A 50,702-nucleotide genomic window follows, 5' to 3' on the forward strand; every position below is an offset into this window, starting at 1 on the left:
GTCTACTCATTCACAGCGCAGTATATTTTTAAAGCCCTGATGGTCAACAGAATCAGAGTTCACAAGAACAACTGGTACAGTTGGAATCGCTCTTGTGCAGCCCTGATGAGGTGGCTGATCTCTGTGAGTTACCCTGATGAGATGGTTGAGCTCTCTGAGTTACCTACGGAAATCACCAGCTTGTTCCCCAAAGAAACTAGAAACATAGTTTTAACATGGAATTGACATCTCTATCATCCAAAATGCAGCTCCCTGATCCCTAGGGGGCTGGTTTAGTCATTCTTTAATTGATTAAAAGCCTAGGCCAGAATTGCAACAGATTCAGATCCCTCAACCTATGGACCTCTCCTACTTCCTCTAATATGGGACCCTCCTGTAAGGGCAGAGAATGCTGGTTCCTTATATATGATTTGTCACACCTGCTTACCAAGGGACCGGGTCACCAGGTTCACCCTGCACTCATTCTCAAGATTCTTCTCCTTAAATGAAAACAGCCAGTGATGGACTAAGACCATCTCCAGGTGTCTGTCATCCTTATTTGGGCTGGCCAATTAAGTCATCGCCATTACAGAGGTGGCACCGGAGATCCAAGGTCTGAGGCGATTCCAGTTTACACAACTTCAAAGATGGTCCCTCACCCTTTACTTGCTCAAAACAAGGAGAATGAGGAATAGAAACACCACACTGAGACAGCTGTCACCTGCATCCCAGTTGGGAGGAAGTGCTACTCAGAGCAGCAAAAGTCAGAGAGAGGCATGATTCTCTGAAAAGCATCATGGAACGTGGATCCCCAGCCAAGATGGCAGCTGAGCTTCTCTAGGCTGGGAGCCAATCCCCAGGGAGCACAGCCCCATCAGAAGGCAGGTGCCAGGCATTTCCTTGACTTGACTCAGCCTGGGTTTGGGGGAAGTAACAGAGGCAGCACTGAGGAAAAATGGTATGTTCAGGGGTGCACCCCAAGAACTACTCAGGAAGAGTGCACATAAACTCTGTCTCAGCTAAGGCATTCCTATTGGCTTAGAGTCTTCTTAGAACTACAAGATCCACAGAGAACTCACCCTTCCCAAAATTATAACAAAGAAAGGACCCACCCTGCAGTCAGACTGGAGAACCTGATCCCAGCTCCTCGGACATTGACTGAGGTGAGATCCTGCCTCCAGCTTTGCTTCCTACGTCTTAGGGAGTAACCTGACACAGAGATCATTGTGTGCACCCAGAAGGCTGTGGTTCTAGGCCAAGAAAAGCATGACCAGTTTTGTTCTGCATGGAGTGCTTGAACGCACCCCTGCAACCCCCTGGAACTCACTGAGCCCACTTATTATGAATTTATTATTGTTACATTTACTGTAATAAGGACTTTGTACTTACAGCCAGAAGCATAGGAACTAAAAGTTTTGTACAATAACCCACTTGTGAAATATAAACAGACACTAATACAAATGGCTGTCACTCATGTATGCACAAATGCTTGAACAGTAAACGGGGAACTAGAGAACTGGTGTTAGGACAAGTCAAAGTAGACCCTGTCCACCCGGGAAAGTGATCTTCTTCTACATAGTCTACTGACTTAGAATCAGTATTTCTCAGGACTGGGTTAGAGCTCAGTGGTAGAGTTTTTGCCTAGCAGTCACAAGGCCCTGGGTTCAATCCCCAACACCATACAACAAACAACGTCAGATCTAAAATCAGAACCTGTTCTGTGCAGCTGCTCTGCTCCCTGGACTCCAACTGGCCTGCTCCCTGCAGGAATTGCCATCTTCCTCATCTCCTGGGGCTTGTCCTCTCAGACCTTGTCCCTCGAGCTCTTTTGATCCCTTCTCCTGCCTTCCAGCTTTTATCTTCTAAGCAAAACAGTCACAGTACAGGATCTACTCTAATAGACTCCTGTGCTCACTCCTGTGATTCTGGGCACTGGTGACTCCACAGCCCCCACAGCTCTCTGTGACTATCAGACCACTGCTACTTTGGTGCTGCTCATCAGCCCCCTCCCCACCCCCTTTCTGTGGTGAGATAAAGTTCACCTCATCCTGGGCTTACCTGCCACCTACCACCCTCAGAAGGCTATGGATCTGAGTTGAAGAAATGCAAGCCTGGTAACTCAAAGGACCCCAGGGGGCAGAAGAGCAAGGAAGGCAAAAGAATACAGTGATGAGCCCACATTGAGCAACTGTTCCAGAAAGGAATGTGTTTGTGTACATGTGCATGTGTGTGCATGTGAGAGGAGGGGTGTGGGAAGAGGAGGGGGTCTTATACCAAGGTTGGCCTTGGACTTGCTCCCCTGAGTCCTGCTCCTCCTGGGCAGGATTGCAGGTATATGCCACCATATCCGTTGCCTTGGTTGTTTTATTGTTTGTTTGCTTTGTTTTGTCAACTTGATCCAGCTACACTTATCTGGGGAAAGGAGCCTCAATTGAGAAAATGCCTCTATTGCAATGCCTGTAGACAAGTGTCTGTAAGGCATTTTCTTAATTAATAATTGATGGTAAGAGCAGCCTAGTCCACTGTGGGTGGTGCTACCCCTGGGCAGGTGGTCTTGAGTAAACTAAGCCAGGGAGAGCAAGTCAGTAAGCAGTGTCCTCCACAGTCACTGGGGGACATAAATGCCTTCCCCATCCCCATCATGGAAGACTGTGAGCTGTCAAGGGAGATAAAACCTATCTTCTCCAAGTGGCTTTGGTCGTGGTGTACATCACAGCAATAGAAAGCTAACTAAGACACCCAGTAAGACATGGGCTGTTAAACAGGAAGGAAAAAATGTCTAGTGTGGTTGTTAGGCACAAAGCTGCAAGGCTACTCAGGGTCAAAGCTGTCATTCCATCCACATGGGCAGAGTGTGGGTACCTCCAACTCCCTCACACAGGACACACTGGGGTTCAGAACGAAGGCTTGCAATGAGGTATGGGCAACTGGGAAAGCACTGTGTGGTGGGAGTAGGCAAAAATGGAGTCCCTCCTTCAGCATGGCTATCCACAAGACTCACATCCCAAATCTACCACAGTCTACCACTGAGCTGACAGGTGTGTGTGGGTGGCCCATGCCACTTCTCCCCACAAGAGAGGGGAAGACTTTGGGAAGAGAAGAGAGGCCAGTAACAAATAATCCACTGCTCTAGCAATATTTAACAGCCCTTGAATTGGGTGTCTGCACTGTAGTGGGAGAAAATATTTGTCTACTGGATCCAAACCTAAAACCCTTAGAGAAACAAGGAGCTCTGAGTGTTCAGCACAGCTAGCCAGCAGCCCACAGGAGTCCAAGGCCTTCCTCCAGGACTGCAAACACAGACTGGAATCTCTTTGAAGTGGCAAGCCTGCTCTTTGAAATTCATCCAGTTTTGCACTCGGCCCATTAATATTTATTTTATTATGAAAATATTGTCCTTTCTTCTGCACATTGAATCCAATGTTCCAGGAAGGCATGACATGAAAATAGGCAGCCTAGGCTCAGCTGTATTGCATTTGAATGACCAGGTATCAAGCACTACTGGAAGCATTTAGACAAATGCTGTCCGGCTCTGAGGCTGCCATGGAGGACAGAGATACACGGCAAAGATCTCCGGCCCTGGGTGACAGCCAGAGACAATGCAGATGTGTGCTCATAGCTGCACTAGGAAAAACAACTCTATCTGGGTCACACGGGTGTGTCTCTTGGGGGTGTTAATTTCTTCCCTGTCCCTCACACACCGTCCATTAGTTCTGAGGCTCAGCTACGTTACCAAACTAACCTAAATGTGCAATGGCTGTGCACTGCAGCAGTGAACAAATATTCAGGCAGGTGGCTGTTCTCCAGCCCGATGAGCATAGGAAAACCCAGGCTCATGGTGGCTCTGCCATCTTCAGCATGCATCCCCCAGGGCTGCACAGAGGCCTTCCTAATCATGAGAGGAAATGAGCTTGTCAGAGCATGCATGTGAAAATTTTATAGGCCAGGTCTGGAAGTGGGGCATGCGCACTGTCCACATTCTATTCATAAGCCCTCAGTGAGAGGGGCCTCTTGGACTGACAGGAAGTCTGGGACAGGAAGTCTAGTTGTATATCAGGAAAGGACACTGCAGTTCTAATCAGTCCATTTGCAACGATAACCAAGGCCAGAAAACCCCACAGAGCTGAATGGGTGAATCTAAGATAAATTCACTCATGAGAAAGGTCCTGCTTTGGGCTCCTGTGGGGTATCCACCTGAGAAGACTATTTGGACACAGGTTCAAGCCAATAGAAAGTCTTCATCAGCTGCCTGGAGATGACCCCAGTGCAGTCCCAAGCCTTTCTCAGGATGGGATTCTAAACACATCCTGGGTCGACACAGCTCAATTGAACTGTTAGCTAGAAGGGGAACTACAGAAGCCGAAAGGCGAGGTTAGAACATTTGGGACTTTCCAGAACCATGGATCTGATGAATTTCCTCTTTGTTCTCACTCAGGCAGATGATGCTGCCTGCCTGCTGGCTTTCAAGGCCTAAATGCTATATTCTTCATGTTGTCAGTTGTACTAAGGTCTGGGAACCTGTCACAGAGTCACCAGCATGTTTTGGAGTGGGGTTCTCAAGTCCTTGGCAAGAGCCTAATTATACAATAGAGTCCTACAATGAGCTATGGAAAGTTTGTGGAACTATTCCTGAGCAACTCTTTCTTGAGTTTGATCTACTCAAATTCCAGACCTGTGCACTAGAATTAATCAAAAATATGTTCCAGTCTTTGGAGTTACAAAATACAATGGATAAGTGGTCTAGAGAGCTCCATTTTCTCCCCAAAATTCTATTTTACCAACTGTCTTCCCTCCAATCTTTTCATGATAAAGTGTGTCTGCATCTCCTGGGAGAGTGGAAACAATTCTCTGTGTTGTTTGGGTTTGAGCTAGCTCATGCTGTGTGTCTTTGCTGGTCAGAACTGGACTGGAAAAACATTGACATGGAATACCAAGAAGAAAATTAGATTAAAAAAACATTTATCTGGGGTTGGGGATTTAGCTCAGTGGTAGAGCGCTTGCCTAGGAAGCGCAAGGCCCTGGGTTCGGTCCCCAGCTCCGAAAAAAAGAACCAGAAAAAAAAACATTTATCTAACTATTAGCACTTCTCTGGAACAGAGGACATGTAAAATCACTATTTCAAAAATAATAAACAGTGTAACAGCCTTTATCACCTGGCTTTCTCCCACTGATCAGCTTCCTATCTTCATGTACTGATGCGTTTGTACTTTTGTGACTCTGAAAAATCGTCTTTTGCCGTCTAGATCACTGTATTTTTATGATTGGTCTTCTAGACCAAGACATTTTTCTGCTCAGATACAAAGCTGGGATAATTGTCTTAGTTTGGTTCTGTCACTGTGATAAACACCAGGACCAAGACAACATAGAGAAGAAAGGGTTTGTTTGGGATTACGGTTCCAGAGGGATGACAATCCATCATGGCGGAGAGACAATCATGGTAGCAGGAGGAGGAAGCTGAAGACCACATCAGTAACTTCAAACTCAAAGCAGAGAGAGAAAACCAGAAGTAGGGCAAGACTCTAAAATTCCATCAGCATATCTTTCCCCATCAAGGCCACACCTTCTAAACCTCCTCAAATAGTGCCACTCAATGGGAAGCAAATGTTCAAGTACTGGAGCCTATGGGAGACATTTCTCACTCAAATCACCACGGATAATAGAACCATTTTTTGGTAGCTTCTCACTGGAAGTTAAATGACCCATTTGCATCTCTCAGCAAGTACCAACAGACAAGTGGGTCACAGAGTGGCTAGCTGCCCTTCTGAATACTAAAGACTGCAAGTCACCTGGGATGGCTTTCTGTCTGTAGAGTAAGACTTACAAAGCATGGAGTCAGTTGAGCCTGCCTGCCATGGCTTTTCCCTTCCTTTACCTAACTTGTCAGTACCATGTGGAGTCTATGTGTGTTTTACTTTCAGAGTTCTCCTTTCACCTTCACCTAAGGCTGCTATGCTATGCAATGCTCACTGTGCAAAAAGGTCCTCCAACCATCAGTAGAACTAAGGAAGCTAGACAATCATTATCTTGCTATATTCAATAATTGCCAGGGGCAACTGAAACAAAATGTGGGCTTCCATTTTTTTTTTTTTTGCGTAAAGGTTTAAAAACCCAAACACTTTAAATATATGGCAAGAGCAGATGAAATTAGTGTGGTCTCAGGTGCAACTTACAGGAGCGTAAAGAGAATCCCACAATCCAAGACTAAGCGTGAGATGGAAAAGAAGCAAGAGAATAGGTGGGCTGCTGCTTGCCCAGTCGCAGTACAGATTTCCATGGGTCTGGGGACTGCACCCAAGGGAAGGGGCTTTAGCACACACTGAGCATGTGGTCGTATGTGCCTGAAACACATCCCCAGGCCAACCTTATTATTTTTTTAATTTTAATTTTGCTTATTTTACCTTCTGACTGCAGTTTCCCTTCCCTCCTCACCTCGCAGATATCTCTCTACCCTACTCCATCCACTCCTCCACTTCTTTTCAGAAAAGGATCAGCCTCAATGAATATTAACCAGCCCTGGTATATCGAGTGCAGTAAGATTAGGCACCTCCCTTCCTATTAAGGCTGGAAAAGGCAACCTAGTAGGAAGAAAGGGTCCCAAAGGCAGGCAACAGAGTCAGACTCAGCTCCTGTTCCCATTGTTAGCAGCCCCACAAGGAGATCAAGCTACATAACTGTAACCTATGTGCAGAGGGCTTGGGTCAGTCCCATGCAGGCTCCCTGGTTAGTGGTTCAGTATCTGTGAGTTCCTATGAGCCCAGGGTGGTTGAATCTGTGGTTTTTCTTGTGTTCTTGACCCCTCTGGCTTCTACAATCCTTCCTCACTATCTTCCTAGAGGTTTCCCAAACTCTGCCTAATGTTGGGCTGTGGGTCTCTGCATGCGTTTCCATCAGCTGCTGGGTGATGCCTCTCTGATGATAAATGGACTAGATACCTAGCTACGAATATAGCAGAATATCATTAGGAATCGTTTCGTTGACTTTTTGTTTTGTTTTCTGCCATTCATCTTCGGTTCTATTGTAGACAGTCCAGCCTCTGGCTCCTGGTCCTCCTGGCAGTGTCAGGGGTAGATTCCCTCTCATGGCATGGGTCTTACGATGGGACAGTATTGGCTAGCCACTCCCTAACTTTTGGCACTACCTTTACATCAGCACGCCTTGTAGGCAGGACAAAGTCTAGTTCAAATGTTTTCTAGCTTGACTTGTGCCCCAATCTTTCCACAGGAAGTCTTGCCTGGTTACAGGCTACAGGCAGTTCAGGTTCTGTGTCCCCATTTGGCAGGAATCCTAGCTAGGATCACTCCCACAGATTCCTGAGAGTTCTCTCCTCCAGAACTCTCTCCCTCTACTGTCCCCACACTTGATCTCTCCGGTTCCTATCCCTCCCCCCAATCCAATCCAGTTCCCTCCCCCATTTGTCATGATGTCTTTCCCCTTCTCTGCGAGGTTCTCGCGTCTCCCCTTTGGGTCCTCCTTGTTCTTAGACTCTTTGGGTCTGTGGAGTGTAGCATGATTACCCTTGTACTTCACAGCTTGTATCTACTTACAAGTGAGTTCATATCATCTTTGTCTTCCTGGGTTTGGGTTACCTCATTCAGGATAATCTTTCTAGTTCCATCCACATGCCAAGTTCAATGATGTCATTGTGCTGAGTTGCTGCTGAGGTCAGAGCTTGACATTACTGGAAAACCCTGAGCTATGTGTAAAATGGCAGATTCCTCTTGTCAGTGAGGCTTCCTCTTCTCAACCTGAGAGAGCCCAGAGCCCGTCCCTATACCTGTGGAATGTCACATAGCCTTAGCTAAGGTCACAGGTTCAACTTCCTTTCTCCTGATAAGAACCCAGTTGGCTAGTGCCTTGGATTCCTGGAATGCCTCTCCATGCTAATGAGGCATCTCAGTACCTTAGCTTTCAGCAATTGACCTTTGCCTACCCTGGATATTCGGTCTCATGAGGTCCCGTTTGCTAAATTTTTATCTTAGTGCTTGTTTGATAAGTGTTTGGTTCAGGAAGTTGTCTTCTGTTCAAGACTATTCCCCTCATTCTCTTCTATTACATTTAATGTATCTGGTTTTACATTGAGGTATTTGATCCCCTTGGACTTGAGTTTTATACAAAGTGATACATACGGATCTACTTGTATTCTTCTACATGCAGACATCCAGTTTGACCAGCACCATTTGTAGAAGATATTTTTTCCCCTTTGTATATTTCTGGCTTCTTTATCAAAAATCAAGTGTCCATATGAAGCATTACACCTGTGTCCATATGTTACATCTGTCAATGTAACCCACCATATAAACAAACTGAAAGAAATAAATCACGTGATCATCTCGTGTGCTGAAAAAGCTTTTGGCAAAATCCAATACCCCTTTGTGATAAAAGTCTTGGAGAGATCATGGATACAAGGCACATACCTAAATAGCAAGCTGATGGCAACATCAAATTAAATGGAGAGAAACTTAAAGCAAGTCCCCTAAAATCAGGGACAAGGCAAGACTTTCCACTCTCTCTACATTTACTTAATACAATACTTGAAGTTTTAGCTAGAGCAAAGACAACTAAAGGAGACTAAGGGGATACAAAATGGAAAGGAAGAAGCTAAATTTCAAATAATAAGATAGAATATATAAGCAGCCCCCAAAATTCTACTAGAGAATTCCTACAACTGATAAACACCTTCAGTGAAGTGGCTGGATATAAAATCAGCAACAGCAACAACAACAACAACAACAACAGAAGCACTCTTATATATACAATTGATAAATGGCCTGACAGAGCAACAACATCCTTCACAACCGCCACAAATAATATAAAATATCTTGGTAGAACTCTAACTAAGCAAGTGAAAGACTTGTATGACAAAAAGTTCAAGTCTCTGAGAAAGTAAATTGAAGAAGATATCAGAAGATGGAAAGATCTCCCAAGCTCATGGATTGGTAGGGTAAATATAGTGAAAATGGACATCTTACCAAAAGCAACCTACAGATCCAATGCAATCCCCATCAAAATTCCAAGACAATTCTTTACAGACCTTGAAAGAAGAATACTCAACTTCATATGGAAAAAACAAAAAGTCCAAGATAGTCAAAAACAACTCTGCCCAATAAAAGAAGTTCTGGAGGAATCATCATCATCCCTGATTTCAAGCTATACTACAGAGCAGTAGTAATAAAAACCATATGACATTGATTTAAAAACAGGTCGCTCAATGGAGTCTAATCAAAGACCAAGAAGTAAATACAACCTCATTAATTCTGAGGATTAGGTTTAATATTCCTGCTAAAGCAAAAGGCAGAATTGTGATCTTGGAAAAGAAGGAAGCAAATAGGAATCCTTCAATGACAAAGATTAAACTACAGTAGATGAGTGCTGTATCCCAGACAACGACAGGAAAGTGCACATAAGCTCGGCGTAGTTGTGCACATTTGTAGGCCTAGCACTGGGGAGGTAGAAGCAAGGGATCAAGAATTCTGAACTTCTGCCAGTCTTACAAGTCAAGGCTAGGCCAAGTACCAGCTTCCCACCTCGAGTCAAGGCTAGGCCAAGTTCCATTCTTCACCCATAGTTTTCGGGAGGATCAGGGACATTCTTGGAAAAACTGCAGAATGTACTGACTGATAATCACTTGATTCTCTGGTCCCAGATAGAGTTCGAATGCATGTCATATGCTTGATAGACAATAAAATCAAAGGTCAATATGCTTAGCCAATAAGTTTAAACTGTAACCTTGCTGATGTAACCTGTACCCCTAAAAACTGAAAACTGCTTGTTATAGCCATTCTGGTTTGCCTTCTAGTCACTCACCATGAGGGGCTGATTGAGGGTAGACCCCAATGCATCAGAAAATAAACCTCTTGCATCAAACTCCATTCTTGTGTCTCACTTGGGGTTGGGGGGCTCTTCTGGTAGTTAAGACTCACATTGAGCCTTATAGTTCAAGGTCACCTTTGGCTATCTAGTGAGGTCAGAAGGCCCATCTAGGCTATGTGAATCTCTGTCTTGATGCTTGACACTCTCCCTCAAAAGCAAAGATGGAGAAAGCATCTATTATTTTGCTTAGTGTACAGGAACGCAGGGGAAAGTTTTTCTTGGAATTTATAGTTGTATCTTATTAGAATTTCTACTTCAAATTCTTACCTTCATCATGATTCAGGAAAACCTACCTCAAAAAAAGAATAAGGGCCAATGAGATAGCTCAAAGGGTAAACAAAGGTGCTTCCCACCAGTGAGATAGCTCAAAGGGCAAATAATGGTTCTTCTCACTAGTGAGGTAGCAAAAAGGGTAAAGATGCCTACCACCAGTGAGATCGCTCAAAAGGTAAAGCTGCTTCTCACCAGAGAGATAGCTCAAAGGGTAAAGGTGCCTCCCACCAAGCTTGACAACCTGTGCTTGATTCGTCCTTGGAACCCATAGAGTGAAAGAGAAGAACTAATTCCTGCAAGTTGTCCTCTGACTTCCAAATGTATATCATGCCATGCATGTGCTCATGTAAGTGTATATGTATATGTGAATGTCCACAAACACCCAGGCACAGGCACATATGCGTGTGTATGCACACGCGCGCACACACACACACACACACACACACACACACACACACACACGCATGCACACACAGAACCAACAGATGAAATAATCAATGACATTCTAACCCAAGAATTTTGGAAAACTAGGTAATTTTATATATTATAAAATAAGAAGCTTCCTGGTTGCTGCCGCTGCAGAGAGCCCGTGGGGAGCACCCCACGAGCGAACCTGAGCCTCGGGACCACAGGTAAGACCAAATTTTCTGCTGCAAGAAAGCTGCCTGGTGAGCTTGGGACACACGGAAGCAGAATTTCTCTAGAACCGGGCACGTTCTGTGTTTACCGGAAGTCCCACACCCGCGGATCCCGGCCCGCAGCAGCTCTCTGCTCCCAGACCCGGTGAGAGAGAGACCCAACCGCCTGGTCAGGTGGGCACTCCTGAGGCTGCAGAGCGGAAGAGACCACCAACTCTGCTCACCCCTGCCCACATCCCTGGCCCAAGAGGAAACTGTATAAGGCCTCTGGGCTCCCGTGGGGAAGGGTCCAGGAGCGGCAGGACCCCTGTGCCTGAGACACCGCCGGAACCTGAAAGAAACAGACCGGATAAACAGTTCTCTGCACCCAAATCCCGTGGGAGGGAGAGCTAAACCTTCAGAGAGGCAGACAAGCCTGGGAAACCAGAAGTGACTGCTCCCTGCACACACATCTCGGACGCCAGAGGAAAAAGCCAAAGACTATCTGGAACCCTGGTGCACTGAAGCTCCCGGAAGGGGCGGCACAGGTCTTCCTGGTTGCTGCCGCTGCAGAGAGCCCGCGGGGAGCACCCCACGAGCGAACCTGAGCCTCGGGACCACAGGTAAGACCAAATTTTCTGCTGCAAGAAAGCTGCCTGGTGAACTCAAGACACAGGCCCACAGGAACAGCTGAAGACCTGTAGAGAGGAAAAACTACACGCCAGAAAGCAGAACACTCTGTCCCCATAACTGACTGAAAGAGAGGAAAACAGGTCTACAGCACTCCTGTCACACAGGCTTATAGGACAGTCTAGCCACTGTCAGAAATAGCAGAACAAAGTAACACTAGAGATAATCTGATGGCGAGAGGCAAGCGCAGGAACCCAAGCAACAGAAACCAAGACTACATGCCATCATCGGAGCCCAATTCTCCCACCAAAACAAACATGGAATATCCAAACACACCAGAAAAGCAAGATCTAGTTACAAAATCATATTTGATCATGATGCTGGAGGACTTCAAGAAAGACATGAACACACTTAGGGAAGCACAGGAAAACATTAATAAACAAGTAAAAGCCTACAGAGAGGAATCGCAAAAATCCCTGAAAGAATTCCAGGAAAACACAATCAAACAGTTGAAGGAATTAAAAATGGAAATAGAAGCAATCAAGAAAGAACACATGGAAACAACCCTGGATATAGAAAACCAAAAGAAGAGACAAGGAGCTGTAGATACAAGCCTCACCAACAGAATTCAAGAGATGGAAGAGAGAATCTCAGGAGCAGAAGATTCCATAGAAATCATTGACTCAACTGTCAAAGATAATGTAAAGCGGAAAAAGCTACTGGTCCAAAACATACAGGAAATCCAGGACTCAATGAGAAGATCAAACCTAAGGATAATAGGTATAGAAGAGAGTGAAGACTCCCAGCTCAAAGGACCAGTAAATATCTTCAACAAAATCATAGAAGAAAACTTCCCTAACCTAAAAAAAGAGATACCCATAGACATACAAGAAGCCTACAGAACTCCAAATAGATTGGACCAGAAAAGAAACACCTCCCGTCACATAATAGTCAAAACACCAAACGCACAAAATAAAGAAAGAATATTAAAAGCAGTAAGGGAAAAAGGTCAAGTAACATATAAAGGGAGACCTATCAGAATCACACCAGACTTCTCGCCAGAAACTATGAAGGCCAGAAGATCCTGGACTGATGTCATACAGACCCTAAGAGAACACAAATGCCAGCCCAGGTTACTGTATCCAGCAAAACTCTCAATTAACATTGATGGAGAAACCAAGATATTCCATGACAAAACCAAATTTACACAATATCTTTCTACAAATCCAGCACTACAAAGGATAATAAATGGTAAAGCCCAACATAAGGAGGCAAGCTATACCCTAGAAGAAGCAAGAAACTAATCGTCTTGGCAACAAAACAAAGAGAATGAAAGCACACAAACATAACCTCACATCCAAATATGAATATAAAGGGAAGCAATAATCACTATTCCTTAATATCTCTCAATATCAATGGCCTCAACTCCCCAATAAAAAGACATAGGTTAAAAAACTGGATACGCAATGAGGACCCTGCATTCTGCTGCCTACAGGAAACACACCTCAGGGACAAAGACAGACACTACCTCAGAGTGAAAGGCTGGAAAACAACTTTCCAAGCAAATGGTCAGAAGAAGCAAGCTGGAGTAGCCATTCTAATATCAAATAAAATCAATTTCCAACTAAAAGTCATCAAAAAAGATAAGGAAGGACACTTCATATTCATCAAAGGAAAAATCCACCAAGATGAACTCTCAATCCTAAATATCTATGCCCCAAATACAAGGGCACCTACATACGTAAAAGAAACCTTACTAAAGCTCAAAACACACATTGCACCTCACACAATAATAGTGGGAGACTTCAACACCCCACTCTCATCAATGGACAGATCATGGAAACAGAAATTAAACAGTGATGTCGACAGACTAAGAGAAGTCATGAGCCAAATGGACTTAACGGATATTTATAGAACATTCTATCCTAAAGCAAAAGGATATACCTTCTTCTCAGCTCCTCATGGTACTTTCTCCAAAATTGACCATATAATTGGTCAAAAAACGGGCCTCAACAGGTACAGAAAGATAGAGATAATCCCATGCATGCTATCGGACCACCACGGCCTAAAACTGGTCTTCAATAACAATAAGGGAAGAATGCCCACATATACATGGAAATTGAACAATGCTCTACTCAATGATAACCTGGTCAAGGAAGAAATAAAGAAAGAAATTAAAAACTTTTTAGAATTTAATGAAAATGAAGATACAACATACCCAAACTTATGGGACACAATGAAAGCTGTGCTAAGAGGAAAACTCATAGCGCTGAGTGCCTGCAGAAAGAAACAGGAAAGAGCATATGTCAGCAGCTTGACAGCACACCTAAAAGCTCTAGAACAAAAAGAAGCAAATACACCCAGGAGGAGTAGAAGGCAGGAAATAATCAAACTCAGAGCTGAAATCAACCAAGTAGAAACAAAAAGGACCATAGAAAGAATCAACAGAACCAAAAGTTGGTTCTTTGAGAAAATCAACAAGATAGATAAACCCTTAGCCAGACTAACGAGAGGACACAGAGAGTGCATCCAAATTAACAAAATTAGAAATGAAAAGGGAGACATAACTACAGATTCAGAGGAAATTCAAAAAATCATCAGATCTTACTATAAAAACCTATATTCAACAAAATTTGAAAATCTTCAGGAAATGGCCAATTTCCTAGACAGATACCAGGTATCGAAGTTAAATCAGGAACAGATAAACCAGTTAAACAACCCCATAACTCCTAAGGAAATAGAAGCAGTCATTAAAGGTCTTCCAACCAAAAAGAGCCCAGGTCCAGACGGGTTTAGTGCAGAATTCTATCAAACCTTCATAGAAGACCTCATACCAATATTATCCAAACTATTCCACAAAATTGAAACAGATGGAGCACTACCGAATTCCTTCTACGAAGCCACAATTACTCTTATACCTAAACCACACAAAGACACAACAAAGAAAGAGAACTTCAGACCAATTTCCCTTATGAATATCGACGCAAAAATACTCAATAAAATTCTGGCAAACCGAATTCAAGAGCACATCAAAACAATCATCCACCATGATCAAGTAGGCTTCATCCCAGGCATGCAGGGATGGTTTAATATACGGAAAACCATCAACGTGATCCATCATATAAACAAACTGAAAGAACAAAACCACATGATCATTTCATTAGATGCTGAGAAAGCATTTGACAAAATTCAACACCCCTTCATGATAAAAGTCCTGGAAAGAATAGGAATTCAAGGCCCATACCTAAACATAGTAAAAGCCATATACAGCAAACCAGTTGCTAACATTAAACTAAATGGAGAGAAACTCGAAGCAATCCCACTAAAATCAGGGACTAGACAAGGCTGCCCACTCTCTCCCTACTTATTCAATATAGTTCTTGAAGTTCTAGCCAGAGCAATCAGACAACAAAAGGAGATCAAGGGGATACAGATCGGAAAAGAAGAAGTCAAAATATCACTATTTGCAGATGACATGATAGTATATTTAAGTGATCCCAAAAGTTCCACCAGAGAACTACTAAAGCTGATAAACAACTTCAGCAAAGTGGCTGGGTATAAAATTAACTCAAATAAATCAGTTGCCTTCCTCTATACAAAAGAGAAACAAGCCGAGAAAGAAATTAGGGAAACGACACCCTTCATAATAGACCCAAATAATATAAAGTACCTCGGTGTGACTTTAACCAAGCAAGTAAAAGATCTGTACAATAAGAACTTCAAGACACTGAGGAAAGAAATTGAAGAAGACCTCAGAAGATGGAAAGATCTCCCATGCTCATGGATTGGCAGGATTAATATAGTAAAAATGGCCATTTTACCAAAAGCAATCTACAGATTCAATGCAATCCCCATCAAAATACCAATCCAATTCTTCAAAGAGTTAGACAGAACAATTTGCAAATTCATCTGGAATAACAAAAAACCCAGGATAGCTAAAGCTATCCTCAACAATAAAAGGACTTCAGGGGGAATCACTATCCCTGAACTCAAGAAGTATTACAGAGCAATAGTGATAAAAACTGCATGGTATTGGTACAGAGACAGACAGATAGACCAATGGAATAGAATTGAAGACCCAGAAATGAACCCACACACCTATGGTCACTTGATTTTTGACAAAGGAGCCAAAACCATCCAATGGAAAAAAGATAGCATTTTCAGCAAATGGTGCTGGTTCAACTGGAGGGCAACATGTAGAAGAATGCAGATCGATCCATGCTTATCACCCTGTACAAAGCTTAAGTCCAAGTGGATCAAGGACCTCCACATCAAACCAGACACACTCAAACTAATAGAAGAAAAACTAGGGCAGCATCTCGAACACATGGGCACTGGAAAAAATTTCCTGAACAAAACACCAATGGCTTATGCTCTAAGATCAAGAATCGACAAATGGGATCTCATAAAACTGCAAAGCTTCTGTAAGGCAAAGGACACGGTGGTTAGGACAAAACGGCAACCAACAGATTGGGAAAAGATCTTTACCAATCCTACAACAGATAGAGGCCTTATATCCAAAATATACAAAGAACTCAAGAAGTTAGACCGCAGGGAAACAAATAACCCTATTAAAAAATGGGGTTCAGAGCTAAACAAAGAATTCACAGCTGAGGAATGCCGAATGGCTGAGAAACACCTAAAGAAATGTTCAACATCTTTAGTCATAAGGGAAATGCAAATCAAAACAACCCTGAGATTTCACCTCACACCAGTGAGAATGGCTAAGATCAAAAACTCAGGTGACAGCAGATGCTGGCGAGGATGTGGAGAAAGAGGAACACTCCTCCATTGTTGGTGGGATTGCAGACTGGTAAAACCATTCTGGAAATCAGTCTGGAGGTTCCTCAGAAAATTGGACATTGAACTGCCTGAGGATCCAGCTATACCTCTCTTGGGCATATACCCAAAAGATGCCTCAACATATAAAAGAGACACGTGCTCCACTATGTTCATCGCAGCCTTATTTATAATAGCCAGAAAATGGAAAGAACCGAGATGCCCTTCAACAGAGGAATGGATACAGAAAATGTGGTACATCTACACAATGGAATATTACTCAGCTATCAAAAACAACGAGTCTATGAAATTCGTAGGCAAATGGTTGGAACTGGAAAATATCATCCTGAGTGAGCTAACCCAATCACAGAAAGACATACATGGTATGCACTCATTGATAAGTGGCTATTAGCCCAAATGCTTGAATTACCCTAGATCCCTAGAACAAACGAAACTCAAGACGGATGATCAAAATGTGAATGCTTCACTCCTTCTTTAAATGAGGAAAAAGAATACCCTTGGCTGGGAAGGGAGAGGCAAAGATTAAAACAGAGACTGAAGGAACACCCATTCAGAGCCTGCCCCACAGGTGGCCCATACATATACAGCCACCCAATTGGACAAGATGGATGAAGCAAAGAAGTGCAGACCGACAGGAGCCGGATGTAGATCGCTCCTGAGAGACACAGCCAGAATACAGCAAATACAGAGGCGAATGCCAGCAGCAAACCACTGAGCTGAGAATAGGTCCCCCGTTGAAGGAATCAGAGAAAGAACTGGAAGAGCTTGAAGGGGCTCGAGACCCCAAAAGTACAACAATGTCAAGCAACCAGAGCTTCCAGGGACTAAGCCACTACCTAAAGACTATACATGGACTGACCCTGGACTGTGACCTCATAGGTAGCAATGAATATCCTAGTAAGAGCACCAGTGGAAGGGGAAGCCCTGGGTCCTGCTAAGACTGAACCCCCAGTGAACTAGACTATGGGGGGAGGGCGGCAATGGGGGGAGGGTTGGGAGGGGAACACCCATAAGGAAGGGGAGGGGGGAGGGGGATTTTGCCCGGAAACCGGGAAAGGGAATAACACTTGAAATGTATATAAGAAATACTCAAGTTAATAAAAAAATAAAATAAAATAAAAAAATAAGAATATTTGACATGACTAATGCCAGAAAGGGAAATATCCAACCAACAAGGTAACATTATTAAAATAAAAACAGAAAAAAAGAAAAATAATCCAAACTTTTTTTTAGAAACAAAAACCTACTATGTGACTGAAATTAAAAACTTAGAGGCTAGATTTTACCTAACTAACCAGACATCGATCATCAGAAAAGCAGTGAACTGAAAGCAGAGATGAGGAAATTCTTCAGGAAGCATCACAAATTTTAAAGAGTTAGAAAATATCAAAGAGAATTTAGATACGCAGGTATTTAGACTGAATGAAAACAACTAGATACATCTAGTCACATATAAAGGAAAAGAAGAGTGGAAGAATAAGGAAAATCAATATTCATAGAGATGGCGAAAGGTAGATTATAACTACTATTAATTATAATAATTACATGTTATTAGTAATTATAAATGTTATCAATATTCATAGAAAAAGCTTGCTAGACATTATCAAAGACATGTGTCTATAGACTCAGTATGTAGAGAGCACTTTTTAAAGGTCCACAGGAAACATATCATGTTCGACTGGAAAACCAAGGCAAGAAAAAGGCCATAGATGTAGACAAGAGCATGTATAAAAGAGTAGCAGACTACCTCTAACAGTCATAAGAAAATCAAAGAGAGTGGCTGAGATGTTGGCGTGCTGGCATCCTCGGGTACTTCTGCCCATTTATACTATTCTTGAAGACTGAGGAGCATATTAAATGTTTCCAGACAAATCAAGGCGAAGAACATTTCACCCACCGACTCTCTTAGGGTGGCAGGGATGAGGGTGGGTGAGGAGTGTGTGTGTGTGTGTGTGTGTGTGTTTATTTTGTTGTTGTTACTATCAAAAATACCTGCAATTTCAGGGAGGAAATCCTGAGGTCTGCTTATGTCTGCAATGGTGGGACAAGCATGACAGAGTTCATAATGGCAGACAGAAACACTGAGGGGGAAGTTCTTTACTTTGTAATAAACCAGAAACAGATGATCTGGGGAAGAGGAATGGTCTGGAACTCTCAAGTCCCAAGCCTGATATTTACATGCTCCCCTCCCCCCAGTCAGGCTCTAGGCCCCAGAGGTTCTACAATCCCTCAAGTCAGTACCATTGAGTAGGGCTAATGCCCTACTTGACACACCAGAAGAGGGCATCAGATCTCATTACAGATGGTTGTGAGCCACCATGTGGTTGCTGGGAATTGAACTCAGGACCTCTGGAAGAGCAGTCAGTGCTTTTAACCATTGAACCATCTCTCCAACCCCCTAAAGGGAGTTTTTAAGTGAAGAGAAGTCTCGGGGATAGAAATTGAAGCACTAGTAGGTCTGTGTGCTGTGTAAGAAGGCAGGAAGGGTGCCAAGAAAAGACTTCACTAACTCAGAAGGTAGCCTCTGAAAGAGTAGAAACAGACTATGAAAACTCCCTGGCAGGAGTCACAGAAGAGCCAAATCACTCCAGCAGAGAGAGGAAGACAACAGAAGAGGAAGGCTATATTGGCTATGTAGATGTATTTATGAATTGGTAGATACAAATACAATATAGATATATCTCATAAACATGAGCTACCATAGTAAGAATACTATTTTAAATCACATGAATATAAAATATATAAAATGTATTAAACATAAATGGTTACATCTACTTTAGATTTAATTTCATTCTTGAAAAAGGACAGGACACACACTGTTGGAGCTAGATGTCTCAGTCGTCACTCAGACCCTTTCCTGGACTCACCAGAAAGCATCTCTACCCTGGCCTGGGAGTTTCTACAGCTGCAAGAGTCTAGAAGGGGGAGGGAATCAAGAGTTGCTTTCGAGGAATACTTGCCCAAGGGTCAAAGTCTTATTTTGAATTTCAGCTAGGAAGCATCTTTATCCCATAAAGGCTGGCCAGGCCCTACTTGGGAAATCAGGGTCCTCCTTGCCAACTGGGATTGGCAGGGGCTCGTTTCCCTGGATTACTCCTAGTTCAGGGAAAAGGAGCACCAACAGACAAACTCCTGACCAGCTGTCAGGCAGGTGATGATATACCTGAGTGCCATAAGGAATTGACATGTTTTGAACTGCAGAGCATTGTGGCAGAGATGAAGTATCAAGGGTTGTGGTTCTATTGCAATCTAAGGAGGTTAGCATTCCTACAAAACGCATCCCAGAGGTCCTAAAACAGTTTGCCATACCAAAAAGACAGATAAAGCACTTTCCAGATCCTACTTGGAAAGACTGTTTCTTTAGAAATAGAGGGATTCTGGACCTCCCAGACTCGGGGTCTACCTGAGAAGCTGGTAAAGGAAGCCACATGTCCGTATTATTAGTAGGGTAACTGGCTAGAAGGAGCAGAGGGGTTGCTGGAGAGCCTAGGTGTAGGCAAATGGGGGGAGCAAAGGAAATAGAGGCTCCCAACTTTACTAGAAGATCCCTTCCTAATAAGGGGACCAGACATGTTGGCACTACCAAAAAGAACTGTGTGAGAGGTATACCCCTAAAATGCAACCAAATGGTGGGGTTTGGTGAGGAAGGTAAGGTTGCCTTCTACCCGGACAATAGGGAAATGGGAAAAAGAAGTGGGTCCCCAAAACTCCATTAGGACTGAGAAGTGGCCCCAGTGTCTAAGTGGAAGGAGATGGGCTGCCCACATACGACGATGGTTACCTGGAGCTCCCTGCTGGTGATGATAGTGGTCAGGTCCAGGGAATTCGGACCCCTTCATTGGCCCATAGCCAAGCCTAGGAGATCAGCCAGAGGATTATCTGGATGTGATGTCCCTCTGTCATGTACAACATAAGGGCAATCAACAGCCCAATGTCCCTCCCCTCTTGATGGCACCTAGGGCATGGTCCCCTTCCTTGCAGAAGTTCGGGCAAGCCCTTGCCCAGTGACCTTGTTGACCACATTTGTAGGAAGAGCCTGGTAGTCTCTTAGCCTTAGAAGATCAGGAGTCTGGGGCAGTGGCTGGGACTGGTCAGACAGCCTTTGCCAGCATATTGTATTTTTGTCTGTGAGCCTTCTTATCCCTTCCATAGTACACTTTGTAGGCCAACACCAAGACTTCTGCCTGTGTAGTTAGGGGTCCCTTCTCTAGCTTTTTAAGTTGTCTTTTATGTTGGGGTAGCTCTTGGAAAAGAAATAGATCATCAGAATTTGCCTACCTTCTGAGTTATTAGAATCTAGATTACTATATTGCAATAAAGCCTTTGTAAGGTGTTCTAAAGATTGGGATGGGTTTTCCTGTTTTTCCTGGATGACCTCTTGCAGTTTTTTCAAATTTCACTGGGTTTAAGGCTGCCCTGCAAAGACCAGTCAGGAGACAGGTTATGAATCTATCTCTGGCTAAAATACCACCTGTGGAATTTCAATTCCATCAGGGATCTTGATCAGGTACTGCCTCAGGTCCAATTGGATATGTTCCATCTATTTGATGGATCTCGTCTGCATGTATTCTTGCCTGCTCCCAAACTTACAGGCCTTCCTCAGGAAGTAAATTATTAGTAAGGACCATATGTACATCATGGAAAGTCAAGCTCTGAGGTAAAGAAAGTGCACAGAGGTCAAGTAGGTCACTGCTGGCCAGCACATGCTTGAATAGGGCACTCTCCTTGGCAGGCAGCTGCATGTAGGGCATCACAGTGCTGGACTGACCAGCCAGTACCCAGGCCTTGGGTTACCACAGTAGATGCCACAGGAAGTGAAACACAGAGAGGGGTTGAACATAAAGGCCCTCTTTCCATTTACCAGACCTCTGGTATTGAGTATGAAGATCCCATAAAATTGAGGAATGTCATTATGTGGCCATTTTGAACCATTGTCTAATAAATACTGAGTCCAGACATTATTGTAAAGGTGTATCAGTTTTGATGTCCTCAGGTGAGTCATTAGTTTTAGAGTTTTGAAATTTTCCAGGAAACATCCCAATGGTGAGTCTGGCAGTACATTTGGAGACATTGAATTACCCACTGGGGGAAGTTATTGAATTATCCATACCGGTGTCCCAGCGGGTAATTCAATAACAACACTCTGCCAGGCCAGGTGTCTGAGTCGTCACTTAGACTCCTGGGAGCATACTAGAAAGCATTCCTACCCAGGCCTGGTATTTTCTGATCAGCTGCGAGATTCTGGAAGAGGAGGGGAGAAAGGAAAGGCTTTCGAGAGAATCTCTGCCTAATGATTGAAGTCTTATCTTGTGTGTTAGCTAGGAGGTCCCTTTATCCCATAAAGGCTGGCCAGATCCTATCTGGGAAATCAGGGGTCCTGCTTGCCAACTGGAAGAATAAGGCTATCAATCTGCCAGTGTTCATGCGGGAATTTAAGCAGCGGTCTGGTAGAAGGAAAAGTGAAACTGTGTGGTTGGTGAGGGCCTGTCCAAAGTGACCAATGTGGCAAGAGCTAGCACCACGTGGTGAATCACAGAGAACAGCAGCTCACGTAGAAGTCTGTGTGCGCCAGCTGCAGCAGCAACTCAAGTGGTGGAAGTCCTGAGTCCCACAGCAGCCAGCAGGTGGTGGTGGTCGAATGCCGCAGTGGAGGCCTAGAAGGTGCAGCAGAGGAGGACTGGGATATGTGGTAGAGATTTTGGGTGGCTTGTAGCAGCGCCGAAGGTACACGGAAGAGAAGGGAAGGGAAGGGAAGGGAAGGGAAGGGAAGGGAAGGGAAGGGAAGGGAAGGGAAGGGAAGGGAAGGGAAGGGAAGGGAAGGGAAGGGAAGGGAAGGGAAGGGAAGGGAAGGGAAGGGAAGGGAAGGGAAGGGAAGGGAAGGGAAGGGAAGGGAAGGGAAGGGAAGGGAAAAGGGAAGGGAAGGGAAGGGAAGGGAAAAGGGAAGGGAAGGGAAAAGGGAAGGGAAGGGAAAAGGGAAGGGAAGGGAAAAGGGAAGGGAAGGGAAAAGGGAAGGGAAGGGAAAAGGGAAGGGAAGGGAAAAGGGAAGGGAAGGGAAAAGGGAAGGGAAAAGGGAAGGGAAAAGGGAAGGGAAGGGAAAAGGGAAGGGAAAAGGGAAGGGAAGGGAAAAGGGAAGGGAAGGGAAAAGGGAAGGGAAGGGAAAAGGGAAGGGAAGGGAAGGGCCATTGTCCCCCTTGCTGCCAGCTGCTGCTGTGGCCGGCGCACAGCAATGGGGCACTGGGCCAGGCCAGGCATGGTCATGGGGAAGTCAATTCTCCCCGTACGGGCCACCAATGTTGGGTAGAAATCTCAGCTTGAGTCTGAATGAACCACACCAAGCCAACGTGGTTCCACGTGGAGAGGTTTAATGGAAGGATGAGACAAGGGAGAGGAGAGGAGAGGAGAGGAGGGGAGAGAAGGGGAGGGGAGGGGAGGGGAGGGGAGGGGAGAGGAGAGAGAGAGAGAGAGAGAGAGAGAGAGAGAGAGAGAGAGAGAGAGAGAGAGGAAGAGGAGAGGAGGAGAGGCTAGCCATGAGCACATAGAGAGAAGGGGAAAGGGAATGGGGAGAGAAGAGACAAAGGGGAAAAGGGGATGAGCAAGAGCAAGAGAGTGAGGAGGGGCAAGCGGCCCCTTTTATAGTGAGTCAGGCATACCTGGCTGTTGCCAGGTAACTGTGGGGGTGGAGCTTAGACAGAATGCTAACACATATAAGATTGGATGTAAGTAAATATAAACTTGAGAGATTTCTTGTCTCCTCTTCTAGTTTAAGACAGTGAGGACTGAGCTGTGGCAGATGGCTGAGTAGCGTGGGAGGAGCCCTTCATTCATTCCCAGAGTTACAAACAAATCAAAAGATAATAAAAAATGTTAATGATTTCCCACTGAGACCTTTAAATGACAACCCTTAGTGCTGAAAAAAGTGGAGTGAGCAGGCATTCTTTTCAAATATTGATTTAAAAGTTAATTCGTCTAACATTTCTGGAATACAGTTTGGAAAATAGATCACATGGCCTGGAAAGATGGTCAGCAGGTAACAACACTTGCCAGGAAACCTGGAGACCCAAGTTCAATCCCTGGAACTGATATGATGGATAGAGAGAACTGACTCCTACATGATGTCCTCCAACCTTCACATACACATGGTACATGTGCACACACCCCCACACACAAAGTAAATAATGTTTAGAAATGTAAAAGAAAACAGATAATAAATATTTAAAATACTTACAGTAAACAGATACAATCTGAGAAAATAATAAAGTGTATGCAAAATGTATGTATATAATTATCTATTAAATGTATCAAATTATAGTATAAAGAAACTTGATATCCAAGTGTCTACTTATTATTAGTGCTTCTACTAATAATTACAATAATAATAAATGTCAATCAAATGTATTACGTGCTGACACTGTCCCAGATATTTTACAAGTTAGCATACTTTCCTTTAGTAGTGTATAAGGTTATAGTATCCTCTTGGTTTGAGTGCACAGAATTTATTAACTTACCAGAAGCTCTACAGAGCACAGGGTAGACAACAGTAAGATCTCCAACAGAGAAATAAAAAACCCTCTCAAGGATAGGGTGGGCAATGGTCAGAGGGACCTGTGAGGAAGAAACCACAGGAGGAGCACAGATGACGTAAGGGCCATTGTGCAAGCACACACTTTTAGGTAAGCCTTGCATTCCTTCTTATCCCTTAGAAGAGACTGATTTCCTGAGTGGTGTTTTCCTGTCCATGTGCCTGGCAAGCCCAGCTAAATTGTAAGCTCGTGGTCTCCCAGTCAGTTTAGACTTCATGGCTCCCTCAGACTCAGATCCCATTCTTTTTTTCAACCAACAAACAAATCCTAGTGCTTCAACTTCTAGTTTTGTGAACTATTGTTGATGAGGGAGGTTCCTCCATGTCCTTCAAGCTGCTGTACTCTGACAGCTACCAAATAGAAACATCATCAAGGATAGCACTTCTTTCTGCTGGCTGTACCTTCCTATTTCTCACAGGAATACATATGGGTAGACTCCTAATGTAATGTAAAAGAACATGTGACTTCAAAAGTAAAGAATGGAAGTCTGGGGCTGTAGTTTAGTGATAGAGCATGTTTGCCTCACATGCTTGATACCGTAGGTTCAATCCCCAGCATTGTCAAGAAAAAGAAAGGAAGGAAAGAAGGAAGGAAGGAAGGAAAGAAGGAAGGAAGGAAGGAAGGAAAGAAGGAAGGAAGGAAGGAAAGAAGGAAGGAAGGAAGGAAGGAAAGAAGGAAGGAAGGAAGGAAGGAAGGAAAGAAGGAAGGAAGGAAAGAAGGAAGGAAGGAAGGAAGGAAGGAAAGAAGGAAGGAAGGAAAGAAGGAAGGAAGGAAGGAAAGAAGGAAAGAAGGAAAGAAGGAAGGAAGGAAGGAAAGAAGGAAGGAAGGAAAGAAGGAAGGAAGGAAGGAGGAAGGAAGGAAGGGAAGAAGGAAGGAAGGAGGAAGGAAAGAAGGAAGGAAGGAAAGAAGGAAGGAAGGAGGAAGGAAGGAAGGAAGGAAGGAAGGGAAGAAGGAAAGAAGGAAGGAAGGAAGGAGGAAGGAAAGAAGGAAGGAAGGAAGGGAGTTTGGGTAAGTGGAGTTGAGAGTCAAGGTGGGAGAGAAGATGGAAGGTTATGAAGAGACGTCTTCAGAGACCACACAGTCTCAGAGATACAGAAGAACTCCACAGCATCATGAACACACACACACACACACACACACACACACACACACACACAAGTCTAAACACCACCTTGTACATCTTAAGTATACATACATTGTTAATTAAAGCTTAATAATACTAAGGGATTAATATTTAAAAGAAAAGAAAAGGGTGATGGCAGTCAACCCAGCAAGAAGCCACATTTCTCCAGAATCCACGCCCCCTCGGGTCCTTCTCTCAACTGCTTCCCTTAAGCTGCTTTTGAAGTCACTGGCTGGGGTGGGGTGGGGGCGAGGGTGGTGGTCTGTATACCCTTTGTTCTCTCTGTCCAGTGCAAGAAGATGTGAAATTATTTGTGGAGTATTTTATAGGTATTTCCCTTATGTCATCTGAGGAAATGAGGCCAGGTGTGGCATCCACAGGAAGAGACAATGCTTCTTCATAAATGGATTCAGCAAATGTTTACCAAGTGCCTACCACACACCAGACAGGCTGCACTGATAGGTCAAGCAACCTTTAATTCAAGGATATTAACTCAGACACTTCACCACCTTTTCTTTATACTTCCTTAGTGCTTTTGTTTGTTTATAAAGATGTCAACGTTATAGCTGCCTTGGCATAGATAAAAAAAAAAAAAACCACCACCCCATCTCTGGTAAGATCATAAACACCCTGCATATGCAAGTTCCCCATCCAGCTACAAGCACTGAAGCGTCAAAGGAATTTCTTCACTGCAACTTAACTGGAGCCTTCATTGAATGCCTCAATTCATGTATCTATTTTTTCCTTTTTTTAGTTAGGAGCTCACTCCGTAGCCCAGGCTAGCCTTGGACTTATGGCAATCTTCTTGTCTCAGTAAGTGGACTCTGTCATATTGACTAGACACGTCTTGAGTAAGTTCTCCATGAGTCCTGCTGAGAGGTCTTTTTTCTAATTATCTAGCTCAGAAATTTCAGTTCTGGGTAGATGGGTAAGGGCTCTGTGCCCTTTGAGGCACCTTCAGAAAATACCTTGACCTGTTTGCACGCACATCTGAGGGGGTTCTTCAGAGTGATCTCTTTCTCCCTGCCCTGAGATATTCCAGGGCTCCTTAACACCCCTCACAAAAACAGTGTGTAGGTTAGCAGGTATCTAGAACATACTTTAGTGGCTGTGTACCTTGAGTTAAAATGTCATTCTTGAAATGGGTTTTAGGTTTTTATCTATTGAGTTCTTTCCACCTAGCTGTTGAGATAAAAGAGAGATCTTGTACAATATGAAGAAGAAATGAACCTGACAAAAATGCAAATAAAAAAATAATGATTATTTCCCTTGCCCTGGCTCCACAGTTTATTAATTTAAAAACTTATTTGCTTATTTCTACTTAGTTATTTTATTGTTATTTAATTTAGAAAGCATGTGTGTTGTCCTTAGAACCCATACTCCTAAGTAAATTAACTAAAGCCTGAGTCAGACTACTTATCAAACAGACATATATCTCCATATTCATTAACAATTATATGAAATCATTTCAATTTTTAAAAGAATTAAAAAATTAATATTTTTCATATATAGCAAAGAGTGAGAAAAGTAAAAGTCCCATATAATATTTAACTGGATCAAATCATTAAAGAGCAGGACACAAATTTGCAGAATACTAGGGAAAGAACCTGGGCCTTGGTGCATTCTAGGTCTGCATTTTTAACTGGGCTAGACTCCTAACCCTTGGGGTTTAGAGACACTTTCTATGTATCACAGGCTGGTCTTAAACTTATGGTCTCCCTGTCCTAGTCTCTTTGCATGGTGCCTAAGAAGAGTCAGTGACCTGAACACTCCAGAAATAGTTCATAAGCTATACTCTGATGGGATGTAGCTTTGAGTTCTCTCACATTAGCCAATGGTCCAGCAGACCCAGGAGGAAAAAACAAAACAAAACAAAACAAAACAAAAGCCACTGATCGCCCTCCCTGTCACCATCTTTCTAGTCTCATCTTTCTTGAACACATCCAAGGCTTTATCCAAAGCCACAATTATTTAAAAAGAAAATGAAATATACCAAGACAAAAGAGGGTAAAATAAAACCTTCCTGGTGCATATTCTATGAGAGCCGAGCGCAATGCAGAATTTTGAACAACTGTGCAAAACAGAAATGGTCCTTGTGGTTTCAGCTTCCTAGAGAGATTCTGTAGTTGAAGGGAGCAAAATACTACTAATCAATTAGAAAGAACAGCTCTGGGGGCTGGGAATGGAGCTAGAGTTAGAAGATGTGCTTGTCCTTGGTTCATTCCCAACACTGAAGGAAAAAGGAAAGAGCCAGGCACGGGTTGTTTCTGCTTCCAGTGTAGAAGGCTCAAGAATTCTTGGATCACAGTAAAAGATTTTAGAAATGTTGATATCGGAGAAATAGTTCCCTAACAAATTCAAATGAGCCTAAGATTTAAAAAGGTACTGAGCCCCATCCAGGACAAAGTGCAAGGCAGAACCAGGGCACTATTTTAAATTTGTGTTAGCAAAGAAAAACAGGAAAATACACTGCTGGTGAGGGATTAAGATTACAGAAAACACAGTGTCCTGAGGGGAGTCTGGATGAACTCTCAACTTACAAAGGACTAAGGAAGTCTACTGGGAAATTATCCTACAGACACATTAATACAGAGGCAGATGATAATGCTATAAAGACATTGTTTGCAATATTTTCTACAATTGCAAAAGGCTGCAGACGATAGCTGCAGTGGGAAGCTAGTTAAACAAGTTGATTCTCAAAAGAGATGTGTGGTTCAAAAAAGATTGAGGAAAAACTTACCTGACTGTCTTAGCCTCTTTCCCTGTAGCTGTGATAAAAATCCTCCGACAAAAGCAATTTAAGGGAGAGAGGGTTTATTTTGGCTCAAAGTTCACAGTTACAGTCCATCAAGGTGGGGAAGTCAAGGCTGCAGGAGCTAGAATGCATGCTGCTGATCAGCTCCTTTCTCCACCCACACAGTTCATGATCTCAGGCAAGGGATGTAGTAGCCATCTACAGTGAGAGCATTCTCACCTCAATTAATGGAATCAAGATAATTCTCACAGGTGTGTCTAGAAACCTATCTTCCATGTGATTCTAGATTGTCAAGGTGATAACACTCACCACCACAATTCTACCTTTTCTCATCCTGACACACAAATACATCATCTTTAAGCCATAAATTCCACCTCTTGTCCCCAAAAGCTCATGAGAGTGTTACACTGTAAAATGCATTCTATTCTAAGCCAAAAATTCCTATAGTCATTAATGATCTCAAAACTTTACAAATCAATAGTATCTCAACTGTGGGCTCCTACGAAATTAAACCCAAGTTACCTACTTCCAACAAATAATGGCCAGAGTAAATGCTCTCATTTGAAAATGGAAGAACTGGGGAACAGCAAGAGACAACCACAGCAACACAAAACCAAAGTCAAGCAGGAAAATCACCACATACTGCAACTCATTATCTAGAGCTCATCATGTAATCAACTGGACTCCAGAAAGCTTGGGTATCCTCCTGGCTTCTGGCTTTACTGACTGCAGGACTCATATCTTGGGTGGGGTGTGTTCCAAGGCTGCAACATTCCTCACAGACTTTCCTTGGTCTCATTTGCTTTCTGAAACTATGGAGCAATACTTCATGACCTGATTCAACCTTGTATTTTTCATGCCTGTGAAATAGGCAGTAGTATATTGGCAAGTAGTATATAGACAATGCCTCTGGGTTCTGCTGCCATGCTTCCTTGACCTCCAGCTGTCTCAGCTACAGTGAGCAGACTCTGGAAAACACTTTCTTATGGAGTTGCCTTCAAGGAGCAAGGAATCTCTTCATTTATGTACTTTTTTAAATTTTGAATTGTGATCTGTGTAATGCCTCTAAAGAGTTAAATTTTATTACAAGGTTATACATATATGAACAAGCTGATTCAGGAGAGGGCTCACCGGAGATGGTCTACAGTGGGTTATTTATTGCACATTGGGTGAGCATCCCCCTCTGGAATGAGGATCCTATGTCTTGTGGCAGTACCATGGCTCAGCGTAGCTCAGACACTCAACTTGCCTGGCCCCATCATTCTGTTTCTAATTTATTTAAATTTCCCATTAAATGCAACTCAGACTCATAAAGTTTGTACCCCTCCTGCCAGGGGAGAGACATCAAGTTGCTCTAAAGCACAGAAAACAACAATTAGATTCTCTCAGACTCTGAGCGAGAGTGGAGAATGTGTCTATAGAATCTGCACCTTTGACAAATGAACTGTACTGTTCTCGTTGCCAGGCAAAGGCTTCACCCACAACCTGGAATTCTGACCCTCAAAGCAGAAATGTGTACCAGTTCAACTCAAATTGAGGTAGGAATCATCAGGATTTGCTAGTAGTCAACTGAGCCCCACCATAGTCTAGCTCCTGTGGAGGGGACCTGGCACAAAAGCAAGGTAAGTAATTTTAAAGGAACAGTGTGGAATTTTTGTTGTTGTTGTTGCATCTGGTGTTATACAAATTAAGCTTTCATTTTGCATTTCATTTTAAAAATTTTTAGTTCACACTTAAAATATTTATAGAGTTGCATTAATCTAAGACATCTGTAGTGAGTTCAGTAGATTAATACTTTGTAGACTGAGGAATGTGTTTAATTTCTTCATATTTAGTAACTTTTTGTTTCACTTTATAGATATGTCCACACAAAGCAAACTAAAATCTTAAAAATCAAAAACAAAGACACTGTTCTTCTCCAGCAATAACTTTGGCATACTGCTTTGTTTTATCTTGTTGGTGATTGATGGTACTGATGATGGTTTTCTGAGACAAGGTTATATTACATGACACATATAACATATGTCATCTTATAACATATATGACATCTCAGGCTGGCTTCATACTTACTATGCATCTCCAGTTGGTATGGACTCCATAATTCTCCTGCTTCAGCCTTTCAGGTACTAGCACATGTGCTATGCTGTCATGGTCAACTGAGATGTCTGATGTCTGGGTTTCGTTTTGTGTGTGAGGTATTTTTTTTGTTTTATTTATGTTATCTGTATGAGTGTTTTGCTGAAAGCATGCGTGTGTACCATGTGTGTGCTTGGTGCTTGCAGAGGTCAAGAGAATGTATCAGGTCCCCTGGAATTAGAGGTAGACATGCTTGAACCACCATATGGGTGCTAGGAACAGAACCCTAGTTCTCTGCAAAGCAGTACGTGTTCTTAACCATTAAACTGTCTCTCCAACCCCTGAGAAGCCTGGTTTTGATTCCTATTTTCATATATTCAGAAACACTGTGACGTCGTACTACATCTGTGGTAACTAAGGCTCAGCTACCCACCACAGATGCTATGGGACACCTGAAATGCAATCAGTCTGCATGTGAAGTTCTATAAGAGTAAAACACATACAAGATTTCAACAACTATTTAAAAAAAACAACTGTGTGCAAATCATTGACTTTTTAAATTAACCGTGTGTTTGAGATGTTAATATTTGGTATATGATTTGGTTAGTGTCTTAGTTGCTGTTCTATTGCTGTGAAGAAACACCATGATCAAGGTAGTTTATTAAAGAAAGCATCCACTTGGGACTTACTTTCAGTTTCAGAAGCATTAGTTTGGGATCATTATGACAGACAGGTGAGGTGCCAGGCAGGCATGGTTCAAGAGCAGCAGCTTAAAGCTTGCATCCTGATCCATAGCAGAGAGGGAGGAGGAAGAGATAGGGAGGCTGGCATGGGCTTTAGAAACCTCAAAACTCACTTCCTGTGACACACCTCCTCCAACAAGGCCACACCTTCCTAATCCTTCTAAAACAGGTCCATCAATTTGGGATCAAGCATTCAAATATCCCTTGCCCAGGAAACTTCTATGAACCATGAAGAAAATTGCTCTTTCCTACAGCTGAGTTCTAATAGTTTCTACACAGGCATGCATAGTGTAAATGCTATTTTTTAAAAATGAGTTTATTTATTATTTGACAATTATACAAAAATATATGTCCTTTTGTCCTGTTTGCCCCTCATTGCTCCCTCATTCTCTTTCCACTCCCTCTGAACATATCCTTATTTCTAATATGTCTCCCTCCTATTTTTTCTTTTTAATATCAACAAGGTAATTTTAAAATTTTTGCATATGAGTGCATATTGTGCCATTGTGTATATATGCATGTTTTCATGTGTATGGGATGCACACATCATGGGGTACACCCACATATGTGTAGAGAATAGAGCTTGATAGCAGAGTCTTCCTTACCTGTTCACCTTACATATTGGAGCTGAGTCTCTCTCTTGAACCTAGAGCTTACTGATTTGGTTGGCCCAGCTAGCTAGCTTGCCTCAGGGATTTGTGTCGCAGTCTCCTGGGTGTTGAAATTATAAAGTGAGTCGCAATGCCTGATTGTCATTTACGTGTCTTTTAATGAGCTCTGGAAATCCGAACTCCCAATAGTCACTCTTGCACAGCAAGTGATTTTCCACTGTGCCATCCACTCGTGTCCCCACCTAAGTTTAGTAAGGGGTGCTTACATAAGCATGGGTATGGGGTATTATAAATTTACCAGTGGCCACACCACTGAAGAAAACAGCACCCCTAAGACCCCAGCAACCATTAGCTGCCAATAGCTCCATGGGACTAGAGACAGCCCAGGCTCTTACGTTCTTCCTGCCCTTTTGTCCAGGGTGTTTCCTGAGCCTGAAGGAAGTGTCTCCTGTTCAGGACTGAGCTCTCAACACTCACTTATTCTCAGCACTTTGGCCAGTTATGAGTTTCTACATTAACTGCTGCCCATTGCAGAAGGCAGCTTCCCCAGCCAGGTCTCCAAGCATCAGTTATCTCTGGGCTCACACACACCACTCTAATTTCCTTGTTCTTTCTACATGCCCCTACCTCGGGAGCTATTCATCTAGCAAAACTGGGCTACACTTGATAAAAAATCTTGAGTTTAGAAATCTCTTCCATATTTAATGTTTAAAGCAGTGTTTTCTCAGTTTCCAAGCTTTTCTTTTCTTGCCTAAGTTCCTTGGCTAGAACTTCAGGGGTCACAGTCTACAGAAGAGCTAAGAGCAGACATCCTGGTCTTAGTCTGATCTAAGAAAGAGACTCGGTATTTCTGTGCCAAATGTTAGCTGTGCTTGGGGCTTGTCACACACAGCACTTCTCAGATTATATTCCTTCTAGTCCGCTAACTGAGAGCTTTCATAATGAGTAGGTGGATGGATGCATAATTCATTTCTCTGTTTTACTCTGACTTTAAAATGTAAAATGTCATATTTCTAGAATAAATACCATTTATATACAATGTGATAACAGCATAGACTCTATCAGTTAAGTATCCATAATTATCAAATTTGAAATATAAAGTGTTCTAAATCTGAAACTTTTAGAAAGCCACAAAGTATTTAAAAGGTTTGTTTTGAGTTTGGGAGCTATTGAGATGGCTCAGTAGATAAAGGCTTATCCCCAAGCCTGACCACCCAAATTCAATGTCTGAAACCCATACGTCAGATAGAGAGGACAAATTTCCCAAAGTTGTTCTCTGCAGACATGCCATTCATATGTGCATGTATTCACATCTCTCTCTCTCTCTCTCTCTCTCTCTCTCTCTCTCTCTCTCTCTCTTCCTCTCTAAATGTAAAAAAAAGTTTTAGACTTTATGGTATCAGATGCATGAATAATATTGCACCATATCCAAGTTGAGATTAATCTCAGGGCTATGTCCTCTGGCTAATACTTAAAACTTTATAAACATATTTTCATATGATCAAGATTAAGCACCCAGAAAACAAGGAAATGTTAACCTGAACATAAAAGCCACAAAGGACACAGCCCTCACAATAGGGCAAGCCACCCTCCATCCCTGAAACTACAAGTAAAACCAGATGCCGGCCAATGCCATGCCTTCTGTGGACCACTTGAGAGCTGCAGGCCTAGAGAGTGAGCTGGGTATCAAACTGCCTTTGTAGTGTGCCTGGTGCATAGCAAAGTCGATCAAATCTCCAAGTAACAGAATTTCAAAACCAAATTTCAACTCAAAAATTGAAAATGTAGTTTCATATACAAGGACTTTACAAATATGATGAAAATGTAACATACCTATAAATAAACCTTTTTGAAGCCCTGAAGAGAGAAAATTATTTTTCTTAGCTTTTGTTTTGTATTAAAGAATAAACAAAGTTAGGCTAGATAATAAGCTATCCTTGGATAGAAAGACTCAATATCCTAGAGATGTCAGATTCCTCAATCCAGTGCAGCCTGGACCACAGCCATAACTAAGGCCCATGTAAATCTTAACCTAACCTGCACAGGTACCCACTGGACTCCACTCAGCAGTCATGGAACCACGGGGTCTGGGGAAAGAAGAAAAGCAGACCACCGACCCCCACAGGCAACTCTGAATGCTCTGTTAGTCCAGACACAAAGTCCTGGAGTCATTCTGCACCATCAGCTGTTACAGACAACAACAATGTCCCCTGCGGTGGACCTGTGAGACTTCAGGCCTGTCTGTGGCCTGGCCTGTCAGCCTCATCTGAAGCAGCAGATTCAGTCCATTCTGTAATCAATTGAAAGGTTTGAGGTACAGGTCTGGAGCCTCTGTGCTATTTTCTTGCCAGCTCCTCCCGGGACTTGTGTGTCATGCTGCCTGTTTTAGCATGTACTATTTTTAATGGTTCTCTATTATAAAAAAATATAGTGCTAAAATATTAATATGGCCAGGAATATGGCTTAGCAGGCAAAGCCTAACAACCTGTTTGACTTTCCAGCCCCACATACTGGCAGAAGAAAACCAGCTTCCCCAAGTCGTCCTTTGATCTCCACACACATAAGATAAGAACATGTCTAAAAATGGCTTGTTATAGACCTTAACATGCTGATCCTTAAAATGGTATGAAAGAACAAAGGGGCAAAACTAGTCAAGATCTCTTGACAAACAAGATTGGGCAGTGAGAGGATTAACTTAGACTGTAAGTGTGATGGGCTTTAGAATGACCATGGACACAAACCTCTGAGTGCATCTGTTGGGGGAGCTAATTGAAGTAGGAAAACCTTCCCTAACTGTGGGGAGCACCATTTCGTATACTGGAATCCTAAGCTGAGCGAAAAGGAGCAAGCGAGCTAAGCATCAGCATGCATCTCTCGGCTCCTGACAGCAGACGCAGGGAGCAGATCAAGCTCCTGCCCGCCATGATGTCTCCGCCATGATGTCGCTGAGAACTGAACAAAGCCTCCTTAGGTTGCTTTTGTTATGTGTTCCATCACGATAAGAGCAGCAACTGAAAGAGGGAATCGATAAGAAAGCTGATTCCATTTTTAAATTTTGACTGCCAAGAGCTTTCAAGCCTCAGCCTTTCTCCTTGAATGCTACTTTTGCCGTGCTGGTAGACTCTAAAAGCCACGTAAGCTTCTCGCCATACATTAGCTCTCCATCACTGTGACAAAACCCGACCGTGACGTAAGGGGGAAGCTTTGCTGTGAATCAGCCACTGCTTCCTCGGCTTTGTAGGCTGGGGTGCTGCATAGCACAGCATGGCAGAAGCATGGAGTAAAGGACTGCCCCCTGCACAGGGGAAGTAAGGCCAATCCACCTTCTAGGGTATCTTCAATGAGCTAGCCTCCTTCTCCTGGGTCCCACCTACCGTTTCCACAGCCTCCTACTGTGGTCAGGGATGGGACTGAGCCTTCGGCATGCTGGGCTTTGGGGGCCACTCAAGATCCAAATTATAAAACAGCCTGCCAGTCCCACCTCCTGGCCACAGTAAAGACCCAGCCGGTGTCCTGCCTGGGAGGCCTCAGTTACACAATAAACTCTTCTGTGCCCCTCTGCCTCTGTGTGTGAGTGTGTGTGTGTGTGTGTGTGTGTGTGTGTGTGTGTGTGTGTGTGTGTGTGTGTGTGTGTCTTGCTGCCCATCTGGACATCTGAACCAGTCTTAGGAGAACAGGTACCTACCTACTTATTAGAACCCTCAAGTTGGAATTAACGATAGCCTCCACCATCAGTGTTTTTACTGTACTGATGGGAACCATGGGCCCTAGAATTGTGTTACAGAATAACGCTAGATAAAGTGGACCTTTGTATGTTAATCAGGAGTTCGGATTCATCTCAGAATAATAATGGGGGTGGGCTTAAATAGGGAATAAGCTTGACCCAATGGTAGCATTTTAAAGATCCTCTGCTATGAATGGAACTGTGATTTTCCTGTCAATTTACATACTCAAATTCTAACTCCCAAGATGACTTGTTAAGGAGGTAAAGTTAAATGAAGTCATATGGTAGAATATTAATTCAGTTGGACTGATGTCTTCTGAAAAGAAAAGACATCAGAAAACTTCTTGATCTTCTTGCCAACATGTGCTGGTTTGAATGAAAATGGCCCCCATGGGCTCATAGGCAGTGGCACTGTTAGGGGGTGTGGCCGTGTTGGGGAAAGTGCTCCTCAGGAGGTGGACTTCGAGGCTTTAGAGCTCAAGCCAGGCCCAGTGAAACTCTCTTTGTGCTTTCTGTGCTCTTAGCTCCTTCACCAGCACCATGTCTGCTGCATGCCACCATGCTTCCTGCCATGACGATAATGAACTAAACCTATGAACTGTAAGCCAGCCCCAGTTACATGTGTTCCTTTGTAAGAGTTTTTGTGGTGGTGGTGTCTCTTCACAGAAATAGAAACCCAAACTGAGACGCCATAGTAAGCTAGTCTTGGGGGAGAAAGTGAGACTGCCCGTGACTGGGTCTGACTGCTTGGAATCCAGTTTGACCTCCAGCACCCATACTCTGTGCAAGCTCCCAGTCTTTACAGTAAGTCATGGCAGCCTGAGCAGAAGAATTTCTGACCAGTGTATAGTGAAGCAAAGGGAGTTAGGAGGATATTTAAGGGTAGAAACTGAAACTCCAGTCCAGACGTTAATCCCTTCATGTGAACAGCTTTGGAAATGGATCCACAGGTTTTTGTGGTAGAAATGGGTTGGATCTGCTTCCCCGTTTTCTATGTGATTTTAGAGTTACCTTTTCCAATGGTGTCAGGGAAGCTTTTCAGTAAAGAATGGCATCTACCTCCAGGTGAAGACAGACCTCTGTTTCCTTCCTAAGAGTTAACCCCATTGCGCCAGTCACTCACCCAGCAACTGCTCCCAGGAAGGCAGGTTCACAGTAAGCCATGCTAAGGAGATGGGAGGAATAATTATCTTTTTAATGAGATCGTGTATTTTTCCTCTCCAGGATGCAGTGCAGTTCCTTGGTGCAGTTGCTATAGAACCACCATGGGGTTGACTCTGTCTTTCATTCTGAGACTCAGAAAGGGATAATGCTTATTCTTTCTTTTCTGTTTTTTCTTTCTTCTTTTCCTTTCAGACACCAATCAGAGCCTCATGTGTCTCAGAGGTACCTCAAACTTTCTCACTCTTTCTCCCAAGCACCCTACCCTGTCATGTAGCTGCTTATCCACCATGTAGCTGACTCCCATCCTCATCCTTGTGGAGGCAGAGACAGGAGAGATGGCAGGGCTAGGAGGCAGGGAAGTGGGGCATCCAGCAATGTTATGCAAGCCTGACAATTTGAGTTCAATCCCTGAAACCAACAGAAAAAGGCCAGATGTGGTAGCTTGTGCCTCTAATCCCAGTGTTCCTACTGCAAGGAGGGAGTTGTGGCAGGAGGACTGTCTGGAAGCTTGTTGGTCAGTTAATGTGGGATATACAACACAGAGGCACAATCGAGAGAGACCAGGCTCAACCAACTCCTGACCTCACATGAATGGACACAGATACAAACAAATAACAAACAAACAGAATAAAAATAAAAAGGAAAGGAAAAGGCATGACTTCTCCTATGGATGGTGGAGGAGAAAGTCTATTATAGATATATGGAAGAACACAACCAGAGACAGACACATCTGAAAGAGTCCAGTAAGGTCACGAACCTGAACTATGTGTGAAAGAGATGGAAAGACAGAGGAGAACTTGGTGCAGCAGCCAGGAGGCCAAAGGAACAAAAGGGGAGAGTAAATGTCTGGATTATACAGGAAGAACCTCTGGGGGAAGGGCAGCCCAGCTCCTTGGCTGGAAAGTTTAGCATGGGGGGTGGGGGGCAGGGGGCGAGGTATGCCAGCCATACCCTGTAACATGTAGAGAGTGAGGGATGCTGGGAAAACCTGGCAGCCATTTGTCCTGGGTTTGAAACAACACAAACAAACATCATTCTAAACAAGTGTCTAGACAAGACAAACTATACCCTTGAACAACAAGGTATATTGGGGAGATGTGAATGCTCTGAGACAGGAAATACATTTGACTTTTATTCTAACTTAGGTGGTCGCTATGTCTCTTCCCCATTGGCTAGTGTCCAACCTCAGTCTTATTCAGTTGCCTAGTCTGAACAGTATTGGCACAAAGGAAATCAAGAAGGGAAAAGGTCACTTTTCCAAGGAGAAAAGGATCACTGCTCCAGGCCATTAAATTCCTAAAATGTATATCAAATGTTTATCCAAAAAAAAAAAAAAAGTATATAAAAAGTCTTACCAAGGTGGGAGAGATAAAAAGATTTTAGTTCCTCGTCCTAGATACAACTCTTACAGTATTTGATAGAAAAGACTCACATTTGATGATTCTTACAGGCTTTTAACCTTGGGACCCACCCAAAACAACCTTTTTTTCTGTCAGCTAGACCCTATCCTCTACAGCATCCACAACCTTTTAAGACAGCGCCACCTGCTGGAGTCATTGAACAGGGCATCTTACATTCTAACCATGCCAGTCAATATTGCTCAAAAATCACTGGACACACATGAGAAAAATTATCAGTTGAACACGCTTCTTGAAAGTTTTGTGAAGCCATTTGAGAGTCAAATTTCAGCTGTACCTCTGCCTTGTTTTTAAATAACATCAACTCTCTCTTCCAGCGGATTTCCAGAAGAGCAGCGATGCACAGAAAATAGAGGTAACTGCTTTTTAGAGATTAAATATTCCCAGTGCAGCTTTGTCTTAGACATATTTGGTAGTTTTATAACAGATACCATCTAGCTAACCCTTCGGCTGCTTTCTCAGTTGACCAGGTATCTCTGCCCAGAGAAAAGTCCCCCTCATGAGGACTGAAGCAGACACAGACCACTGGGAGACTGGGGGAATCCTCCTAACTGAGGAATCCCAGCCCTTTGGTATGGCTCTGGTTTCATCATTCAGCCCTAGCATGTCTTTGTTATTTTTTCTTTTTTCTTTTTTTTTCGGAGCTGAGGACCGAACCCAGGGCCTTGCGCTTGCTAGGCAAGCGCTCTACCACTGAGCTAAATCCCCAACCCCTTTTGGTCTTTTTGTTATTTTGTCTTTTTTTTTTCCCCTAGCATGTCTTTATGATTCACATAATCACAGGACTTGCATTAGCATGACAGACATGATTCTATTTTTTCTAAATTTTGCTTAGTATACAGATAATGAGCTTCAATGTGACATTTTCATACATATTTACCATACTTTGTTCTTATTTGTCCTATTGCCCTTTCATGTCCGACTTCCTCCCCAACGAGTAGTCCCTCCTTCCTTCATGGCCCACGTTCCATTACACTAACCTGTTCACTCTACTGTAAAGTGTCTTCCCTTCCTAGTTCCCTTTCTAATTCCCCAGGGCCCCTCGCTTGCTCACTCTTTCCTGCACGAGCGTGCGCACGTGCTCGAGCGTGCGTGTGTGAGCGCGCGTGCGCACACACACACACACACACACACACACACACACCTTAAATCTAGACACCATGAGAGAAAACATGTGTTTGTCTTTTGTGTCTGATTTATTCTCCAGCCCATGCAGCTGCCCCAAATGTGATAATTTCATTTCTCTAAACAATGGAAGGAAGGATACAATGGAGGCACCAAACTGGGCTACTCCTCTTGTCTAGAATAGCCATCTAGGAAATTTTCTTCTGTTATTTAACTGGATGGATTTGATGCCTTTAGTTATTATCTTAGAGACTTCTGTCCTTGGATTCTGAAGATTGTTAGGAAACTTAGTCAGATTATAGATTTGTTTTACATGCATGCTGACTTGCTTACTTTCTTTACTGTCATAGAAACGTGGTATTCTTTCAACTTTGTCTTCAGTGTCAGATACTTTTTCTTGGTTTTGTTTGTTTGTTTGTTTGTTTGTTTGTTTTGTTTTTGAGTCATTAAAGTTTTCATTTCCAACATCCCCCCCCCCAACCTTAATTTCCTCACAAAATTTCTCTATCGTGCTGATGGTGTTTTCTCCTGTCACACTGATTTTCCCGATTATTTTTCTGACTCTCTGTGTCCCTGACTTCCCATTCCAGGGTACGCATCTGCTTGTTTGCACCATTTCGGATCACTGATAATTTTAACTGGTAAACCTTGGAAGTCTTCACAAGGCATCACAAGGGCTGTCAGGCGCACAGGACTTCGAGTCGTCTATGAGACAACCCCAGGGCATGTCTGTAAATGGGTTTCCAGATTCAGTTAATTGAGGTGGGACGAACCACCTTGAGAATAGGCAGCACCATTCCATGGGCTGGGGTCTGAACCAAAGTAGAAAGGAAGCTGAACGCCAGTGCTCATCTCTCTTTGCTGCCTGACTGCGGACAAAGTGCAAGCAGCAGCCTCATAACTACCACGATGACTGTTTGTATCCTCAAAGCCTTAAATAATAAATAAATAAATAAGGCCTTCCTTTTTTAGTTGTAGGACTTTCTCAGACTCGCCAGCGGTTCAATATCGACGTGGAGACATCTAATACAGTTTAAAGCTTAGGCTATTTACAGTCTTTCAGCCACTTTCTAACTTAATCCAACTTCCTAGCGCTGTGTCCCACCACCTCCCTGCTCGGCTACGGTCTCCCTTCCGTTCTGTTTTGTACCTGACTCTGAATTTCCCGGATCTGCTTTCTTCTTCCTGAGTCACTCTCCCTGCCCGGAAGTTCCACCCTCATACTTTCTGCCCCAGCTATTGGCTATCAGTTCTTTATTACAACCAATCAGCAGTAAAACAACACCAGAACATCTCTTAGCTTGACGAAGGCATTGAGAGATGCCTGACTTTCATGTTTTGGGAAGGTGTGGAAGGACAAGCATTTACCAATATAAAGCTGAGGATAGGCCGTAGAAATGATACCAAAATCCTGCCAACACTTAGCCCTCTGCTGATACTGTAGTCAACAATTCAAACTACAGACATACCTCATATGAATAAATTCATCCTAAAAAAAAGTTGCTTCTGCCTGGTATTTTGCTACAGCAATGCAAAAGGAATGAATACAAGCATTTTAAACATTTCTGTATCTTTGAATATAAGAATCACGATCTTTGGTGGACCCACACTGTCTTACTTTTTTATATTTGTTGGTTTGGACATCCCTCCTGGTTGCCTTTGGGGGTTGCTTTATTGAGCAGTCCACTTTTCCAATACTTGTGAAGGAGGAGAAAACAAACTGCTTCAGAACAAGGCTTCTGCTACCCCGGTTCAGATTATGAATAGCCAGTTGGATTTTTTTTTTTTTCGGCCAGAGAGGTAAGCTGTCAAGAAATGTGAAAATAGAGCTTGCTGCATTGATATGCTATGCTGCAACTTTTATTAACCAATATTACTATTAAAGACATTTCTAAGCTCTTCTTGCCCAAGACCAATTATTTATACTATTTTCTTAATTATAATTATTGGTACTGAACAAACCTAGGGGTTTTTGCCAGCCTTACACCTCAGGTCAACACTAGGCCAAGTACCAGTTTCCTGCCTCAGGTCAAGGCTAGGCCTAGTTCCATTCTCCGCCAACAGTCCTCAGGAGGAGGAGGAACATTCTTGAAAAACCACAGAATGTACTGATAGTCACCTGACCCTCTGGTCCCAGATAGAGTTCGAATACATGTCATGCTTGCTAACCAATAGATTCAAAGGTCAATCTGCTTAGCCAATATGTTTGAACTGTAACCTTGCTGATGTAACCTGTACCCCTAAAATATATAAAAACTGCTTGTTATAGCCATTTGGGGTTGCCTTCTAGTCACTCGCCACAAGGGGCTGACTGAAGGTTGCCCCCGACGTGATGCGCAGGAAAACAAACCTCTTGTGTTTGCATCGAACTCCATTCTTGTGTCTCACTTGAGGGGGTGGGGGTCTCCCGGTACTTAAGACTCACTTTGGGCCTTACAGTACAGTTAAAGAAATACCCATCGCTGTTTTAACTTTCTTTTCACACGTCAATGTTATTAGGCATCACGTTTCTAGGTTTTCTTGCTTGTAGCTTTCCTCAGCATGCACACAGTATAAGACTCAAAGTGACTCTCAACTACCAGGAGACCTCCCCAAGTGAGACACGAGAATAGAGTTTGATGCAATGATGCAAACACAATAGATTTATTTTCCAGCACACTGGGTTTGACCCTCAATCAGCCCCTCATGGCAAGTAACTAGAAGGCAATCTGAATGGCTATAACAAGCAGTTTTTATACATTTTAGGGGTACAGGTTACATCACCAAGTTTACAGTTTAAACTTATTGGCTAAGCATATTGAATCTATTGGTTAGCAAGCATGACATGTGTTCGAACTCCTATCTGGGACCAGAGGGTCAGGTGACTATCAGTCAGTACATTCTGTGGTTTTTCAAGAATGTTCCTCCTCCTCCTGAGAACTGTGGGTGGACAATGAAACCTGGCCCAGCCTTGACTGGAGGCTGCTGGGTGTAAGGCTGGTGAAAGCCCCTAGGGTCCTTCAACAGTATACGTTAGACCCTGATTTTTGGCCACAGTACATGGAAAGTTAAAAAAAAGTGAGGGGAGCATTTCCATCTAAAGCAGCTTTCTGAGGAAGAAGCAGACACTGACACAAACTACTTTTCATTAAACCTAAGGATATGTAAAATATATAAATTTTAGGCTTCTTGCTATCTAAATTTTGAATATTTTATATCAAAAACTATGTGGTGTGTGTGTGTGTGTGTGTGTGTGTGTGTGTGTGTGTGTGTAAGCCAAAAGGGTGTAAGATCTCTTGGATCTGCAGTTACAGGCAGTTGTGGGCTACCTGACACAGGTGCTGGGAAAGAAACTCCAGTCCCCTACAAGAGCAGCAAGTGTTCTTAACTGCTGAATCATTTCTCTAGCTTAGGGATTATTTAAAAATTAAAGAGGGTTCGAGAGATGAATCAATGGCCAAGAGCATTTGTTGCTCTTGCAGAGAACCTGATATCGGTTCCCAGCATCCACATGGTGGTTCAGAACCATCAATAAACTTCTGTTTCAGGGGAGTCCATACGTCCTTCTGATCTCAGGAGTTAACAGGTATGCACATAGTACATAGACATACATGTAGGCTCAGCACTCATACACATAAAGTAGTAAACTGATTCAAAAGAATAATTAAACAACCATAATAACAAAATCAACCAACCTCAAATCCTTCCAACTATGTTTTCATTTGCTCTGTTTTCTCATTAGCATTTAGAATGCTGCTCAAATTTCTTCCTTTGCCATTGTACCCGTAACAAGAAATCCACAATAACTAGCACCACACATTTATTTTCTTAATGCACCACAGGTAGCTTACGAGAAGTAGACATTTGTTAACATATTCAAAAGTAGCCTTTCCATTCTTGCCTTTAGGTGAAGGAAAGACAAATTATAATCAGCATAAAGCTATTTTTATTTTACATTATACTAAAAAATAGACTGCTTCTTCAAATATCATTTTCATTATTAAAAATTATTTTAAGTAAAAGTAATGTCACATTTTCTCAGTAATAAGTTTACCAATATCAGTCTGTATTATAAAATAATTGATAAAAAACAGGATAACCTAATAAAATTTAATCTTAATATTAAAAATTATGACCCATAGTACACACACATTATCTACAAGAGCCCCAGGGGTCACACAGACAATGATAAAGGCATGGATCTGACCCTATGAAGTCAAGGACACTGTTACCATTCTAGTCAGCTCTACAGGAAGCCATGGCCACTATGAGTCAGAAAGGAATATAATGAAGCCAAAGAAACAGCATCATTATTTTCAGGTGACATGGGAGAATTCTGTGGTATTCTGCAAAATACCACAGCACAGTTGAAGGTACCAACAATATTGTTAAAAATTATGGTATGCAGAAGAATGAAAACATACCTTCCTCTCTCACCCTATATAAAAATCAACTCCAAGGATCAAAGACTTGAGACCCTGACACTATTGGAGGAAAAGGTAGGGAGGGATGCGTCTCGATAGAGAGGCAGGCAAAGACTTTCTGAATAGAACTCCAGTCACTCAGGAAACAGTGCTAAAAACTAAAATATGTAACCTCGTAGAATTAGGAAGTTTTGGTATAGCAAAAGAAACAACTAAAGGATGATGCATTCTACAAATTAGGAAAAAATCTTTTCTAACTATCTATCTGACAGAGGATTGATATGTGTAGTACAAAAAGAAACTCCAAAATCTAAGAACTCAAGTGACTCAATAAATAAATGAACTAATGAAGAAATGGTTCTCAAAGAAAGAAGCGGTAAACATGAAAAACGTTCACTCCACTGACAGAGCAATGCACACTGAAATTACATTGATTCAAGCTCACCCCAGTCTGACTATCAGTCATTCAGAAAACAATAACAAAGGGGCTGGCCACTGGGAGTTTAAGCATGTTCCGGTGAGTATATGCGAAACACAAATTGGACTTGCTGTCTTCCTCTTCCTCTTCCTCCTCTTCTTCCTCCTCCTCTTCCTTCTCTTCCTCCTCCACTTCCTCTTCCTCCTCCTCTTCCTCTTCCTCCTCCCCCTCTTCCTCCTCTGCCACTGCTGCTGCTGCTTTTTGTTGAAGGTCACAGGGTCAAGGAGTGGATCTGGGAGGACTTGGAAGTGAGGTGATAGGGGTGCCTTACAGGAAATTCTCACATAATCAAAAAATATAAATATTATGTTGGGAGAAATATGTAATACAGACTCAATAGAAGATCCTGGCTTTCCAGAAGGCCATAGGAAACCCCAGAGAAATCTTGGCACCCCAAACCCCAATGTCAGGCAGGCCACAAAATTCCCAACAGAAACATCCTACTGGACCTGAAACTCACTGGTCACTAGAACCCCAGGCTACTCAGGCAAGAAGACCAGAGAGAAAGCATAAAGCAAGGAAAAATAACATAGAAAAAACTCCCATCCAATAATGGTAAAATAAATTAGCACCGAAACCTATAACCCCAAATCTAGTTGACTAGAGGCCAGAAGACAATAAACAGCAGCACAATATGCCACCACTAGAGCCAAGATATCCTAATACCGCAAGCCCTGAATATTCCAACACTGCTGAGGCAGGTGGCGTGCACACACACACACACACACACACACACACACACACACACACACACTTAAATTCAATTTTATGAAAATGATAGAGGCCTTTAAAGAAGAAATTAATAAACCCTTAAATAAATACAGGAAATACAGTCAAACAGGTGAAGGAAATGAATGAAACTGTTCAAGACCATGGAAATAGAACCAATAAACACACACGCGCGCGCGCACGCACACACACACACACACACACACACACACACACACACACACACTGAGGGAATACTGGAGATGGTAAATCTAAGCAACTGAAGAGGAACTACAGATATAAGGATCACCAACAGAATATGAGAGTCTCAGGCATAGAAGACACTGTAGAAGAAATAGACATATTAGTCAAAGGAAATATTAAATCTAAAACATTCCTGAGACAAAACATGCAGAAAATCTGGGACACTGAAAAAAACCTCAAAATAATAGAAATAAAGAAAAGATAAAAAATTACCAGCTCAAAGGCCCAGAAAATACTTTCAGCAAAATTATAGAAGAAAAATTTCCTAACCTACAGAAAGAGATGCCTATAACCATATAAAAACCTTAAGGAACACCAAATAGATTGGACCAGAAAAGAAAATGCCCCCAGCACATAATGATCAAAACACTAAATGAACAGAACAAAGAAAGAATATTAATAGCCACAAGGAGGAAAGGCCACATAATTAGAATTATACCTGACTTCTCAACAAAGATTGTAAAAGCCAGAAGGGCCTGGGCAGCTATTTTGTAGACTCTGAGAGACCATGGATGTATGTCAGCCCAGACTGCTATTCCCAGCAAAACTTTCAATCCCCATGGATAAAGAAAACAGGATATTCCATGACAAAACCCAATTTAAACAATGTCTATCTACAAATCCAACCCTACAAAAAACTAGAAGGAAAATTCCAACCCAAGAAGTTGAACTAAACCCAAGAAAATACAGGAAATAATTTCACACTAGTAAAACCAAAATAAAAGGGGAGAGGAAGCGCACAGATATACACACACTATTATCTCTTAATATCAGTGGACTCAATTCTTCAATAAAAGGGCACAAGCTAACAGAATGGATGCAAAAAGCATACCTCAACATTAAAGATAGACATTACCTTAGAGTAAAGGACTGGAAAAAAGATTTTCCAAGCAAATGAACTCAAGAAGCCAGTTGGTGTAGCCATTCTCATATCTAACTAACTTTTAACCAAAATTAATCAAAAGATACAGGGAATATTACTTCATACTAAACAATCAAAGGAAAAATCCATCGAGGTGGCATATCAATTCTGAATATCTTGCCCCAAACGCAAAGGCACCCATATTTGTAAAAGAAGCAGTACTAAATCTCAGATCCAGCATTGAACTCTACACATTAATAGTAGGAAACTTCAACACTCCACTGTACCAATGGACAAGTCATCAAGACAGAAACTAAATAGAGAAATAATAAAACTTACAAACATTATGAATCAAATGGACCTAACAGACATCTCTAGAACATTTTACCTAAACACAAAAGATTATACCTTCTTCTCAGAACCTCACAGAATCTTCTCCAAAATTGACCACAGACTCAATCACAAAACAAGTCTGAACAGATACAAGAAAACTGAAATAACCCCTTGTATCTTATCAGATCATCATGGATTAAATCTGGACTTCAACAATAATAGAAACAATAGAAAGACTACAAATTCATATAAACTGTACAACTATTAACTCAATGACCACTGGGTCAAGAAAGAAATGAAAGACTTTCTAGAATTCAATGAAAATGAATGTACAACATACCCAACCTTATGCTACACAAGGAAAGCAGTGTTAAGAGGAAGTTCATAGCACTACATGCCTTCATAAAGAAATTAAAGCAATCTCATACGAGTGATTTAACAGCAAGCTCTAGAAGAAATAGAAACAAACACGCCCAAAGGGTGAAGGATGCAGGGAATAATCAAACTGAGAGCAGAAATGAATAAAATAGAAACAAAGAGAGAACAATATCAAGAATCAAAGAAACAGGGTTGGGGATTTAGCTCAGCGGTAGAGCGCTTGCCTAGCGAGCGCAAGGCCCTGGGTTCAGTTCCCAGCTCCAAAAAAGAAAGGAAAAAAGAAAGAATCAAAGAAACAAAGAGTTGGTTCTTTGTGAAAACTAACAAAACAGACAGACCCTTAGCCAAACTAACTAAAATGCTGAGAGAGATTATCCAAATTAACAAAATCAAAAATGAAAAGGGAGACATAACAACAGACCCTGAGGAAAGCCAAGGAATTAGGTCTTACTTCAAAAGCCCATACTGCACAATATTGAAAAATCTAATAGAAATAGACAATTTTCTTAATAGTTAAATCATGATCCAGTAAACAATTTAAACAGACTTAAGGAAATAGAAGCAGTCATTAAAAGTCTCCCAACCAAAAAAAAGAAAAAAAGCTTAGGAGGTTTTAGCACAGAATTTTACCAGAGTTTCAAAGAAAAGCTAATACCAATACTTCTCAAATTATTCCACAAAATAGAGACAGAAGGAACATTGCCATAGTCACCATGATTTACTAATCACACCAAGAATCAACAAAGAAATTCAGACCAATTTTCCTTATGAACACTGATGCAAAAACAGTCAATAAAATATTCACAGGAATGTGAGCAGAAAGTACTCATCTTCTCTAGGTTCTCAGAAGTGTCCGCACTTCTGAGGGTCCAGCTCTCTCCCCCAGGGGATTTGGGTGCAGGGAGCTGTGAGGCTGGTTCAGTTCAGTTCTGGGTACAGAAACCAGATGAAACCAGAAACCAGTTCTTGTTGCTGACTGCTCCTATATTCCTGTATCCAGAGGCACTATGCAGCTTCCTCTTGGGCTGGATATGTGGGCAGCAGTGGGCAGAAGTGGCATTCTGTCCTGAGGTCTTGGGGTTGTCCGCACTTCTGAGAGTTTAGCTCTCTCTCCCACAGGATTTGGGTACAGGGAGCTTTGGGATCAGTTCAGTTCAGTTTTGGGCACCCAATAAAATATTCATACACTGACACCAAGAACACATCAAAAAGATCATCCACCATGGTCAAGTAGGCTTCATCCCAGAGAGGTAGGGATGGTTCAACATTACAAAAATCTATCAATGTAATTACCATATAAACAAACTGAAAAAATTCATGATCATTTCATTAGATACTGAAAAAACCTTTAGCCAAATCCAACACCCCTTCATGATAAAAGTCTGGGAGAAATCAGGGATACAAGGTATATACCTAAAATTAATATAAAGGGAGTAAGCCAAAACCCAACATCAAATTAAATGGAGAGAAACTTAAAGCAGTTCTACTAAAATCAAGAACAAGACAAGACTGTCCACTCTAACTGTTCAGTACAGTACTTAAAGTTTTAGCTAAAGCAATAAGATAACCAAGATCAAGGAGATACAAATTAAAAAAGAAGTCAAAGTATTACTATTTGCAGATGATATGATAACTTAATTGACTCCAAAACTTAACCAAAGAACTCCTACAGCTGAAAAACATCTTCAGTTAAGTATCTGGATACAAAATTAGCTAAAGCAAGCAAGCAAGTAAACAAACAAACAAACAAACAAAAAACAGTAGCTGTTCTAGATACAAATGATAAACAGGCTGGGAAAGAAATCAGGGAAACAGCATCTTTCACAATAGCCACAAATAACAAAATGTCTTGGTGTAATTCTATCCAAGCAAGTAAAAGACCTGCATGACAAGAATTTCAAGTTTCTGAAAACATAAATTGAAGATGTCAGAAGATGGAAAGAGTTCCCATGCTCATGGATCAGTAGGATATACAATAAAAATGGCCATCTTACCAAAAGCAATCCACAGATTCAATGGAATTATGAAAATTCCAACACAATTCTTTACAGACCATAAAAGAACAATACTCAACTTCATACGGAAAAAGTTCTTGTCATACAGGTCTTTCGCTTACTTTGTTAGAGTTGTCCTGTGGTGAATGGGAGGTAGGGTTCAAATGGAAACAGGAGGGATCAGGTGGGGTAAGGAGGGAGGGAGAGAGTACTGGGAAAGACAACTGGAATGAGTGGTGGGGAAGCAACTCTGGGATGAACTAGAAACCTAGGGCAATGGGAACTCCCTGGAACCTATGAAAGTGACCCTAGCTAAGACTCCTAGCAGTGGGGAAATAGGGCCTGAACTGACCATCTCCTGTGATCAGGCAAGACTTCCAGTGGAAGGACTGGGACTCCAACCGGCACAAAACCTGCCTACTCTTGTCCTGCCGATGAGATGTGTGGGATAAACAGGAGTAGAAACTGAGGGAATGGCCAATCAATGGCTGATCCATCTTGAGACCCATACCATGAGAGGAACCCACCCCAGACACTTTTAATGATATTCTGCTATACTTGCAGATAAGAGCCTAGCATAACTGTCATCAGAGAGGCTCACCCAGAAGCAACAGAAGCAGAGACCCACAGTAAAACATTAGGCAGCATTCATAGAATCCTGTGGAAGAGGAGGAGGAGGCCTGAGGAGTCAGAGAGGTCAAAGAAACCACAGGAAAATCTACAGAATTAGCTAACCTGAACCCATAAGGGCTCAGAGACTGAACCTCTGAGTTTTGAAAACTTTCCTTGCCACCACTTCCTCAGTAACATTGAAATTTGTTGAAGTTGATATCTATTCTTATATTGGGGTTTCTACCCCACCTTTGATCATTCTGTTCCCAGATAAAAGACAAACAACTTTTATATTTGTAATAAGCCTTCAATGCACTAGAGCTGGGCAGATTCCTACCCTCTAAGCTATAGAATCTACTTCCCTTGCTATTACGTCTACTTCACTCTCAATAACTCCTCGTTCTAAGTTGCCGTGTCCCATCTGGGCCACTCTCAACTCCAATTGACCAGCCCTCATGGCCACATTTTAACTCACCAAGGTATCTTGTCCTCTCTCCACCTTCCTCATTCTCTTTCTTGCGGTCATTCTCCAAACCCCAGCTTGGGGACCCAAACCCTGCCTACCCCTCTTCTGTCCAGCTATAAGCTGTTGGCATCTTTATTCAACCAATAGTTTTAAATCAAGGAGCAAGGTGGCAGAGCAGTACTCTGTGTGCCGGCAGATCCTCTCATTCCTGGAGGCCAGTATTTAGCATTGCAGTACATAGCAAAAGACCAAACCTCAGCAAAAATCACAGGCTGTGAATGCAAAAGGGTGAGGAAAAGACATCATGTTTGATTGGTTACCACTCGTGGCCTCTGTCTAAGTCTCCACTGCCTTATTTGAAGCAAGGAGGTGCTGTGAGGAGCATGGAACCAAAGCTGGGTACACTTGCTGATCGGAGCATTTGACATTGAATGGCCGGAGCTATCGGTTCTAGAATGGTATTCCATGTGGCCTTAGAAAATATGATCTCTGTATCTCCTGCTGCTATCTGACCTTTTAATTTTTAAAGCAAAACAGATTTCAGCCACACAGGGTTTAAACAGACTATAGATATATAACTACATTTAAGGCCTAAAGTATTTCCTCTTGAATCACATGACACATATTTTATTAATTTATGAATACAATTTATTCCAGGATGATGCTACACATTCTTAATCATAGTCACATCTTTCTTCATCTAGAAGATCAATATAGCTAATATGTCTTAGAAATGGGAACTACAAAAGGCTTTAAAACAGCGCGACCTTTACACTCAATATCACCTAACATAACTTCCATCCTGCAGCCACAAGGCCTTTGAAGCACTGCCATCAGCTTTCACATGGTTTTATTAAATATGTAGGCTTCTTTGGTCTCTGGCAACCCAACAGTGCTAAAAATTTATGTAGCACATTATAGTTATGTATGGAAAACTAAAACAAAGACACCATTTTTATTCTGTTGTCACAGCAAATACAGGCTACTTATTTAACTGAAAAGAGGAAACATATATTATAGGACTGACTCATAAAACATACAGACATCTTAAGTATTTCCCCTGTGTACAAAGGCATTTGAGTCTTCATTGTGGGATGCTGTAACAAGATGGAGATGGTTCAATGGGCAAGAAAGCTTGCCGTGTGCATCCCCAGCACCCAAAGCTGCATAGCGAGCGGTGTACCTTGCAACCCCACTGTGAGGGACAGACAGAAGGACGCCAGAAGTCAAAGCTGCAAGCTTTATATTCAGTGAGCAAGCCTGTTTCAAAAAGTAAGGTAGAAGATAGTGGGAGACACTCACACCCTCCTCTGTCCTCCATATACCACATATAGCACAGCTCCTTCCCCAGTAAAACAAATAAGAAAAACTGATCCCAATAACTTGTGCTAAAAATTGAAAAGACACTTTCTAACATCTTTTTAAATTTTATGTGTGTTTGCTTGCATGTATGTAAGTGTACCACATGCATGTCCAGTGCACACAGAAGCCAGAAGAGGCCATTGGATCTCTAGGACTGGAGTACAGATGATTGTGACTGGCCATGTGGGTGCTGGGAATCAAACCCACAGAGCAGAAAGTGCTCTTAATGGCCATCTTTCTAGTCACTAATTTCTTTCTTATAAATCAGATCATTTTTAAAAGAAGAATTTTGGCCTAAAATGTTTCATTCTTTATCTTTGCCAAGACAAGTGTTTTGAAAAACTAGAAGAAATG

At 42.4% G+C, this 50,702-nt stretch overlaps 1 long non-coding RNA gene across 1 annotated transcript; it reads left to right on the plus strand.

Moving 5' to 3' along the window:
• Positions 1-21,730: 21,730 nt before the first annotated feature.
• Positions 21,731-40,388, plus strand: LOC120097757 (uncharacterized). Its single transcript, XR_010059477.1, has 2 exons — positions 21,731-21,830; positions 29,093-40,388. It is a non-coding gene; the product is annotated as an uncharacterized LOC120097757 (long non-coding RNA).
• The last annotated feature ends 10,314 nt before the right edge of the window (positions 40,389-50,702 follow it).

This window comes from Rattus norvegicus, chromosome 17, assembly GCF_036323735.1.
Source record: "Rattus norvegicus strain BN/NHsdMcwi chromosome 17, GRCr8, whole genome shotgun sequence".
NCBI lineage: Eukaryota > Metazoa > Chordata > Mammalia > Rodentia > Muridae > Rattus > Rattus norvegicus.